Below are 64,221 nucleotides of genomic sequence, written 5' to 3' on the forward strand. Positions count from 1 at the left end.
TTGTAAGGGTCTTGGTTTGTTTTCATTCTGATCTTGTGTACAGAGAGAATTATTGTTTTTTACTATCGTTATACGTATGGTGTACTGCGCAGGTGTTTTGTCTGCGTGTGGTGCATGAAATGGAATTATGGTTGAAGATAACCCTGACATTTGATTGCTTAATTACGAAGGGAATTGTCCCCATGTGAAGCTGTTTCCCCGAGTGAGGCGGCGAACTTTTTTGCTGATGAAAATATTAGGAAAACTATTGAGGCAAATATTATTAAAGGGTCAGCTTGTGTAAAAAGTAAAGCCATTAAACGCCATCTAAAATCCCTAGTGGTGTTAGCAAAAGTAAAATATAGAAGAAATCTATTTTTTCTAAAGATGATATTGTTTTTTTTTTTCAAAGATCAAATGCGAATTTCTTCTATGTCACGGTCAGTCGAGTCACTGTCCGATATATTTAAGAAATTTGTTGAAGTTCATGCTAATGATAATCGTCCTTGTGCGAAACAGGTGGGAACAAAACCACCATCAACTAAGTCTGGTACGTCACTTTTGATCCGGCTTCTGATTTCAATGCAGCCGTAAGCTTTGAACCAAGGTCATCTATGGTGGTAACTGATGATTCTAATTTTATTAATATGCCTGAAGAATATGAATGGCCCAATATTCCTCAGTTACATTCACATGAGAGGACAAGTAGTAGCATTTCAGAGCCTTTGGCCAAAGCAAATAATGCTGATCTTTGTGTGAAACCCAATACTGATAGTATTAACTTGGCTGAGGATAAGTATTTTAGGCCTGAAAATTGTTATTATTTGTGTGCACCTTTGATGAACAGAGATATTTGGTCTAATGTTCCGAAACATGCCCATAGTCAAGATACTAACATGCAATATGCTCAAAAATCTATCATTAAAGATTTAATTTCCATTGTTAAGTTGGCTCAGGAATGTGTCATTTCTAAGGAAACACTTGATCAGACCAAAGTCAGGGAAAAGTTGTCAGATTCATTATGTCTTATTGGGCAATTTATTACTTTCTCTTCTTTGATAAGGCCCTTTCTGAATGACAAATTCAAACCCATTTGTAATAATGATGTACCTATTGATAATAATCATTTTAGTAAAGATGTTATGAAAATGATGAAGGAGTTGGGGATTATACAAAATCCCTATTGGAAATCCCAAATATTTTTGTAAGGGTAGATAAAAAGCATTATCATAGAGGTGGTTATAAGTCTTGTGATAACCAGGGCTATGGTTATGCTATGGAGTCAAACAGAGGAAGCTCGGCTTGAAGGCAGGGCGGCAAATACAACATGAATGGCAAGGCTTGGGACACCGCTGTTTCCCCAGGGGTCACAAGGCTGAATTTTGAAATCTGGTATAATTAAGGTAAGCTTGTTGTCTCAGAATGAAGTTAACTTCAGACCAATGGGTGTTAGATACCGTGGAAAATGGTTATCAGACAGAATTTTGTGTTTTTCCTACATGTTCTTTAAAATGAGGCAAATTAAATTTTCTGAAGAAAAATCAGAAATTGTTTCTCTTGAAGTTGACAAATTGTTGGAGAAAGGTGCCATTAAAAAGTAGATCATGTTGATGATCATATTATTTCTAATATTTTTTCTTGAAAAATGATGGCTCTTTACGACCTGTCATAAATATGAAGAATCTTAATTTATTTGTTAAAGATCAGCATTTCAAGCAAGAAAGGTTGTCTTTTGGATTTGATAGAAATAATGTTTATCTAACATCTATTTATCTTACTGATGCTTATTTTAGTATTTCTATAAATGAGAATTATAAGAAATTCTTGCGTTCCACTAGGAAAGGGAATTTTTACGAGTTTCAAGTTCTTTATTTTGGTTTGGCTTCAACACCTAGGGTTTTACGAAACTGCTTAACACAGTTTATGCATATTTTAGAAATTAGGTATTAAATACATATATTATATCGATGGTACTCTTATTATGAATAAAAATTTTGATGTATGTTAATAGGACAACACAGATTTAATGACAAATAAACTTGATGATATTGGATTTCAATTTAATATGAACAAATCTGTTATTATTCTAACATACAGCATCATTTTCTTTGGTTTTATCATAGAATGCTTGTGATTTTTAAGTTTATTTGACCAATGAGAAAATTGACAAGATTTTATCTCTTGGGAGGAGGATTTTATCTGAAGATAAATGTATTTTAATACGTGGTGCAGTTTCTTTTATTGGTTTGATATTTCTTGCATGTAATGTAGGTCTATTACATTATAGATGTTTAGAAAGGGAGAAAAGAAGGGTTTTAAAGAGTAATCAAGGGAACCATGATTCTAGCGGAAATCAAAAGAATGTAATTCGGGGTCAAAGACCAGACATGGAAAACAGACAAGCACGACAAAGAACATAAAGTAACTAAAATAATACATACAAAGTGTAACAAGTAAATGAGCAACTCGATTCCATTAAAACTGGGAGCATGGACCATGTCACCGGTAGGGTAAGCGTCCTCTGCTTTTCTAGAAACATCCGCCGAGTTGCCCATAAAAAGGCATCCGGGGTAGAGGAAAGAGGAAAGGAAAACTATGACACGTTGAACAAATCAGTTTGTTGGTGCAGATGGACACACCGTAACGTTCCATGAGTTCATGGTGACGACCATAAAACTTCTGTAGTGATGACTATAGCAACATAACCCTGTTCCAGAAGCCTAATTATAAGAAGTCTAGCACGGTACAAAAACTGTACGTGGTTACGGCAATCTCTGGTATTACGCATTATTAACATGATAACTCCATACGCAGGTGCTGAAGGGATGGTGCCATAGATGAAAGGAAAGTTGACAATTCTAAATGAAAAGTCAACACGTTTGTCATAAATGTGATGATGATTTTGATGGTTTGATGACACTATCAGTTGATTCCAGATAGGAAGTGTCTTGGTAGGTTCCTAATATTTCTGAAGCCAGTGTGAAATTGATTTGCCCTTTTGGCCTACTGTTTTAGTTTCTTTGTCAGCTAGGGTTTCTCGATATGGAGACCTTTTTAGGATGCTACCCAATGGAGAGGTTCGTCATTTATTGAACAGACTAAATTTAATCGCGTGTCTTGTGTCTGCAAGGCCATCGTTAGTGCAGAATTTCAAAGAAGGCAGTTGAAGTCATCATCTCATCATGGAGACACTGACAGTATGAATATTCATAGAAGAAATATGTACTTGGTGCAGTAGACGGCGTCTTAATCCTTTTTGTCCGATTGAAAAGGATGTGATTGATTTTTTTTATATTTTCTTCAGTCTGAAAAACGTTATTATTATGTTATAAAAACCGCTAAGTCTATGCTTTGGCAGACTTTGCCATTTTTTGGACTGGACGTATGTAATTCTCGTTTTATTGAACGTATGATGAAAGGATGTTTTAATTTAAATCCGACAAGAGCGCGGTGTTTTTCATTGGGATATCGGATATGTATTTAATGTTTTAGCTTAACTTCATCCTTTATGGAAGTTTGTCATTGAAAATGTTAACATTGAAATTAATTACTTTGGTTGCTTGGACAACAGCAGGACGTGCGCAGACACTCTGCATTAGATTTAAATAACATGAAAAAGGTGGAAATTAGGTTGTTTTTGCCATTGGTCAGTAATTGAAAAACTTCAAAGTCAGGAAAGAGTTCTACTCTTGCAATTTTACAAACATTTGAGAAGAACTCTGTGTACTTAACACTTTGTTATATTACATTAAAGTATCGATGAACCTCCAGAAGTCATCAATGCTTTTTTTATATCTTATATTTTATATCAAATTGTAACAACATCAACTTTATCAAGATGGATAATGACTGTTCTTGTATGTCTGGGATTGATACGAGAATTTTCAAGGCTCATTCTGTGCGTGGTGCATCAACTTCTTCTACCTCCATAGCTGGTTGTTCCGCCTAGGATATCTTGTGCACTGATAACTGGTCAAATGCTAAAACTTTTCATACATACATAAAGTCATTGATGGAAATAGTGATTCTCCTAGTATTGTAGTGAATGAAGTGTAAAAGTTTGTAATAAACTATGTTTTTCTTTTTATTTCTGATTTGTCTTTGGATTCAAAGTTGTGTCAACTCTTCAAACAAGCTATGTAATTACGTAACAATGAAGGCGAATATTATTAAGAATGTTCCCTCATCCAAACATCAATTGATGTGCACCAAAAGATAATGTTTTATTAGATGAATAATGGAAGTGTTATATCTAAAATTAGTATACATGTAGTAGCATTCTTGAACAATGTAAAGATTACCGAGAATTACTATATATAGGTGGTTTGATATCAGAACAGACAAAAATGAACTGATACGTGAGCTGAAACGTTAAAAAGCTCCAGGGCAGGAAAAGGTTGAGAAAGAACACTTCAAATATAGTGGGCAATCCGTTGTCAGAGTTTTGTGTGCGTTATGTAATCAAATTGTGAACGTCGGCAAAGTTCCAACTAAATAGATACTGTTCTTGATTGTATCTGTATATAAAGCGGAAACAAGTAAAGATCGTTAAAGACCAGCAAGTCTCTTGTACTCGGATACTTTTTGAAAATGTTAAAAACATGCAATAACAATTTGGTATGTTATGTGTAATTATAGTTGCTGTCCTACCTTGGCAGATGACATCTCTTGCAGCAGCACATCTCCGGTTCGCTACTTGTATGGATCATTCTAGCAAATGGCGCTTTCAAATCAATGCTCTTAAATCGATCGTAGTTCATTTTTCAAAGAATCCGAGGGAAAGTAAAGCAGAATTTAGTAGAGTGATCGATAACAAGTATGTCTCGATAGATGACAATTTTGTGCACGTTGGTGTGGAGTCGAATTCTAAATTGAATTCAGCTATAAGGACTGGGAGCATGTGCAGAAAAGGTCGTTTCGTCTTTTTCGGACAGCGGAAGCAAGTCTAGGGAAACTACCCTCTGTGTATTATTGCACCTTTATAAAACTGTTGTTTTACGGACCGCTTTGTACGTGTTTGAGATGTGGGCTAACCTTAAATCTGCCGACTCAATTAATTTTAACATTTTATAGTTTTAAGCAAATACTCAACTAAAAGGCAAGCACATGGTCAGATATGTACCAATATTTTGGTTGGACTTTTCCCAATTGCGTAAGCAATGTTTCATTCATTGACGATCGTTATTGTTTTCATAAGTGATGGCGCTCGTGGCGAGTGGTACCGTGTACGTGTGAACGTGATTTTTACGGAATATAATATAACTTTTCTAAAACATAATGTTTTAATATTTTTATTTATAAATGTGATGTTCATTCACGCTAGTGAAATGAATGGAAACAGCTGATACTCAACAGTTACATGAGTTAAGGTGAGCAGTAATTTACACCCACACAAGTCACGCTCAAAAGGTCGCGTGCTTCTCATATAGCAATTGAAAATCAACCAGAGTTGTGGTCTCAAAGCCTTTTAATACGTCATATTAGTAGATATGCAAAAAAATCACAACAATAAGCTTGTGTTTAGATATGTTTGAAATCGACCCAGGTTCTTTACTTTTATCTTATCCCTATTTTTGAAATTTGACGATTATTACATAATACAGAGCTGCGCTTTAAGCGCATGATACACCCGTTGCCTTTTTTTTTTTTTTTTTTTTTTTTTTTTTTTTGAGTAGGTGAAAGTGTTTTTGAGTTATAGTCCGAAAACTTGAAAATCCTCTTTTTTAGTATAAGAAATTCATAACACGGAACGAAAAATTCGATATTTATAAAACCCGAAAAGGAGCTTATGTCAATAGATATATAGACAATTCACTTTAATTTCATAAAAGTTGGTGACAGTGTTTTTGAGTTACGAAAAATCTTAAATTTATAAAAATCGAAAGGGAGCTTACGTCAATAGATATGAACAATTCAGCAAAGTTTTATAAAAGTTGGTGAAAGTGTTTTTGAGTTAGCGTCCAAAGTGTTGACGACGGACGGACGGACAATGGTATACCATAATACGTAACGTCTTAATAGACGGGGGTATGAAAATTAAAACAGTAGATATAAATTGATTCAGTACATGAATACTTTGATTATTATAAATTAGTTAGAAATACTACCTGAATTCATTATTTGTTTTCTCTTCCTTTGCCTAGTTACAACAATTTTTGTTCCTTTTTTGCACTTATCAATTCATACATTATAGTTATAAAAACATTTCTATTTCTTTCATGTATTGAATCTCTGCAATAAAGGAAATAATAACAGATAATTTATGAATGAACGAATGCTTCATGTAAATTGTAAAAAAAATATCCCTTATTGTCTGTCTGTCTGTCTGTCATACTAAAAAGTATTAGATGCGGGAATGTAGCATTTTTTCACGATGATAATACTTGTTTGGTTAAAATCCTTTCCAGATATCTGTTTGTTCATCAAGCATCTGACGGTTTTCGAGTAAAAATGATAATGGGTTCCCCCTCCAAAAAAAAAAAAAAAAAAAAGAATGATGCAGAATCCTAATTATTTTCTTAAAATAAACAAAAGAGAAGATAAATATGAAAAAATAACCAATTGGGTAATTGCCAAGGAATTTTCACGAAACAGAATATTTTTTCCAAAAAGAATGTTTACCCACAGACATATATGTATGCAGTTTATAAACCAATTAATGTAGAATGTAGCCATGAAAAAAATATATTTTGTTGTTACTGTGCCCCCCCCCCCTAGTTTTTGTGAAAGAGTATAAATATTGGGAATTTCTAAACGATGTTTCCCCTGTGTCCCTGCATGTATATATTATACTGTCAGTACAGGTATATGGGCACAGGTACATCGTGATAATTCTTTTAGCTTATATTTCTAGTGTACTCTGCTGGGTATGAAAATAAGATAAATTTTTTTTCGCTTACATAAGTCAACTAAACATACAGAAAAGTAATAACAAAGAAATTTAAGAATTTTTGAAGACAACAATAATACGTTTTTCTGTGGTCGTACGAAACAACAAATACAATGAATATAGGACATCTGAAGGAACATTTAATGATACTCTGCCACGTACTAATCTCCTATAAAAGGATGGCACTAAATTCTCAAGTTTGAAAATTGAAGAAACTTAATCCATTTTTTTTCAATGTGCATCAAAGCAGGGGTTTATTTGAAATTAAAACAAAGAAACTCAAATTAACTGGACAACATTAAGAAATTAACTAAACATTGCAATAACGTTTATATAATATTTCAGATGATCCTGAAACTCGAACTTGATCTGTATGTCATGGCATTTAACAACTCTGAAAAGTTTGAAAAAGATCCATCAAATGAATGCGTTTTTAAGTTATGATATAAATGACGTTGGGTACGTACGGACACCGAGCTTTTCGGAGGGCATCATGTATCTCGCAGCTACATGTACAATGTAGGTTGGAGATGAAACACACTAGACTTTCATGTGTTTTGATAATGCTAATGAAAATAATTTTCACCACTTACCATGAGGCGCTTTTATTCTGAAAACGCTCTGTTGAACAAAGGCTTAATAATGCATGTACATGTACATAAAATATACCAATACATGAGCAAACAAGAACAGAATATAAAAAAGTACAATCTACTTCTTTAAATACTATTAAAGCCAATAAGAAAACAGTTAATAATAATGATTTAACATGTACCTTTTTAGAGAAACAAACTTTAAATCACAGGGTACAAACAGATACATAGAACAAAAAGAAAACAACTTCAGAGAGGGATTAACAAGTTACAATGTTTATTCTTGTTGCTTCTGATTTTATATTTTAGTTACTTTATGTTCTTTATGGTGTGTATCTGTTTTCCATGTCTGGTCTTTGTCTCTGGATTACATTCTTTAGATTATATCTATAATCATGGTTCCCCTGATTACTCCTTATCAAATTAAAGCAATAATGATATATATACATCAGTATCTGTAATTGATATGGTAACTTAATGTCATAGATTTCCTTTCCTCGTTTGTCTACCCTGGACTTGACTTTCTATCAGCAGCTCGACGGGTGTTTCTAGAAAAGCAGAGGACACTTACCCTGCCGGTGCACCTGGTCCATGCTCCCAGTGTTTAGTGGAGTCCGAGTTGCTCATTTGCTTTTGGTACTTTGTATGTATTATTTTATTTACTTTATGTGCTTTGTTGTGTATGTTTAATTTGTAATCCATGTCGAGGGCCCTTTTTTCTCATAAAACATTTATAAATATTGCAGTGTAGCCTATGTCATCCTTCCTGTTTTTCACACACACGTGCGCGCGCGCGCACACACACAAACACGATGTCGGACAGTCATGGCGAAATTGATTTCCCCTTACATGTTGAAGCAAAGAATTAAATATAACCTTTTATAAATCCATGGATCAATTAAAAAAATCTCAACATATTTTTGCTCTTCCCTCAGACAAATTTTGCAACGACATTTTTTGTCCGAAAATATATAAACAATGAATAAATAAGAACACACAGATATTCAACTCTCTTCATTTAGTAGTATAGATTTTCCACGGTAATTTACGGTAATTCAATTTTTTTATATGGGGATATTCTTGCATTTATAAGCTGTAATTTTCGAAAATGTCCCGTTGCCTATACATGTAGATACGCCATACCTCGTTACGTATAACTATAATACATATGGATATTCTTCGCTATATGAACACATTTTATGTTAACTATACATTAATTATATAAAATATTGTAGCACCCTTTCTTTCATGCTAATCTTTTTATAAATGCAGCAGCTATTGCAGTCTACATGAAAAGCATCAGGTTGCGAACTTAATTGGAACCAATTAATTTAATTAACAAAGCATTTAAATACATGTCTTTCATACTGACAGTTGAAATATATTTTTACAAAAACTAATATTTGTTTTATTTCTATAATAATTTTTAGAATTATAACAAGATGAATACTTCTAAATATATATTCTTATTCGACTCTTTATGAAAATGGCCAATGTCTAAATCTAAAGTCTTCGTTTGTCACTTTTCTCTTATTATTCAACATTGAATACTGATTTTAAAAATCGTTGGTGTCACTCTACCCACTATATAGAGGGTACCGTAGTAAAAGTCGGTATATTAGAAATTGAAACAGAATACACATGCAACTCACGACAATTAGAAAACTCGATGTGCATGTACGTCATTTCAATTTCACGTGTATCATACCAAACTGTAGATATCTAAACTAAAATGCTTAATCTAAAACACAGTAATGTTTGCAACAGTCTCAAATAAAATGCTTTGCGTGACGCAGCTTAATACGACCACAGATGTCGAACCATGAACAGTTGGGGCAAGTATGGACACACCATTCACAGTTGATACAGCTTTGAAGTTTGATTATGATTAGAAATACAAGACACAATATATGAATTTGACCAGAATCGAGTGGTTACTTTTTGGCCCCTTATCAGAAATGGTTGCAATCTACCTCCAAAATCAATCCAAACCTTCTATTTTGACATGGCATTTGGTGGTACAATATAAAAGCGATTAATTTTCGTATTCTCACATTATTATCCTTCTGTGACCCTTACTCTTATCTGGCTCAAGTCACAACCCCCAAAAATCCTTTGGTGGCATGGCACCTTGTAATAAAATTCATATGAGATTCATTCACTTTTGTTCATTTAATGTCATAGGGAAAATGCTGGTTTCGTGTCCCTTTTTGGCCCCTTAATTCCCAAAAGGTCAAGTCTTAATCCCAAAATCAATCCAAGCCTCCCTTTGGTTGTGCGGCACTTTGAAATACAAATTCACGAACTGTCTTTTCTGGACATCAGGAAAATGCATGTTTCTATCCCCGCACACCCCCTCATTTGGCCTCTTATTTCTAATATGCTCAAGTCTTAACCTCCAAACTCGATACCAGTCCGACCTTTGTGATACAGAATATTGTGAAACAATATCATAGGCATTCCTATGCTTTTAATAGTTATATAGTTAAATTCTTTGAAATGCTTGTTTTTGGCTTTTAATTCTACAACGGTTGTGCCATAACGCCCAAAAAGTAATACGAACCTTCATGTTGTGGTTCGGAAAATTGTTTCAAAATTGTATTATGATCAACCAACTAATATTCAAGTTATCACACAAAAACCACGTGTCTACGGACGACGATTACAGCGCCATACAATTGTTTACGACCGCATTTTTTTTAAACGACATAAGGACTTATTTGTGCTACATGTACCTTGTCATTTACAATAACAAATTTTCTTAAAATCAATACCATCAATGCAATGAGAAGTTTTGCCGTACATATTTATACGACTAATGTCTCCAACCCTTCTGACAGACTTGCTTGCCTCCGAGTATTCCATTGTTACTTCAAAAACACCATCCCCTGGGGTAGTTTGTACCACAATTTGGTAGAACACATTTGTTTGGACTTTTTTTTCCAATTTGATTTCAGACTTTTCTTTTTTGTTTGAAGTCTCGTTGTATTTCAAAAGATGATTCGGGGGTAAAAACTTGGTAGCTGATTTAACAGATTTTATTTCTAGCTGGTTGCATTGAGTGTGATTGAGGAGTTGTTTGTTGATGCTTTCGACAAATGATTTGGCGATCCGTTTAACAAACTTGCTTTTCAAATCTAAAACGGTTTCTTCATTAAAGCATGTACACCAATGAGGAAGAATGCCAGCTTGTACGCAGGTTCGTTCGGTTGGAATAGGACTAAATAAACTCTGGCTCCGTCCAAATGAATCATCTTTGTATTTTGTAATGTTCAGAAGATGAACCAAAGTTTTGTATATATCGAATGGTGTCACCAGCCGCTCTCTGTTGATTTTCAAACTATCGAAAAACTGTTTATATTTATATTTAAACCATTGAGGAACAACAATAAACAAAAATGGTAATCTCTCTTCTATTTTCCCTATATGTGTTTGACGAAAGTTACCAAACCTTATCCCATGGTCACTGAAAAATATCAAAAATGTGTTTTTCATGTAAGACCCTTCGTGTATGTCCTTGAGAAATTCAAGATACAAATCGTCAGCTGCATATGCATTTTTTAAGCGTGTGTGTGTTAATCGTGTATTGAAGGTAAATGCAAAAAATGGTGAATTCGTAAATGTTTTTACAAATTGTTTTGTGTAATCTAACGTTATCTTTGCTTCAGGTCTAGCATGCACACAATGGTGGTTGGTATTCCATATGTCTTTCATATGTTCTAATGCAACCGAGTAAGGTCGATCATAATAATCTGCTACAGGTTTGCTAAATCCTGCCCTGTTGTAGTGGAACATTTGAATACCTGGATCATCCTCGCTGTATAGTGTTCGGTATCCATAATCTGAAAAGTTGTTCCAAATAAAGTTAAATTTATCAAATGTTACGTGTTTCATACTCATATTCCATGGAAGTTCGTGCACAAACTTTCCAGTTGTCATAGGGACGAGGTTAAAAAACGTATTATCTGCAACTTTATTGTACCCAACGTATTCAAACGCATTCATTTTTCGTTGAAGATATTTCCGTGTTTTTGGCATGTACCGAATCATGTTGTTTCGAGAGACAGAATCGATACCGACCATTAATACGCTGATATGCTCCAGAGAATGCTTCAACTGCTTAAAAGATTTCTTGCAACGCTTTTCCACAGAGGTCTTCTTATGTATAAAAGAAAATGCATTCCTATAAACTGATAAGTTATGGTTGTTGTAACAAGTAACTTTAATGAAGTCGTCGCTTATTGTCTGTCGGTCTGTGAATGGTTCGCTTTGATTACAGGTTACATAGTAATTATGGTGAGTGGCGACATCAGTTGGTCTCCATATCACTTCGTACCTACAGTATTTTATACCATGTCGAAGAGCTATATTTCGATTTATTATTAGTCTATTGCCTACTGTGTAAACTATGTCTTCCTTGACCGCACATTCAAGCTTCTTTCCTTTCAAAAGAAATCTCCTGACACTTATGTGGAACGGATCAACTTTTGATATTTTACATCCTACAGTATCCAGTAAAAGATTTTGACTTGACTTTCGTTCCACAGTATTTTGAAGATTGAAATGTTGTAACCTGAGCATGTAGATGTTTACACAGATAGAATAACTGCCAATAAGTATAAACAGAATACATGTTACTTTTGCATAGGACTGCATATCATAAAAATGAAAGTCAATTTTTATTCTGTTTGTATGAAGTTCTTGTCAATTACGTCGCTTTGTCGAATAAAGAGCTACAAAAAATAAAGTATTTTAGTGTCAGTCTCTGTTAGAATCAGGCAATGGGTGATAGATACATGGTATGGGAAAAAAACATCATTGTGAAAATTTTATTTGACTATGTGAACCATCAGAATCAAGGGAAAAAGACAAGAATATCCATATCATGTTGGTGCTTTGAGTTATATTTTCATAGAAAGGGCAGATAACTCTGTCAAACATCTCATTTTTCTAACAATCTATTGAAAATTTCTGAGAAAATCCAGTGATGCAGAGATCAAATAATGGTCTTTTCAAAAAGAGAAAGCATCGTTGAGTGAAATAATGAATGGTTAGGTTATGACATGCATGTTTCTGATTTTTTTCCCATTTTGCCCGATTCTTACGAACACTGATACTTAAAAATGCTCTCAAAAACCATCAAAGATGATCATGAGCAAACATGTACATGGAGTTGTAACTTGATCTGCCATGACATTTAACTTGATCACCTGAATTCAATTTCCATTAATTTTGATGGACTACAGCCAAACATCATTGCATGTCTTCAGTGAGTATATAAAGGCAAGTGAAATCATGGTCAAATAGGACAGGTAGTCTTTCTATACAAGATTAATTGACATAGAATGCAATACCTTTTTACAGACGAATTTAATTCTACCATCTCAGCCAAGAAGAGCCGGCTCTATGATAGTTCTAAAAGTGTCATATAATTTTTCTAGAGCCAGCACGTCTGACAGTTCTAGTAGACCGGATCTAATTCTGTTGTCGTAAATACACAATTCAATTCGTCTATTTATCTAATATTTAAAAAGTTTCGATTTTGTCGAAACCTCCAATTGTGGGCTATATTTGTCTTACATTTACATGCGTAGCGATATTGTAGGCAAACGATCGTAAAATTCATCATTTTTATTGGATTGCAACGATTTTTATGTTCTTTTCCTTTGTCGAACAACTCGCAATTTAACCGATTTGAATAATTTCTATTCTTCAATTCCAGAATGTATCAAGAATGTGAAACCAGCCTAAAAATCTTTAAGATATGAACAAACTCCAACTCAAAACGGTGTTTGAAAACCTCAAATACAGGAACAAAAAGTAAATATACACTGTTTGTGTATCAGTTTGTGACCATACTTTTAACATTTCACTGTTTGTGTATCAGTTTGTGACCATACGTTTAACATTTCACTGTTTTTGTATCAGTTTGTGACCATACTTTTAACATTTCACTGTTTGTGTATCAGTTTGTGACCATACTTTTAACATTTCACTGTTTTTGTATCAGTTTGTGACCATACGTTTAACATTTCATTGTTTTTGTATCAGTTTGTGACCATACTTTTAACATTTCACTGTTGGTGTACCAGTTATTGACCATACTTTTAACATTTCACTGTTATTGTATCAGTTTGTAACCATACTTTTAACACGAAAGGCAAAATATGTGCTAAAATCTGTGAAATATCTTAAAATGTTGTTGATAGAAGATCTAAATATGTAAAAATACCCATATAAAATAAATATACAAGTTCTGAGTATCTTTGATAACTGTGGACACTTTCCTTCTGTGCGAAAACCTCAAAATTAGATGAAAAGCTATAAAATGAATGCATTTTGGCCTATTTTATTAATTTTTCGTGGTGCTAGAACTCTAAAAGGGTTTGGAAAACTCAAATATGGGAACAAAAGTTAATATTCATTGTTTTGTTTTTATTTTTGTTCTTTTTGTTTTTGTTTTGTTTTTGTTTCGTTTTGTTTAGGTTTTTTTGTGCATCAGTTTGTTTGCATACTTTTGACATTAAAAGCAAAAATAAGTGCTGAAATTGTGAAACATTTTAAAATATCCTTGTTATAAGAACTAAATATGAAAAATTACCCATAGAATATTCAAAAAATTATATCAGATCCATAATATTTTTGGTGATAAAAAAATCCTGGTCACAAGGGCCTGTGGTTACCTGATTCAGAAAATCATACAAACTCATAATTTGGAATCACGTGCAACGATGGAGTAATCGATTATTTATATATAAAGTTTCAGCAACTAAAATTCTGAAATGATAATTATTATCATACGTCTTACCATCCGATACATGCTTTAGTTATATTTCTACAAACCTTCAAGTTTTGCTTATATAACCACGCCTTTTAACGGTGCGTTTGATTTCTCTTTTATCGCAGGTGTTCTATTTTTGTTTACAGTTTATCCATATCAATAGACGGTTACACTCCGTCTCTCGAAAATTGTTTATGATATGTTTTATCAATGTCACATCATAAATAGGCACCCCTTTCATTACTGAATATGTCACATTTCAACACTACAGAGTATTAAATTATAAACTGATCATTTTTTCAAATAGTATATGGCGAATTCGTGGAAATGCAGTGACGGATCCTTAGGGTGTGTGCAGGGGGTTAGCATCACACTTTTATTCGAAATTTTGTCATTTTCAAGTGTAAAATTGACAAAAATGGGCAAATAATGTTCTAGCACCCCCTTTTCTGAGGAATCTCGGCTGGTACCCCTTTTCAAAATATGTGTAACCGGCCCTGAAATGGTAAGGATAGAACTCTTTGTTAGGATCGTAATCTTTAAAAAAGCGATTTTTTTGTTAAAACTAAATGGTTATAATGCCTATCTTTTGGACAACACTAACACGGAACCGGCAAAAAAAAAATAAAAAAAAAGAAATAAAAAAAGAAATAAAAAAAAAAAAACAAACAGACAAAAATATGTTTTCTTCTTCGGATTATTACAACTAATATTCTTGTTAATCCGTTAATGTAGACAAAATACGATTAAAAAAGAGACTTAGTTTTTGCAAAATGAGTTTATTGTGTAGGCTATTCAAAACATAGAGACATTTAAAATAATCCATAAAATTGTGTTGATTTTTACGGAAGCCCATTAGTGCCAGCTGTTCACTTATTTTTAAGTCATTATAACGACTTAGTATCTCGTTTAAACGACTTAGCTAACTTGTTTAAACGACTTCGTATCTCGTTTTAACGACATAGCTTACTCGTTTAAATGACTTAGCATCTCGTTTAAACGACTTAGTATCTCGTTTTAACGACTTACTATCTCGTTTTAACGATATAGCTACCTCGTTTAAACGACTTAGTATCTCGTTATAACGACATGACTGGCGTTGTACCTACTTAGTTTATTTGTAATATCAGAACGAGGCTATCACATTCTGCACAGTTCGTTTTGTAAGACTCCATAGATGACATATAAGATACAGTAAGTGGATATATCATGAATTACAACTCGTATTCAAGTATGAAATAATCGCTAAATAAATACCCAAACACTGTGATTTATTTAATTCGAACGGAAGTTATTTGGCGATTTTACTTTGATTTAGGACTCAGATATACAGAAATATTGGAATATCTTGCACAAGTTCATCACATTTTATTAGCATGAGAACATTAAAAAGGATTCTTAGAAAAGAAGGTTTGTTTCGACGAAAAAAATGTACAGATATGCTTCAAACTGCAGAATTCACTGAAGAACAACTTGACCATGGTAGTCAGTTGGGTTATTGCTCTATGCCCTTGAGGTGAATCCAAAATTGATTGCGTATCGCAAGGAATACGATTATTGTGTTAATGCCAATATTAGATCCAAGATAAAATACATTTTAGACTTAAACGTCGACTACGGAGACGAAGGTATTTTGCACGTGGACAGAATTTTCTTCAATTTGGCACCTTGACTCCTACGAAAAAGTAAACAAATATGATTACTACGATAAACTAAAAAAATATGGTATTTTATCAATGGATGCATAAATGGATTTTCCAGGAACTTGATCTGGTTGAATGCATACAAAACCAGCAGCAACCTCAGAGTTATAGCTGGCTACTACGTGGAAACAGTTGATAAGAAACAAATTGTCTCAACCTTACGAGGGGCGATATGGGAACTGAACATGGACTCGTAGTACAAATGCAGGAATATTTAATGGGTCGACAGGGAAGCTTTATTTATGGCAGAATGACAGGGAACAAGTGCATTGAAATGTTCTGGTCTTTTTTTTTCGAAGACAATGCAGTCAATTGTGGATGGACGTTCGAGGAGTTATAAATAATAATGGCTATTTCAGAGGGAATTTCACTGATAAAAAAATAATGCAGTTTTGTTACATAGATTTAATTCAGGTAAAATTAAAAAAAATAGTTGGATGGGCATTTAGGTTATTTACTAGTAGTATAATGAGAGTAAACATGCATATTAAGAGATTTCCCATGGGAGAGCTCAACCCGGGGTCCTACTTTCTTCCTTAAATGCGAAAATTATGCATTATATTCATTTTAAATGTTTCGTTATAAAGAATGTCTTAAATGATATATAAAAAACTCAAAGGGGCGGCTCCAGGATCCAATTATGCATGCGAACGCTTTATTTGCAAAATTACCAACCTTCGAACTTCGAAATTCAATTTAGAGTAAGAGAGATTTAACGAACGTTTGTCGCTGCGCGAAGCTTGTACTTCGGTGGTTGTTCTTGTCTTCTTGTTTCATTGTTATTTTTTGTAGCGTATTTCCTAAGAATAGGCCGTTTGTCGTTTTTTTGAGTTGGTTCACATTTTATTGTTTAGGGGCTTTATACAGCCTACTTTGCAGTGTGTAGTCTTGTCCATTGTTGAAGGCTGTACGGTGACATATAGATGAATTTTTATTTGTACTTCGAACCTTTGTGTCATTGACAATCATACCACATCCTTTATTTTGATATTAGTATGGTACTTGAAAAAGATTTTCACAGGAGTATTCGTTGCAATAAATTTGTTTTGTCTAATATCTGATGATAGAGTGGAATACACACAATATATGGCCATTAAAAAACCAGATCCACTCTGAACCAAAAAAAGTACTGTCCGTCACAGGAACTGTGATTTTTGACCTGTTGTGTACTGCAAGTTTCTGATAAATTACTGTGGGATAACGATGAAATACTGTCATGAATTAAGTCAGATCATGACAGAAGTTCACAGTAAATACTTTACACCTGACATTGTCATGTCATCTCCTGTCTAATACCGTGATAGGTGTTTATAGAAATGTGTCCAGTTGTCATAGCCTGTCCTGCACCGCAACAGTTCTTGATAGGTGATGACAATTTTCAGTGAACTATCATGGACTGTCGTAGATTGTCACAGGTGTTTACAGATTATTACACTAATTTAGTTGCTGTCTATAACTGCCTTGAATTATCACAGTTCATGAAAGATATGCCTGTTGTGGGCTGTCCTGAGCTGTTAAGGGTAACAACAGATGAGAACAGTATAACTCGTCCGATTATGAACATGTATGTCTTATAACAAAAAATGACAAGATTTGTTCGACCAGTTATGTACTGTTATCATGGCTTTTAGGTTACAGACCACCAATTCAACCAATGAGCATTTGGAACCTACGCGAAAATAGTCCTACGCAGAAATTACCCCTGTTCCTCATAGTGCTGTGAAAAAAGTTCTCATCTTCTTTAAAAAATTTAAACTGTTTCTGAAAGGAAAAACATTTCTGTACATTTTATAGGGGCATTTTGCTTCTTGTGATGTGAAGCCTAATCTCCGTAATGATTTCTAAATATACCCCTATCTTGTGAAAACACTGGAATTTTCCATGCTATTTATAGACACTACACTTCCGGTGACCAGTACTGCATTGCAAGTCTGCTAACTCCACATGCCATTCTGAGGATTGTGAGCTGACATATGTAGAATCATGCTGATATATAGTCCTCTGCAGGTTAAAGTTAAGGTAAAGTCCAGAGAAGTCATTGAATATGGTGAAATTAGCATAGAAGCCTATGGGAAGTGGAATTAGTGGTTTCTAGCCTTTTACCGGACGAGAACTGGTCAAAAATCAAATATTAAATATTATCAAAAACAATTTTATCCTGTCTAAACCAATAGCATATTTATAACTATCGTGATTTTGTAAAAACAAAATTTGTGAATTTGTTTAAAACAAATAATGGAAAATTTTGTATTTGTAGAACTTTTATTACATGTATTATAGCTCTGTCATGTATAAAGAACTAACCACATGAAAGTCAGTGGGAATTTTTCAACTTTTCTAAAACACGTGTGTTATATTGGGCAATTAAAAAAAACAAACATATAAACATATTTGTAGTTTTTAAAAAAAAAATTGTTTTTAGATTCTTTAATTAATATCAATGAACGGATAAACACGCTGGTATGTGTGCCAAACTCAATGAACACTCTATTTTACATGTATGTTAACTTCCATTTTAAATTGATACAATGCATTCATCCTAGGGGTTTATTAAACTAACATGACTGTTCTCTTGTGTGTTTTTTTCGATAACATCGGTAATAAAATGTCGGGTTTTTTTTGGGGTTTTTTTTGTTTATTTGTTTGTTTGTTTGTTTGTTTGTTTGTTTGTTTGTTTTGTTTTGTTTTGTTTTGTTTTTGTTTATTATAAAAAAAAAACGATTTCTCTATTATATCAAAATTAATTAAATAACACTAAAGTTGAAAACAATAACACTAAAGTATTTCTGTATATCCTTCATTTCGTGCATTATAAATCTAGGATATCGTTGCTTCTAGCAGATAATTGAGTTGATAATTCGACTGTCTTTGCTGATATAAACCACTAAAATCCCCCAAAAAATCTTTCGTAACACAGTTTTAGCCAATCATTTGCACGATATGAGAGACGCTGACCATCAGCTGACTATTCCTGTACTTGGTTTATTTTTTTTTCGTGCTAACACTTATACTCAATACTGTTAGACCCGGTTTGCACTCATATGTGGTACTTGAAATCGATTTTTTTTTCAAATTGTTAAATATTTTTCTTATGGAAAAATGCTCATAAAGCAGTCCAGGAGGTAGGTATAGATTCTTTAAAGTGCATTTTATTGAGAACACAAGTTGAATATGGTCCATATTTGCTGGAGAAAAAACTTGGGTATCAAGGTTAAATAGGACCTTCCTTTTACATACCTTTGAACAATTCATGTTCCATACACGTACGTATATATCGTGTATATGAATTTTTCGACGTTTTGTTGCAAAATCCATGGCTTTCAGGAATCTGTTAAATTGGGGTAGTCCAATTAGCTGCTCATTACTGTAACATGAAGTTTTGGGGACTCTTCATACATATAGTGGTTATGTACACATAAAAGTACTGTGTACATGTAAGTACATTCCCGAGGAACTAGCTCCAACGGTTTTTAGTTTTGCTATATATGTATATGTCAGACTGCATGTACTGACAACTCTTAATATGATTTTTGATTTAACCATTTTTTTGTTTATGACTTCGTAAAATTTATACATGTACATAAATATATAATTTTAATCACCTTCAATACATACTTAAATATTTTACATATAAATATTACTCTGTTTTTAAGATTTTTACCACATAAGTTCTTTTTAATACTTAAAGTTTACTCATTTTTTTTGGGGGGTTAAAATTCGGATCGATTTATAGAAAACCGTCACGTTATGACTTTTTATACATGTTATTGTGTGTTGTTAAACTGTATGTACGACGGGTCCGTCAAGTCTACATTTGTTAAATTAAGTATGTTTTATGCATGTACAAAAGTACATTAAGGGTAAACCGGTTTACTGGATTTTGAAATCAAAACACTTAAATACATGTATGAACACGAACAAAGTCTTAACTTGACAAACCTTTGATTATTATTATTCAGGTTTCTGTATATATGTGCATGTATTTGTATTACTAAAGATTCTCCCGCAATATTATTTCTCCATGAGAATGGTAAAATTTTTCTGACTTGGGTTGGGGCATGAAGGAACGGAATTCCAACCTCATCTTACATTGTAGTAGTAGTCTATATAGTTGGTAAAATTTGATTTTCAACATTAGCTTTAGCATAATAAGTGGAGAAATAGTTTAGGAAATTGAAGTCAGGTTGTAATTATAAGCTCCTCTTCTGAGGTCATTTTATTATGATATTGTACACATATGTGCATGCAAGTTAAAATACATTGCACGTGCAATGTTCTTTAAAAAATGTTTTACAGCCATAGTGATGTCACAGGGACGGATTCAGACGAGGCGTGCACCCCCTAAAATTTGCAATGCATGGGTTGCCAGGGGTAGATTAGGCGGTTTTAGGTTGGAAATTTAATTTCTCTCTAATTTTATCACAAAAGATATCTATATTGCACCCACTCTAAAAAATTTTTTGCCTCGCTCCTCTCGGCGAAATTTTGACTGTGCCCCCGCCCCCCGCCTTATTTAAAATCAATCCTGGATTCGCCCCTGTGTCAGATGATGTTTTCCTTAGACATTGATTTTGAATTACACAGTTAGATTTTCTGTATATGATTATAGATGTAGAGTAACACTCAATCAATACATGCAGGCATTGATATACAACTACATGTATGTTAAAAAAACACAATACTTTTGATTATTTTTGTAAAGTATTAAAAATAAATGTCTACTCTTTTTCTTATATTTGCTGATAGACAAATATGGATGAATCGTTATTTTTTTTTTTTTTTTTTGGTAAAAGGATGAGGGTTTTGTTTAGTGTCAAGACATTAATACTACACACGAAAAAGTGCCTAAGTTTTATTAAAATGTGAAGATTTACAGGATTTAATGAAACAGAGCTTCTACAGAAAAGTCAATGACAGTGTTTTGAAATACTGAATGTACACACACGTTACGTTGGTTCTGAAACCAAACGATACTGGCAGTACCTCTTGATATATTTTATACAGCTGCAAAACAAGTACTATAGTATACAGTTTTTGTATAAGGAAACATTTTGCAGGCTACCAATGTATATAACTATTTAGAAGTTGATTAAAATTGTTTGATACAAAATGTAGTTGAAATATTGATTTTGAAGTGTTAACTGTAAGCCAGTATCGATGGATTTAGTCTTAAAGGTCCTTCATATACCGGTATTTTAACTTTGTTCCATAAGAATTTCGAATGTGACTGTTGAGTACATGACTGTAAGTGGGATTTTTTTTTTCATTATGCAGTTTTATTTTCTTTTCCTAGACGACTGTTTAACTAGGACTAATGTGAAAACAAAGACCTTATAGGCGTAAATTCTTAGCAAATCACACACTACTAAGTTGGTCGTAAGGAAGAGTAATTGACAGGCTTTTTAGGGAATTGAAAATGGAGCATTCCCAAACCCCGAATTTGCCTTATATAAATTTTATGATCTATATATTTAATATAGTAGTGTCACCGTAAAACATTGTATATTGGTATGGTGCTGACAGCGGCTTCGCCGTCGGCGGCGTCCGTGTCGTCGTCCATATTCACTTGGTTTTCGTGCGATGACTTAATAGTTATGGTTGATCAATTGATATGGAATTTTAATATGATATTATTCACTACTAAAGAAATGCTCTTATTTGATTTTGAGTTTATGGCCCCTACCATCTTAAAATAAAGGTCACCCATGCAATAGACAGATACCACATTGTAGGTTTCTGTTAATAAAAAACTGAGAGTCCAGGATTTTATTAAGCTAACCTATATAAAGTGAAATGGCCAATCCTTAACATGACCGAGCAAGTTCAACACATCCATGCAAGTACACCTTCAAGGAAGAAGCATTGTAATATGTATATGACTTGTCCTATGGCAATCCATAGTGGAATTTGTTTCCCATTTAGATTTTTAGTAAAACATGTTAATTTATCAACATGTGCATAATTCAATTATTGATATCAATAAATGGAGAAGTTTTTTAGACAATGCAAACACGTTCAAGACAAAACGTATATATATTCAAATTTGCTCTTTGGGCAATACCAGTCTGCGTCCATACTTGCCCCTCGGGCAATACTAGTCTGTGTCCACACTTGTTACATAAAAATAATTTTGAAAATAAAATCACATACGGACCAGATTTTGGGATTATAAGGATATAACACACATCAGGCAACATTTTAATAAATGATTTTATTTTGAAGAGAAACCGGTTTGAATAGACGAGAGTGAAATTCAAGATAACCTGGTTAATCATTGCATCTGAGTCCATGATCCGTGAATTTCTAATACACAAATACATCTTAATTGAATTATACATACGTACGTAGCCTGAACTGAAGTACAATACTCAGTCACATTTATTTTTCAGCCTATTTATCCCAATTTTTCTGCAAAAAATTAAATTTTCCATAAATGAGCTGGTTGAATAAAAATGTAACAATGGAAAATGCGGATATGATTCTCAAATTTTTGTATTTTCATTTATTTTCGGGACAAACGGTATATTCAAATTTGTCGCCTTGATAACAAGGTAGCGTACATACAACTACCATTTCTGCCTTTCCTCGCTCATTTCCAATTTAAAATAAATTTTGGGTTTTATGTTCATCATACATGGTATATGCAAAAGGTTCAGGCAAAAATCTCATCGTATGTGTTTTATATTTACATTTTAACCAATTTTCCATTTTATGGAAGACATACTTGTACGCCACAAAAATGTTTCGGCCATTTTTGATCAAACGGCACTAAAACCTAATATTCTGGAATAAAATCCAGTGTTTTTTCGAAAATGAGAAAAGTTCTCGAAAAAAACCCCCACTTTTTAGAATTTCTGGATTCGAACTCCAGTCATGTAATTTCTGGATCGTCTTGCATAAGTTTGGTTTATTGAAGAAAACGAAGAGAAGAAGAGTGGTATTAATACTGGTCGGTAAAATTTAAATACACTTACTTTACAACTTAAAAATGTATATCTCACAAAATCCCAGCCCATATCTATACATAATTATGTGTGTTAATTGGGTGTTCTTTTCTTCAAATATCACACACATACTAAATCAATTTGTCAACAACAATTTGAAAATAATTGAAGTAAGAGCAGAATTTGACGATATGAATTGCATTAGCACGTAACAAAGTTTCAAAGGAGTTATTAAACCAAAATTATCATCTTGCATTTAATTCATTATTTTATAAGAAAAAATGTGTGTAAACGTGATCAACAAAAAAGGCATGGACCCCTTTTCTACGACTTTTGCTTCGCCCTTCAATTTACGTGCTAACATGTTAATATTTAACGCATACGTTGGTTATGACAAGCATTTTATGTATTTGGTGTTTCCCAAAAGACAATTATGGCTGAAATCATGTAATCCATAAAAATTGATTATGTATACTGAGAGCATGCAAGCTCACAAAGAGATACCCCCTTCAAATGAAGTTGAAACTATACATTGTAATTCGGAAGTTCAATTATCTCAATTTGGAGTCCTCTATATTCCTTTATGCACATTTGCGTATGATTCCCAATCTTTCTACTAAGTTTCATCAGCATCCCTTATTATACGCGGTTAAAGAGGAGTTGCGTTTACAAGAAGTGAGGATAGACGGACAGACAGACATACAGACGGGAGATATCTATATACCCCAAACTTAGACAGACAGATATACGGGTTGATTCCTATGTAACCCAAATCTTTGTTTGCGGGGTATACCAAAGCAATAATATGCAGTTAAATGTTAAGAGTGAATGTGGATTTTCGGGAGATTATGACAATTTTACAGCTGGAATATTAAGGTCAAATAACATGAATTTTGTTCATAGTCATGTGACATCAGTATACACTCATACAGCAATGGTGAAAATACATCGAAAGTTTGAGAGGCATTTTCTGGAAGATAAAATTACTTTAACAAGTTTACATTTATGTATGCACGGTTTGTTTAAGCATTTTCAAAATCAAATGCATACCTGCTAAAAGAATTATGGACAGACCATGTTTTGGCCAATAGATTAACGTAGATGCATGTAGAAGTGGGATTTTTTTTCTATGTAAAGTATACTGCAACTAGTGGTTCACACTGGCATATCATTTTCTACAGACGGGGCCGGATACCGAAATTTTGATGAAGATAGCGGATTCTGGCTTGTTGATAGCTTGATTTTTTTGCATGAAATTAACATTTTCAGACAAAACGGGTGCTCCGATCTGGGATCCCGGTCCCTGGATCTCCCACTGCGTAGGCATGTAGGTTTACAATTGATAGCAAATATATTGTGACTAATGTTTCATATATGCAACACGGCAATCTTGTAAAACCCTACTTTTGTATTATTTTGTGGTAGGCTGAGTTAGTTTTAATATATGGAAAACCTCTATTAAAACAAAAACAATTTAATAGCATAACACCATTAATTCAATAGTAGGCGTCAACCTATTTATTTTCTTAAAACTTTTGAAACAAACTTAGAAAATCCATAGCACAACCCCCCCCCCCCTTTCCGAAAATCAAAAGATTTTTGTCCAATAAGGTTGCCATTATGAAATTTACATAATATAGATATTAACGGGTAGTCTAGATCGTTATTTATTCAATACTAACACGTAAGTAGGCAACTATAACTTACATGTACTTGTTTTTTTTAGCATACAGTTTAAGTAAAGACACTACGGCCATACGTACACCAGCAATGCTAGACGTTGAATTCATGGCAAGCTATTTTATGACTTGGTAACATACGGCACACGTAGGCGCGAGTATACTAAAAAAACTTTATAATACAAAGTCAAGTCTGTCTTAGGCTATCACCTGTACTCTACAATAATCTGTCTAAAAAGACAATATATTTTGGAACATAAAATAAAGTATCTGAGGACAATGTTTGATACATTTTAAAATTAACCAACATGCACCTGTGAATTTTTTTCAGGAAAAGGGATAACATTGGACTGGTTGCCTTTGATAGTCTATAAGTGTAGTATACATGTAGATGATATTTGCAGTGAGAAAGCTTGATGATCAAGACCACAGCATGATTATTTGCAAGATCTTACAGTTTGTTCGAAGACATCTCTCTACATTTTATTCCTTAATACATTGTAACACATCTTTTGAAGACCGGGTGTGTTCATCATATTGCCTATAGGTTTACATCGTATGATACAGCTTTAAATGTAAGGAAAGTACGTGTATGAGGAAAAGCATTTATTGTGGAGCAGTACTCTCCTTTTTATATGTTGTTTTTGACATAAGCTATACCAACATTTCATCGGACTAATCTACCATAGCGCTGCTCCATAGGAAAGAAATCGGACTAATCTACCTTAGCGAGGCTCCATAGGAAAGAAATCGGACTAATCTACCATAGCGCTGCTCCATAGGAAAGAAATCAGACTAATCTAACATAGCGCTGCTCCATAGGAAAGAAATCGGACTAATCTACCTTAGCGAGGCTCCATAGGAAAGAAATCGGACTAATCTACCATAGCGCTGCTCCATAGGAAAGAAATCGGACTAATCTACCATAGCGCTGCTCCATAGGAAAGAAATCGGACTAATCTACCATAGCGCTGCTCCATAGGAAAGAAATCGGACTTGCGCTATATAACACTCCTGCACCGCAGCATGCAGTAATCTGAATGGAAGCTATTTAATCACATTTATAATGATAAATGGAATCCAGGACGTTTCGATCAGAGGACGTTTTGGACTAGGACATTTTAGCCTAAGATATTTCGGCCTTCGACCTTTTGAAAAGGTGGACGTATCCGCCAAAATATATTTATTTCCCGTGTAAGTGTTTAAGTCCAAGTATAATAATGGAAATTGTTATAGAGCGGTTTTCGTCATTTAGGTAAAAAATTATGTCTTAATTCATAGGCGGATCCCAGGGGATAAAGTACCCCTGTCCACCTCCTCAGTACTGAATGAACTTTTTCTGCAAAGGATGGCAAATGAGCTTCTGCAAAGGTTAGCAAATGAGCGCTAAATTCATATATTTTCAGTAGAAACGTGCTTCCGCAAAAACATTCAAGGCTTAAATATCCTTAGCCAAAATTTCCTAGACCGAAACAACTTAGGCCTAAACGTCCATTTGCCGAAACGTCCGCCCACTTGCGAGATGATGCCAGTACATTTCTTAGTACATGTATACGTTCAGGAAGGCTCGTTGTAATTTCTTATTATTAAGTATTACCACTGAAAAATATTTTGGATTTTCGATTCTACATTGAGAACAAACACTTCACATTACAATTTCTTCTGTTTATCAAATATATAAGTTCAAGCACAATGTCTTAAAAAAACATTCAACATTGCATCATTTAATTCATGTTAATGAAATATTTGGTCGCTAAAAACCTTTTTAAGTCATTTCATTGTCATCAAATAAGAAATATTGGTCCAGTAGTTAGTCTCAATTATTTTTTCTCTTAAAATCGTCTTGTAGCTTGTAAAATTATGCCATTTTGCACTAAACGTCATAGTACGAGTCAATGATTCATTTAGCTCCTGTATATACAATGTATATGCATTTATAATTCTCGTCTGAATATAGCTGAAATATTGCTGCTCGGACGCTAAACCCCAACAAACAAACAAACAAAGCATTTACTATCCTTTCAAATGATAGTGTATAGTCTTAAATATGAGGGAATAAAATAACATCTTTTTGTCTTAGTGTACATGTACTTAGACTAGTCTTTACGGTGTTAAGGTTGACCGACCTACATTGTATCGTACATGTATGACTAGTTTAAAAGTAGTAGACCTGTGGTACCCCCAAAATTTTCCAATAATTCAATTTTCTTTAAATTTGTACACGATATTACACTAACTGTCGTACCATTTGTCAAATTCTTAAGAAATTTCACCTTGCAGATTTTGAACAATGAAGACTAAAATATTGCTATTTTTCGAAATCCGAGTCATTGGCCAAACTGAACCATATCTGGTATTTTAGGGTCATTTTGACAATATATTTAAATAAATAACTGAATATTAAGTCAAATACACTTTAAAAGGATTAATATATCAGATTTAATAACAAATTTTATTCTTTCCATTTTGTAGAAGAGATACTAGGCTTTTAATTTACCCAAATAACAAAAAAAGGGAGGGGTAATTTTCAGCTATTCGCTTATTATATAAAAACCTCTATTTTGCCAAAAAAAAAGCATAATTCAATTTTCGTATAATCTGATATTATATGGACTATTCATATACAAATCAATGAATACATTTTAAGAAAATTTCACCGTTATCTTTTTGATAATTAATCATTACCGGCTAAAATCATGTTCGTATTCAATAAGGTTACCAACCAAGTATCAAATTATGATGACTTATATTGATGAAAGAGCATTGCCAGGCACAGCTTGAGTCAACTACTGTTGCAAATTAATGTTACACAAATATTTATACTTCGGCACGAAGGGACATCCTCAATGTACCCATTTGAAATATTTAATCAATACTTCAATAGAGCTGAGTTAGTGGGGCTTGCATCTTTGTTCTAGAAGTTGAACCCTTTCTTGGAGTTATTTCCCTTTAACATCAGTATCACTTTGAAGCTTGCATATTAGGTGTCATTCAAACGCTCTAGTGACTAAATAAAATCCTTTCAATTTGGATTACCTCCCTTACCCCAGGTCTACTACCTTAAACGTGGTATACATCCACCTGTGTAATGGATACAATAAACTGGATGGCGTTATGGAAAGCGTCGTTTAAATATAATATGATGAAGGTGAAACCTTTTAACGCTCCCGAAAAAAACATTGATTAAAAACAAAGATAATTTTTGTCAGCTCTGATTTGATATTTATACTTATAACCTTCAAGTATGGCAAATTTTGTGATGATATATATTTCTCCTAAAGCATTATACTAATTGTCGTGGTCTGATATGTCTATTGGGCGAAATGTCCGGCATTCATAAGGAATTATTGGTTGTCATGGTCCGAAATGTCTTTGGGTCGAATTGTTCGGCACTGGTTAACAATATGGTTCTTATATTTGGGAAACGTCTTCAAAGATTTCTTTTGTTGGATTTAGTTTCGCTTCATTCTGTTCCATTTTGTATAGTTAAATTATGTTTTCATAACGATTTGATTCATTTTATCGAATTGATTCGTTTCGATTCTTTCTTTCATCGATTATTTTCGTTTCGTTTTGGTTGTTTTCGTTTCGCAATTTTTATGACCCTAAAATTATGGGTAATATTGATTACGTAATTTTCGTAAACATCTAGACGCCACATTGCAGACTATAATGCCAACCCTATCTTGGAAAATCTATGATTCGATTCGACTAGCAAATATTTTCCGAGACTGGTTTGGCTCTCAATCACACATTTACAAGTATACGCAAATGAAGCTGCCATTATGCTGTTTTTCAGCTCCTGAAAATGCAGGTACAAACCGGATATTGATGCTTTTTCTTGCCATAAGTATACAGAACCAAGTCGATAATACAACCATAAACGCTCCCTTCGGGAGTGTATTACGATGTACATAATTATATTTCTTGAATCATGAATTTTCTTAAAATTTGATCAACTTCCTGCGCTTGTTTGTGTTTTTTTATAGACGCATCAATTAAAAGAAATGTTGACATATATTATTTTCACCAATATAATACATGTACTGGTACCAATTATTATTGATTTATTTATTGATTGATTGACTGATTTATGTATTCATTATGTTTATTTTGTTTTGTTTATATTTACCAGATGTAATAACGGAACGCAATTCATATCCAACACAAATAGACGAAAACTTATTTACAAATTTCATACGCGTGTAACTAATTTTTTCATGGATGTCACGTTTTTACGCTATTATTGCATATAAGTCATTTTAACTCTCTCATGGCGACAATGGACACCATTATTGGTATACGTGTACCTCCATTCATTCAATCCAGAAGTAATCAAATTTATCGATACTAAGAAGTTAGCAAAGTACATAAAAAACTGTCGATTATCACACTTTAAGGTTAGTTCTAGAGCAACGATTTTCAAATCTCAAGACGCATGCATACTGTCTTTATTACTGCAGGATATGCTAACATACGTGGAAGTTCTAAGCTGTATCATTTGCCTATTTTGTCCCAGTTAACTAAATTTTCAAAAAAGAGGGGTCTGTATCTGTCACTCAAAATCCAAAATGATTTGCATATCTTCTGAAGAACGAAAGGGGAATCAATAAATTAAATACTGACTTAAAGACTTACGCATAGTGTTTACTGCAATCTCCGAAACAGAGGTTGGTAGCTCCTTCGTTCCTGTACTGTGTTTGTTTGACGTAGGAGATACAAGGACCTCTGTTTCAGAGATTGTGTTTACTGAGGAAGGCTTAAATGTAGTCGTCACAATTTAATCTCTTGCATGTAATTACTATAGTTTATGTTTAATCATTGTACACTGTTCGCTGTGCACTCTGACTTTAAAAAATGCAGTGAAATTAAAAGTTGATATACTCAACTGTGTGTGTGTGTGTTTCTATTTCCGGAATAGCTGACGCATATTTAAACAATATCTTTCCAAGAGGCAGATTGTAACTGGATGTAAATACAGGTCTTTGAATTACACGATGTATTATGTACAAAAAGGTGTTTATAAAACGGAGAGAAATTTTCTAATCCATTTAATTTTAATTAGTTTAGTTTAGTGAGTTGCATACAGGAAACACGGGGTTAACTTAAGATGCGGGCGTTAGGCAAATTTCATATACGAGATTTCTACTAAACTGACAAGCGAACGGATGTACCGATAGGGATAGCCTGTTTTGTCATGTGTTGATGATTAGAATTACAGTTAGAAATATTGCACAAATTAGGGTTTAACTGTTTCCTATCGTCTTGAAAGGCCTTAGCCTTTTATTCAATCGAGTTATATAATTCATACGTACCTTTTGTTCGGTTACGAAGGTAAACAAATCCTTGGGACAATGAAAGGGGAGAAAACTTTTGATTGTTAATTTGTCGCCAATTATTTTTTCAGCTTTATTTGCTTTTCTTAAGTTCGTCAATACTTCTTACATATTATGATATTACCAGAATGAAAAAAAAAAAAAACTTTAAGTATTTTGAACTTGTAAAATGTAAACTAACTTTGCAAAGTATTTGCAAAAGCTACACATCATAAAAACACCTCTTGAAGGCAATGTGTGAAAACATATTAAAATGTATGGATGTTATTTCGATATCATCACAGTTAATTATTTCCAGCACATATTTGTCAGTAGCATTACTTCTCATGCCTTTGACTTTATGTGGCAGTGTGGATTCTGCACATGATCATAAAATATATCCCGTACCTCATATTAACGATTAATTCCAATAATTAAATACAAAACCTTATAAGATATGGCATTTACCCAACTCTTCCTTTCAATACTTTAAGGTAAAGAAAATAGTATAAGTATATAAAACGCAGACAAATCTGTAAACATGCGGACGATATTGGGGTTGATTATTCGAGCGCTCTAGACTATAACTGAAAAAAAAATTATCTATTCTAAAAAAATGTACCTTTTATAATAATTTATACCTATTGGGCATGGGCGGAGCCGGTGGTGCCGGGGTTTGGAACCCCGTTTGTTATAAAATTTTGCTAATTTCATGCAAAATTAGGACAAAGAAGGCTCTCTCGGACCTAATATATATAATAGCCTGGGCCCCCTTTTTACAATCTCTGGATGTTCCTCCGCTGTCGCATTAATCTGCTTATCGGAAGTACTGCACAAAATGTGATATATGTATTAAATATTCAAACACTGGTTGCATTTTTGAGATCTCCAGTGAAGATATGGGAACAGATATAAAAGGTTCAATGATTAATTAAAAATCATTTCTCCCTTCACATTAGATTCTATAAGGGCGAGTTTCGTCATATTAGTGGAAAACTCTAAAAGGAGTGGATTTTCACTCTTTCGGGACACTAGTTTTGGGTCAATTTTTTTCCTTGATATTTTGGGTTAGAAATAACATATTTCTCGTAAACATTTGGGTCTTTCAGAAATTTTGTCTCGAGGATTGAAATTATTTTAATATTAGACAGACTTCTTTAATAAATGTCACAAATATTATAGAGATGAAGGAATTAGGCACTAATCTATTATATGTTTTTGGCCCCGTGCAGGTCCGGGTGTTAAAAGAATAGGCCTGCAGCAGCGCTAAGCTTGTCGTAAAAGGCGACTAAATAGTGCTCAGAAACCTAGCCGGGGGCTAGGCGCTCTGCCCACAGAGCAACTGGGATGTGTGCCCCAGGTGGTGGAATGGGGTACCCCTGGCATGTTACATGCTGGGGTTGTCAGGCTATAATACGGAAAACCTGACCACAAACCATAGTGGTGCACCGTGTTGGGAAAGATGCCACGTTCCTCGCACGTTAAAGAACCCTGCTGTGGTATTCGATAGGAGTAGGAACCTTTGCGCTCCGCCACAGGAGGCTAAATTGCCCGACCTTACCCACCCCCCTTTTTCCAGTGGCAATCAAAATTTGTCGACCCTATTATCCTTGAGACCCATCCTTTTTTTTTCATTTCATGTTCATTTTGTCATCCATTTCATGTTCATCGTCTGAATATAGCTGAAATATTGCTGCTCGGACGTTAAACCCCAACAAACAAACAAAACATTATATGTTTTTGGATAATTTCGGGTCAAATATTTCAATTCCGTAGACGCCGACCATCTTTTTTTCAAAAATTTACAAACTTACCATATTCGTCAATTATTAAGAAAATCTTTCTAAAAAAGACTCTACTCCTTTGTGTATAAGCCTAACAGTCAAATTGGTTTCTTACCGGATGTATTCAAACTATTTGTCAAGTACAACCAAACATATGCCTTTAACGACTATGTTTCCAAGTATACATTCCAGAGTAAAACCGTATGGAAGAACATTCTCAGCCATGCAATACATACCTTTGAAACTAGCGAATTGCAATCCCGAATGAACAATGATAATGAGTTTATAAGATTTAAAGAAATCCATAACAAGTATGTCCCCGGATCTGTTTGGATTATTCCAAAGACGGCTTCTGAACTACGAGATTCATTCTATGTTTAAAAAATGATTACATGCCCACCACAATAGCAACATAAACTTTGTGCGAAATGTGACAATTGGTACCAGGACACAATATATCGCAGTGCTATTGAATGTTCGTACACTGAACCATTACGGGATTCGTTCTGGAACAAAGTAATTGACAATGACCTTAATCTGTTTGTTTATCTGGAAAGTGAAATCCTGTTTGAAACAATGATAGGTAAAGTTCTCCCTGATGACCAATTTAGTAATTCCACACAAGAGGAATTTTTTGGATTGTCATTTCATCTTCTGAGACTCATGAGCATTTCATATCTTTCCGAGTGAATAATTTTAAAATGTCAATTAGGATAGATTTATATTGAACTGTGCTTTTTACATTTTTTTTCCTGATACAGTTGCAGTTGCTGTATTGTATATAAAGTTTGTGATTATAATGTATTTTTTTCTTTATCTTTAAACTTATTAATTCATTAAATTATTCATTCAACCAGTCTTTATAAACTTTCAAGTCTTGAATATTAAAAAAAAATAATTATAGAGGTCTCTATGAACTTGAGTTATGAACTATATGAGTTAAACTTTTATTGCTTTCCTTTAAATGTTTTAAATTTATACTTTTTTTCCCAAAATTTTTATTTTGATTTCAAGATTCAATGAACATAACCTGTTAAAAGTCTTCATATATTTACTAATATATCTTGCTAGGTCTCAATTTATATATGATGATCCACATGATGACTCTACACTGGTGTGAGTGTGCGTATACATGAGTGTTTGAGGTTATGTGTACTCGTGTTAAGCGCCTGTGTATGCATGAGTAACTGTGATTATGTGTCTGCAATTGCGTGAGTGATTATGTAGAATGTTTGTAAGTGTCTCGGTTATGTATGTGCATACTTGTATGTGTGTGTGCGCATGTGTGTGTTTAACCTGTTATATCTCTAATTGCAAATGTTTCCATAACGATAATTGGTCTTCATGAACAGTATTCATAATTTTTGGTCGTTCCCTCCGCGGGACTCGAACTCGTACCAGCGAGTCCCGCGGAGGGAACGACCAAAAATTTGCCCATCGCAAATTTGACAGTTCTAACATCATTGGGAATTTTTCAGACATTTCTATACGTTTATTTTACCTCCCCTGTATCAATTTGATCCAATGGAGCTGTGTAGTGAATAGAGTCATCACATTCTGATACGTTTGTATACTATATATATATATATATATATATATATATATATATATATATATATATACTTGTCCTGTTTAGCATTATGAATATTCATGAAATCTCACTTGTCTGTTTTTCAATCTTTAAAAAGTTTTCAAGAACAGTATTTTTCCCAAGAACATTACATATATACTCTCACGGCTATTCCCTCCATAATCTTACAGTCGTCATGGACATTTGCATGTATGGTACATGTACATAAATAATTATGCGAGTTGAAACTTGTCACTGATCCATCTTTTCAAAATATTTTTTTTTATTTGTGTGTGTATGATCATAATATTTTGATTGTATATATGTTGTATACTTACACCATATTTAGTGAATGTAAATCTCTGTAAAGAGGAAGTAAAAATAATGATGATGATGAGGGGTGGGGGAGGCTGAAAATATTTTGAATTTTTTTAACTAACTCAAAAATACCAGCCACCACGACCCCCCCCCTCCACGAATAGAAAAATGTCTGTGCTTTACATAATTTTTGTGATTTTACTTCGACTGGATATTTTTAGGTAGGGGTTTGAAATTCAAGGATGCGATGCACCGCCGTATTACCCCTCCCCGCCGGAGGGAAGGGTGTTCACTCGTCTTCTCTGTCACGAATGCTATACTGTCATTTTTACTGCATTTGGTGGCACGTACAATTTCTTGCTTTCGCATGCACAAAACGTGTCAATTTATTCAGCATGGCATTTTCTCAAGCATTCTTTTTTGTGTTGTGTTGATGGGTAATATTAATAACAACGATTTACAAAGGACAAGATTGTCCTACAGTACTACATGTACATGTAAATCGGGATGAGAGAAAAATAAGAATTATATGACAAACATCAATGGTCAGTTGCTTAGTATTTTTAAAGCTTTGATTAAAAGTTTTGTTATAATACATTTTGTTACGTATGTTAAAAAAATTCATAAAGCAAGAAAACGTTATAGCTTTGTGAAAAACCCTAAAAAGAGACGGAATTTGAGATCAGCAAGTAAGGAATATAAATCATCTCTAAATAAGGCTTACAATGAATACCAACAAAAAGCAGCTGATGAGTTGCGAAATATTTCTAAAAAAAATACTAAAGAATTATGGAAAATTTTGAATAAATTCGACTGTAGTAAAAAAGACGAAAATGATAACATCACATTACAAACTTTGTTTGAACATTTTAAAAATCTTAATGAAAACGAAGACCATAATGAAGTTGAACCGGACTTCGATTTAAATCATGTCGATGATGACGTAGAAAGGTTTCTTAACAGACAGATAACTGAAGAAGAAATAAAAAAAAAACCATATCAAAGCTAAAAAAACGGTAAAGCGTTCGGAGCTGATGGTATATTGAACAAATATATTAAAAAAACTGCTTACCGATTTGATGCCAATATATATCAAAATTTTCAACATTATACTTGACACGGGTATAGTACCTGACAGTTGGTCTACCGGAGTTATGATAAATATCTATAAAAATAAAGGTTCGAAATCTGATCCTGAAATGTATTGAGGTATCACATTGAACTCATGTTTTAGTAAGACCTTTTCTGCTATTTTGAATAATAGGCTTAACGATTATGCAGAGTATGTTGAGTTAATAACCAAATCGCAAGCTGGCTTGCGAAAAGGGTTTTCAACTGTTGATAATATTATTGTATTGTATTCTTTAATTACTATTTATTTTTCATTAGGAAAAAGTTATATTGTACTTCCGTTGATTTTAAGTGTGCTTCCGATACTGTGTGGAGAGCAGGTTTATGGCAAAAAATGCAAAAATATAATATTAAGGGTAAAATATTCAATGTAATATATAGTATGTATCAAAATATAAAAACTTGTGTTAAAAAGTAAAATAATGTATCAGAATATTGGAGTGAAACAGGGTGAAAATTTCTCTCTCTTTCTGTTTTCATTGTTATCGAACGATTTGGAGTCATATTTTGTAGACAATGGCGTACACTCATTATACAGTATTTTGCATATGTGTCAAGGGACTTTAGATATGTATATTAAACTCTTTCTCATTTTATATGCTGAAGATACAACTTTAATGGCTGAGTCTCCAGATGGACTACACTATGCATTGGATTATTTTAAGACATGTTGCGATATCTGGAAACTTAGAGTAAACACCAATAAGACTAAGGTTGTTGTTTTCAGTCAGAGAACCAAAATATTGATTTTAAGATGTATGGCCAAAATATTGAAACATTAGATTCATACCTTTATCTTGGAATACTATTCAACTATAATGGGACATTTTGTTCAGCGAGAAAAAGCTGATAAAACAAGCACAAAAAACTTTATTTGCTCTCTACAGAAAAATTAGGAATATATGTATACCTAATGATTTACAGCTGAAATTGTTTGACTCACTGGTCAGTCCCAATTTACTTTATGCTTCAGAAATATGGGGTTTTGAAAAAAGGATGATATTGAAAAAATCCACCTCAAAGTTTGTAAGAAATTTCTGAAAGTCAGGACCTCTACGCATAATTATGGTTTATGGTGAATTAGGAAGGTTTTCTATGGAAGCAATAATAATACGTAAAATGGTGTTATTTTGGAACAATTTGTTACTTGATAACAATAAGTTTTCTTTTATAATGTATAAGCTTATGCTCAAATTACATGAAAAAATCCTTCACACTATAAATGGATATTTTACATCAAGTCAATATTTGATGATGGCGGACTGAGTTTTATATGGAACAACCAGGTACCAATGAATAAAAAAAAATGTTAAAAAGTTTAATATGTAGACAATTAAATGATCATTTCATCCAACGAAGGTTTTCTCAAATGAACAATTCTTTCTGGGAACTATTTTATTCTGAGTTTAAGGTAAAATTTGGATTGGAAAAATATTAACTGAGGCTTAACTCCTATTACAGGGTAAACGTAGCCAAGTTTAGATGTTCCAATATAAAGTTTCCTATAGAAACGGGGAGTGCGGTTCCAAAGGAGGAGATAATTTGTAATCTCTGTGGGGAAAGGATAGGAGATGAATTCCATTATCTGTCTATATGTCAAAAGGAAAAAGTGAAAACCAAAGTTTATACCTAGGTATTATACTTTAAACCCGACAGAATACTAACTGAAAGGAATGTTAATGTCTTTTTGTATATTTAAAGGAGACATTACACAAAAATATCAATTTTTAAACGTTTATAATTATAAAAACTATAATATGTTTACTAGATATGAGTATAACCAACGTTTTAGGATATTGCTAAATAAAGTTAGAATGATTTATTTGTGTTATCACAACGACCTAATTAATATGCATCAATGAAAACCGGAAGTAACACCCACTTACCATATATGGAAGTGCTACGTCATTGGTTCTCTATCTCCATTTGGATGCATTGAAAATGTATGCACGTGCCCGAAAAAATTAATAAATCTTCAAAAATATCTTGTAGATATAGTGCAGAGTGACCCAATGATCTGTGTATGAGTGCGATAATCGTGTTAAGAAAGTACGAAGACACTATTTCTAGTGTTTTCTGTCAGCTTTTCATTTTTGTTAGACATACATTCCTTCCCGCGTGGCAAAAACACAACTACTTTGCACACTATTTTAAGGACTTGAACAGGAGTGTGCAAATCAATAGTGACTGTCTGTGTATCGTCCTTTTTTTTTGCTGCTGGGTAATAAGCCCGGTAGACTTAATTATGGCCAAGAGAAAGCTTTTTTTTCTAAAATAAATATCCCAGCGCCCTCCCTCTAACCCCCACACCCCTTTCCCCCGAGGTCTACAATCAACACAAGAATTTAAGCACGCATTGGCGTATACAAAACGCGATACAATAAATGGGAATCACCTTGTCCTTTCATCATTCCGTCCGTTCGAATTTTGTCACAGTTGTCCCAGTTCCTGCTGAGGTAAATAAACAGACGGAATTGAAGTATATTGTTTCGTATACAAAAGTAAAAGTTAAAAGTTGTGGAAATGTTGATCATGGGTAATAAAGCATTCGAACACAGATATATTCAATACTATACAGGTTAGAGAAGTTTATTAAATGCATGTTGTAAGTTATCCGGAAAGATTCGGGGTTCCATCAGATAGTTCTTTCATCTGTACCATCCTGCTTATTCCCAAAAATGCTTATTTCGCATGAACTTTAAGAAAAAAATAAGAAGTAATAAGCACAGAAGTTACAGTTATTTATTATTATTATTATTTTAAATGCCATGTCTGCTACCTCTTCCTGGCAGTTTTAAAGTACCAGGTATTTAGAACACCTACCTTTTTGGCAATTAAGGTACCCAAAGTTTGTCATGTGGAAACTGATTTTTTTTCATTATGTTAGCATAGTTACAGACAATCGACTGATTTATCATTAGACATTTGTTCATTTTGCTTTTATTTGTTGAAAAAAAAAATAGAATGTGTCCACTTTTTAGCTCACCTGAAAAGTGAGCTATTACTATTTATTGGCGCCCTTCGTCCGTTTGTCTCTTTGTCCGTCGACTTTTTAAAAAAATTCTGCTACGAAACAACTTGGTTAAACGAAACCAAACTTGGCCACAATCATTCTTAGGGTATCTAGTTATCAATTATTTTCGATATCCCTGCCGCTCGTAAACCTGGCGCCAGGGCTAAAACAAAACATTGGGATAAAATGCAGATATTGACTAATATCTTGAAAATCTCACAAGGACAGAAGTGCTCAAAATGACAAGATTTACATAAGTTACATTGAGGTCAAAATTGTCTGACAACTCTCTATATATAGGAGTTATAATTGCCCATAGATGACGACTTTTGGTAGTAAATTTTATAGTTTTTGACTATTATCTTAGAAAATGATAGACGGACAAAAACATTCAATAAATTGCAAAAAATGATAAAAGGTCTACACAAATCGCCTCCTCTGCTACCTGTTCCAAATGGAACCAAACTTGGTCACGATCATTCTTATGGTATCTAGTTTGAAAAATATGTCCTATGTCCTTGTCGGTGAACAAACAAGGCAACCAGGACTAAAAAACAAAGGGGTAAAATTCAAATATACTAGACATATTCTAATAACCATTGCAGACAAAATCTGCAAGGACAAAATGTCCAGAACAACAAGATGCAACAGTAACATTTATGTCAAAATTATCAGGTGACTCTGTGTAGGTGTTATTGCACATAAAAAACAATTTTTGGCTAATCTTAACGATTTTGACTATTGTCTCATTTATTGTAATTGATAGATAAAAGTTTAAAATTATAAAAATGACCAGCAAAAGATGGTCTACAAAAAAATTGATAACACAAAAATTATCAGAGAATTCAGCAAAGGTATTGCCCCTTAATGTTGTTTTTTTGGACAGATGTTAGTGTGTTTAACAAATACCTTTACTTTGAAAGTTCTGCGGAACAAAATTTGTCCATTTTACAACAATCTTCTGTGAAACTTCTTGGCCAAAAGGAACCAAACTTGGCCAAAATTATCCCGGGAATATCTCGTTTGAAAATCTTGGCCACTAGGCTAAACATAGATCATCGGGGTAAAATGCAGATGTTGACTAATGCCTTGAAAACATTCCAAATAAAGAAAATCTGACTGAGGCAAAAATATTCAGAATTATTCAGACTGACAAATTTTTACATTTCATTCAGTACTGTCGGATGCCTGTATGGGAGTAAGTGCCCATAAATAATGATTTGTTTGGGTAAATATTTAATGACCAGATATACATAGGGTAAAACTTTCAATTGTAAAAGTATTTTGCAATGGAAGCTGTACCAAAATGAATTAAATGAAAAGATGAGTTGTTTCTAGAGTTTCTTTCCTGATGGTAGTTCAGGAGTACACCTCCATTTTGGATTAGTGCGTATATATTTTAAATCTTTGTTGTGTTTTGATAATCTATTCTGCAAATTTCTATTTAGATGTCATTTAAAGTTTAATTGTAACTATGAACACAAAGATTTTTATAGCTATCTATCAATTCAAACAATATGTTTTATTTGTAAGGATAGAAAAAGCTTTGACATAATCCTATATAAACTTCCATTTCATAAGGGTATATAATTGAAAAATAAACTGTATAAAGAAAAATCACATTTTCCAAAATATTGAGAAAAAAGTCCGTCACCCTTTTTTTCTTGTTTTATGGAAGCGGTATATAAAAACAAGTTACTGTAGAATATCATTTAGGATATGGAGTATCAAATCATGAGGCAAAATTCCTACATATGCTTTACAAAACAAAAGCAAAGGAACAACGCTTTGATTGCTGTTCTTCAACTTAAGTCACAGTAAGGCCCTCAACGCGGGGCAAAAGCTCGTACCCGACTGGCAGTTAAAGACGGCCCCTACAACGGGTTTGAGCGGAATTCTTAACCAGATGTCAATTAAGCTACATTTGTGCATTGAAGAACACATGAGGGGTAATATCAACAAATTTCATCATATATCAGGCAACGAAATCAGACAAAATCTGTCATACTTTGCCCGAGAAAAGAATTAGAAAATATCTCAACTTTACAAACATTAAGACGATCACAAGTCTCATCAAGATATTTGTTTGAAAACTTGGCAGTGGATACTGTATGAAAAGGGCAATTCTTATACAAATGGACTGCACCGAAAAGTTGATAAACATGACCAAAAAGATGACAGTGAAGTAGTACACATGTGCGAAGTTTTCTCATGAACAGACACTTCGTAACTGAAAAATTAAAGAGCATACACGTCAAGGCAAGCACTGGAAACTTTCGACGGTTTACACACACCACGAGAGACAAACTATGTCAAAGTGATGGAACAAATGGATATGGAGTATCGATTCATGACAAAAAAGATATGGAGGGAGTGTCAAAGAGACAGTAGCACACCCCCATGACAATCGATGCTAAAATTAAGTCTAGAGGCTCCGATAAGGTCTTCAACAAGAGTAGAATACCACTTCTTGTGGTGAGCTGTAAATTGCCCCAAACAAAACTCAAATATATCTTTACATGCAAAAATAAATGTATAGCAAACTCTTATTGGAATGCAAATTCGTGCAATTATATCTGTTGCCCCCTTACGAAGGGGGCTGTAGGATTTATAACAAACTTTATCACAGAGAAGAATACGTAGAAGACTTTTTACTTTTTTTTAAATTTTGGTACATGTAATATATTTCGTGCCTATGTTCTAAAGCTTTGCTTGCTGAAGGTTTCTGAAATGCAAACAAAATACAATGTATGAGGCTATGGTTCATAACGTTGTAAAGAATCATTTATTGAACGTTATTTTGAATAGAATTTAAACATCAAACGTCACCTCAAAGATACACACTGAAAACACAGATTGCTAAAAACGGTGACTATATTATGGATATTATACTTTCTTCAAGAAAAAAAGGATCAAAAATCATTTTCACAATATCAAGTTAGACCCATGTATCGTCTTACATGTGATAGATCCCTAAAAATTCAATACGGTGGTGAGTATTAAATTATCCATTTGCAGCAATACAAAATAGTCTATTGTCTTTACGATGTGACAAAAAATATAATATAATCCTTTAACAGTCTATATTTTAAAAGAAAATCAGGCACGAATTCATAGGGTGGACCTAGCGTTCGTCCCCAACCCAGCCCCTTAATTTTTTATTTTGCATAGCTCAATTCAACTTTGAAATAAAACAAATATTCCATATACAGTAATTTATTTGTAAATTTTACAATTATATTTATAACTCACATATATGATCGTCTTTAGCTGGTTAAGACCCTCAATGTTATGTTGAGCCTTTACACCTTACACAATTTTAACCACCTTTCATATGAAAATCATCGTCTATATATTCAATCACTATCACACCAGTAGTCAAGGCCAGAACTACAGACTTGCTTGACTTAGTCCTCTTCACTTCTTGTGCAGGGCTACTACAGTTGCTCTACATCTCACTCTGTTTTGGGCCGTTGTTTTAGCTTCACCCAATCATCTCCAGTTCCTTCAGCCTTGTTCTTTTCCAGCTGTGAAGAGGTCTTCCTTGCTTCATTTGTCCTCAAGGATTCCAGTGAAGCGCTTCTCTAGTAATGCTGGTATACGGATTTCGCCATGTGTGGCCAATCCATTGCCATGCCCTTCTTTTAATGTGGGTATCTGCTGGATCTTGGTTGGTATGATCCAGAAGTTGTTCATTCGTAATTTTTCTTGGCCACTACATTTTACAAATATGTCTGAGGCATTTGCTGATAAATACCTGGATTATATGTTGAAGTTCAGCTGTTAGTCTCCAGGTTTCACACTAATAGAAAAGGACAGATTTTACATTGGTGTTGAATATTCTGACCTTGGCGTTTTCACTAAGTAAGTTTGATTTCCAAACTGGTTTTAACATGGCGAAGGCTTGACAGGCTTTGCATATTCTGGCATTTATGTCTTCATCTGTGTCACCGGTCTTACTAATGACACTTCCTAGATATGTAAACTGTTCAACATCTTCCAGTTTGTCCCCTCCAATTGTCACTGACCCTCCTTTTCCTGTTTGAACTTTCATAATCTTCGTTTTTCTGTTGTTAATTTTAAGTCTTATTTTCTTTCCGATGTCATTCATCCTTTTGGTTTTGTCTCGGATGTCTTAAATCTGGTGAGACAGTTGGGCGAGATCATCAGCAAAATCTAGATCTTCTAACTTCCTCGTCATAGTCCACTGAATTCCTCTTGGTTTGTCAAATGCCTGCTTTGTTATCCAGTCAATCACCAGTAAGAATAGGATTGGTGGCAGTAAATGAGGAGTTAAGGAGTGTGTGAAATAGAAAAAAAAAACAGTCGCAACATCGATTCATCAAGTCTTTGAAAGAGGAACATATTTTGTCAATAAGCAATTATTACGAAATAATGCTATACATATATATAGCCAGGTTGTGTAATAATCGCTTCCTGACTCTAGTTTTTGTTTTAAATATTTTAACTGATCTTGAAATTTAGCTGAAAAAAATATATTTAATTGATTGGCCGTCTTCCATATATACAACATGTATACATAGAGTATTTTGTATTGCGCATATTTAATGGCAAGAAACTTGTTATTTATGTTCCATGCTTCCTATAATACATCCGATTGACATGTATTAAATTACTTCAACTTAATACAAGTATCAAAACCTTGCAAGGTATGTAGATGTGTTTTAATCAGAACTTAAGAATTTGGATTCCATTGTTAAAATCAAGTTGTATTTTCCCTTGATATTACTGGAAGTAATTTTTTCGTTATGTTTGATTTTCAAAAAATAATTTGTTAAAGAAGTTTAATACTGGTACTAAAGTTTTACGAGCAACAAGGGCGATTTGTTGTATCTACTTTCAGAGTTTCTGTGAGTGTTGTTTTTCTGATTGATAAATCATAAAAAAAAAACATGTAAATTTTTTATTTCAGTCAGCAAGATGAAAACAAGCGTTCTAATTGTTGCCGCCTTGATCATTTTAAGTTGTAGTGAGTACAAATTTGCGAGTACATGTAATAGTATAATATTCTAATTTATGAAACATTGCGCCGTTAAACATTAAAATGCAGTTTTTATAGTTTTGGTAACTACAATTAGTTAAGGCATAAAGCTTCAGTTCAAAAAAAAAACATCAGGCGTTATATTGATCGATGATTTTCATATGAAAGGTGATTAAATTTGTGTAAGATATAATGTTTGTATCTCAGCATATCATTGAGGTTCTTAACCAGCTAAAGACGATCATGCATGTGAGTAAATATAATTGTAAAATTCACAAATAAATTATTGTAAATAGAATATTTGTTTTATTTCAAAGTTGAATTGTGCTACGCATTTAGATACTGTTTTCTGTGTGGTCCTCATTGTCGATCTCGGGGTTGCAGAGGTTATCATTGTATGCCTTATCCATACAGACCAATGTGTGCGTGTAGAGGGTGCAACCGGAATTTCCAGACTACTACAAATTCAAACTGGCTGACGACTGAACTAGGAATGACGTAGCCACAGAGACTGACTTGGAACATCATGTAACGACATCAGGTGTATATTGTTAACGTTGTAATCTTACTATTTTCAGGGGGCCCAGGATTTCAGGTTAGGGGTGTAAATTGAATTAAAAGCTGAGCGAATAAATGCAAGACAAGTTTTGGGGGTAAAATTTATGAAGAGTTAAGATTTCATGCAAAACAAGCTATGTACATGTACTCTCGTATGAATTCGCGCCTCATTTTCTTTTAAAATATAAACTTTTAAGGAATTTTATTTGATTTTTTTGTCACATCGCAAATTTTTTCAGGTCAGAAATTTTATTTCCAGCCTGGTGAAAGTCAGATTAATCATTTTCATCATAACATTGGCTAGATTAATTATCTTCACTACTCATTAAAGTATAATTTTTTTTTCTATGACAATTTAAATGTGCATTTCTGGTTACCAAAATAAGTGGTTTGGGTTCTATACCAAAGCACGTGTTACTTTTTATGTTTATTATTAAAGACATTATTAAATGAAGTTCATTCTCTGAAATACGAGGCATTTCTTGCCCTGAATTATGCTCCAAATTTAGCGGGAAATGTTGTGAGGAACTTTTTAGGGCATAGATTCGCATATCTACATGTATGTATATAAATAAAATCTACAATTGCAATATTCAACTGTAGTACGTGGGCTGAGATATTCTCCCATTCGCCCCGACTCATCAACCTGAATGTGCTTTTCAGGTACCATTATACCTCTCATTTATGAATCTTTTTTTGTCGCCAAAAAATAAACAAGCATTTTTGGATTTTTTTTTTGCTACTTTTTATATCTCGTTGAGGCAAAAATCCAAAGGAAATCTACGGTAACACGTATGGTTACCGCAAAATCGCTTAAATTGACATATTTGTCCATGCCAAAAACTCCTAGTGTATTTATGCTTCAGTAAAGCATGACTTATTTGGTAACTACTGTTTAGTATTATCACAATTAACACTTCTGGTGTTCTTTTGGTAAATTTTGGCGATTTTTGTAGTCAGAATTTAACAAAAAATGCAAAAATTGGATTTTCGATTTTCCGTAAAAGTCTCGTAAGTTCGACTCTACAAGTTATTGCTCAAATTATGTGTCATTTGATAGATAATTTAATTTTCTACATGAATAAACCACGAAAAACTAATTTTCAAGAACGAATTTTCAAAATCTGCCAAAAATATTACCGCTACCCTTAGAAAACTGGTCTTAGTATCAGACAGGTTTCTCATTCACAACATACCGACACCATAAAACTCATATATTAGGCATTTATGATTAAGATAATGATGTACCCAACATATCTGATCAATTCCATCATCCCAAGTCAGGGTTTTGAGTCCAACCTCGCTCCCTCAAACCGAGGGTGAACTCAAAACCCTGACATGGGAGGATGGATCAATTCAGGCACTTGGATTTTCTTTTTGGGGTTCCAATTACTATACAATCGTAAAAATGGGAATTTTCAGAATTTCAGAATTTTATATTGTTGAAAGAAGAAGTTTGAAGAATAAAAAAAACGTCAAAAATTGTATATTTGTTTAGTTTTTCATGCTGTCTCAGGAAGACTTAGACGCTCAAATAATTGAGTCACAAAAATCTTGGCTTTTGACCCAGCGGGGTACAAATATAGGCTGATATTGAAGAAGAATCCGACAATATGCTTTTGCGATAAATTGATTCGGTAACGCGAGGTATAAAGGTACCTAAAATCACCATGAAGTTGATGAGTGGGGGTGCATGGTGGACCTTCCCCGCCCATGGACTACTCCACATTACTCTACCCCAGCAAAGTCATTTATGTACATGTACATGTATTTCACATTGCCATTGGAGACTATTAGGGTATTGTATAAAACTTGTGGAGTATTTAAACATGTATAATTTTCTAATTTATATGGCCAGCGTAGCAAGCCCAATTTTTTTGAAGGGTTTTTGGAGGTCAGAATATATATTTTCAATTTACTAGCTAAGATCAGAATATTTATTTTCTAGCAATATGCAAAGTCAGACTATTTCTTTTCTGGTATGATGAAGCCAGATAATCAGAGGCAGAATATTTATTTTCAAAATCTGCCAGCCCAACCCCACCCCACCCCCCCTAGGAATCTAATGGTCGTCCCCTAAGACGATACATGAGTCTTACTTTATATTGTAAAAATGATTTTTAATCCTTTTTTTTTTCTTTGAAGAAAGTAAAATTTCCCTAAAAACGGTGACAGTTTTTAGCAATATCTGTTTTCAGTATATATCTTTTAGGTATCCTTATGTGACGTGTGATGTTTTAAGTTCTATTCAAAATAACTTCCAATAAATGATTCTATACAACTTTATTAACCAAAATTTCCCACAGTGTATTTTGTTTGCATTTCAGAAACCTTGAGCCAGCACAGCTTTAGAACATAGGCAGAAAATATATTACATGTACTAAAATTTTAAAAGTAAATAGTGTCATACGTATTCATCTCCATGATTTCGCACCGATTTCAGGTGAATAACAGGGAGTGATTAATTCTACCCCCTCCCTCCGTAAGGGGCAACACATTAATTATAAGAGTTTGCTATACATATATCTGTTTACTGACTTTACCTGAACTTGCTTGTATTAAGTAGCACTCAAACTAAGAATCATGCAAAATGTGATTCATGGGTAAAAAACCTACATATTTTAATTTTTGATATTTTGCTTGAAATGTCATAGTAAACAGAAAATAACATGTGGTTTTTCATATAACCCGTGCTCTTAGGAGATAAAAATTCTATAGAATGCACTGTAAATTTCAAAATTAAGGGAGATAACTCTGTAAATGACGGTCAACTACAATAGAATCTACTGGATTTTCAATCTTGATTATATCCTAAGAGCAGGCAGATTTGAATGAATAATTACTCATTTCATAGTATAGACCCATAAAACAACTTAATTACAAGAATAAAAATATGTAGCCTTTTTTGGGGTGTATCACATTTTTCAGATTTTGTATGATTCTTACAAAGACAACCACTTAATGAATTTTGTCAATAATTCAAAGTTCTTTTTTTGAAAATTCGTAATTTTTCTATTATGATATTCTTCCTGATTTTAATATATCGATATTTTAAACATTTGTTATGATTGGATGCCAACTGTAATGTAAGAATAAAAAAATTGTGAACGATATCCACGTTTAAAAGGTGAAAAAAGGATCTAAATACAAATGAAATATGAATAAAACGTAAACATTAATTGATAAATGTGAGCCCAATTTTCGGCCTTATGGCGTTCGCAAAGATAAAACTGCCAATCCATACCACAGAGACAAGGTGCCCTTTGGTTCAACAGTTCAACTGTAATATATTTCTTTACTTTAAAATTACAAGAAAACGTTAGCCGGATCCAACGTGGAGTCGAATCAAAGTTCGTTTATATGCTGACTGATTCTTTTTCAAAGGTGGGGATATATTAAATATGATGCTTACAACGCGTTTTTTTTTCTTTGCACAGAGGTATAAACATAAAGCCATTCCGTTTTATTTCTGTATTGGTGATACAAATGACACGGTCCGGGGAATTCGTTCTAAGATTTAGTATCTTCAGGCATTATTATCAGATTTCAAAAAGTCGAGTTCATTCTAATAAAAAAACATTACGTTGGTTTGAATTTGTCAGTAGTCTCATTTTAATTCATATAAGCGAACGTGTAGCTTCAACGTGTTCAATGGAGGTGAAGAAAAAGTGCCGATTAAGTTAACAGACCGTAAGCGTAATATTAGACTTTTAAATATCAAAATTACGCCCCTCCAAAAAAGAGGAAACCAAACAAACAAACCAACAATAACAACAACCCCACCCCTAAAAAACAAACAAACAAAAAACATAACAAAACAAAACAAAAGAACAAAAAACAAAAATAAAACGCAACAAAAAAATAGAATTAACCAAGAAGAATGAAAACAAACCCATACACCCCTCACACACACACACACACACACACACACACACACACACACACACACACACACACACACACGTGTATACAGAGAGTTATGAAAAGGGGTTTGGAACCATATCGTTTCTGAATGGCTTATAGAGTTCTAGGAAACGAACAATCATCGAAAGCGATTTTTAGCAACAAGAAGACGAACGGACAGTCAAAATTAAAGGCGAGTGCTCACAAAAGTACGCATAAAATTCATTCAACAATGAAAGTAATATATCTTGAACAGCCTACACAATAAACTTATTTTGCTAAAACTGAGTCTCTTTTTTTAATCTTGTTTTGTCTACATCAACTGATTAACAGGAATGGTATTTGAAATAATCCGAAGAAGAAAAGACATTTTTGTTTTTGTTTTTTGTTTTTGTTTGTTTGTTTGTTTGTTTTTTTTGAAGGAACGGCTGTTCCGTGTTAGAGTTTTCCAAAAAATAGATATTATAACTACTTAGTTTTAACAAAAAAAACCCATTCTTTTAAAGATTACTAACCTAATAGAGAGTTCTATCCTTACCATTTCAGGGCCGGCTCCAGGCACTTTGAAAAGGGGGACCAGTCTGAGTTCCTCTGAAAAAGGGGGTTAAAAGTTCATTATTTGCCCGTTTTTGTCAATTTTACACATGAAAATGACAATTTTTCGAATAAAAAGGGAGGTGTCAACCCCTTGCACACACCCTGCCCCTTTGGATTCGCGAGTGAATTTGCTCGGATTTGCCATATACTGTTTGAAAAAAAAGATGAATGTATAATTCAATACTCTGTAGTGTTGAAATGTGACATTCAGTTGTGAGGGGGTGCCTATTCATGTAATCCTTAATGTGACACGATAAAACATATGATAAACAATTTCCGAGAGACGGACTGTAACCTGGTACTGATTTAGATAAACCGTAATCAAAAATAGAACACTTGCGATAGATGAGAAATCAAACGCACCGTTAATAAATAAATAATTTTTATTTTTATCAAAAAAATATAATGGATCTGATATATTTTCTGAATATTTTATGGGTAATTTTTCATATTAAGTTCTTATAACAAGGATATTATAAGATGTTTGACAATTTTCAGCACTTGTTTTGCTTTTAATGTCAAAAAGTATGCAAACAAACTGGCGCACAACCGCTCCCCCGCCAAATGAAAAAAATACAAAACACAAACGAGACAAAAAAAAAAAAAAAACAATAAAAAAAAAAAAACAATGAATATTTACGTTTTGTTCCCATATTTGAGGTTTTCAAACACTGCTATGAGTTCGAGTATGTGAATTTTTTATCTTCAAGATTTTTTGGCTTGTTTCACATTCTTGATTCATTCTGGCATTGAAAAATACAAATTATTCAAATTGGTTAAATTGCAGGTTGCTTAACAAAGGTAAAATATAAAAATCGTTGCAATCCAATAAAAATGATCGTTTGCCTACAAATATCGCTACGCAAGTAAATGTAAGACAAATATAGCCCACAATTAAAGAAGGTTTCGACAAAATCGAGACTTTTTTAATATTATTAATTAATTTAGATAAATAGACGAATTAATGTGTGTAGATTTACAAGAACAGAATTAGATCCGGTCTACTAGAACTGTCAGACGTGCTGGCACTAGTCAAATTATATGACACTTTTAGAACTGTCATAGAGCCGGCTTCTCTGACAGTTTGGCTGAGAGGTTAGAATTGAATTCGTCTGTAAAACACCTCATCAGAAAAAAATAAGCAGACAAACAAACAATTAAACAAAAAAGTAAATTTATCAGATATAATCAAACCTTCCATAGCGTCTACCTGTGTTAAGTAATAAAATGAATTGCATTCTATGTCAATTAAACTTTATAGAAAGACCACCTGTCCTATTTGACCACGATTTTACTTGCCTTTATATACTCACTGAATACATGTAATGATGTTTGATTGTAGTCCATCAAAATTGAATTGAAGTGATCAAGTTAAATGTCATGGCAAATTAAGCTGTAACTGCATGTACATGTTTCCCTTATGATCATCTTTGATGGTTTTTGACAGCATTTTTAAGTGTCAGTGTTTATGAAAATCGGGCAAAATGGGAAAAAAATCAGAAACATGCATGTCAAAACCTAACCATTCATTATTTCACTCAAGGATGCTTTCTCTTTTTGAAAAGACCATTATTTGATCTCTGCATCACTGGATTTTCTCAGCAATTTTCAATAGATTGTTAGAAAAATGAGATGTTTGACAGAGTTATCTGCCCTTGAAATGTTAAATTTCTATGAAATTATAACTCAAAGCACCAACATGATATGGATATTCTTGTCTTTTTTCCCCTGATTCTCATGATTCACATAGTCAAATAAAATTTTCACAATGGTGTTTTTTTTTCATACCATGTATCTATCACCCATTGCCTGATTCCTACAGTGACTGACACTAAAATACTTTATTTTTTGTTGCTCTTTATTCGACAAAGCGACGTAATAGGCGAGAACTTCATACAAACAGCATACAAATTAACATTGACTTTTATGAAATGCAGTCCAAGTAACATGTATTCTGTTTATACTTATTGGTAGTTATTCTATCTGTGTAAACATTTATATGCTAAGGTTACCACCTGTCAATCTTCAAAATACTGTGGAACAAAAGTCAAGTCAAAACCTTTTACTGGATACTGTAGTATGTAATCTATCAAAAGTTGATCCGCTCCACATACGTGTCATAAGATTTCTTTTTAAAGGAAAGAAGCTAAAATGTGCGGTCAAGGTAGACATAGTTTATATAGTGGGCAATAGACTTATAATAAATCGAAATACCAACTGATGTCGGCACTCACCATCATTACTATGTAACCTTTAATCAAAGCGAACCATTCACAGACCGACAGACAATAAGCGACGACTTCATTAAAGTTACTTGTTACAACAGACATAACTTATCAGTTTATAGGAATGTATTTTCCTTTATACATAAGAAGACCTCTGTGGAAAAGCGTTGCAAGAAATATTTTAAGCAGTTGAAGCATTCTCTGGAGCATATCAGCGTATTAATGGTCGGTATCAATTCTGTCTCTCGAAGCAACATGATTCGGTACATGCCAAAAACACGGAAATATCTTCAACGAAAAATGAATACATTTGAATATGTTGGGTACAATAAAGTTGCAGATAATACGTTTTTTAACCTCGTCCCTATGACAACTGGAAAGTTTGTGCACGAACTTCCATGGAATATGAGTTGAAACATGTAACATTTGATCAATTTAACTTTATTTGGAACCACTTTTCAGATTATGGATACCGAACACTATACAGCGAGGATGATTCAGGTATTCAAATGTTCCACTACAACAGGGCATGATTTAGCAATTCTGTAGCAGATTATTATGATCGACCTTACTCGGTTGCATTAGAACATATGAAGACGTATGGAATACCAACCACCACTGTGTGCATGCTAGACCTGAAGGAAAAGCAAAGATAACGTTAGATTACACAAAACAATTTGTAAAAAACATTTACGAATTTTTTGCATTTACCTTCAATACACGATTAACACGCACACGCTTAAAAATGCATATGCAGCTGACGAACTGTACCTTATTTTTTTCAAAGATATACACGAAGGGTCTTGTATGAAAAACACATTTTTGATATTTTTCAGTGACCATGGGATAAGGTTTGGTAACTTTCGTCAAACATATATAGGGAAAATAGAACAGAGACTACCATTTTTGTTTATTGTTGTTCCTCAATGGTTTAAATATGAATATAAACAGTTTTTCGATAGCTTGAAAATCAACAGAGAGCGGCTGGTAACACCATTCGATATATACAGAACTTCGGTTCATCTTCTGAACATTACAAAATACAAAGATGATTTATTTGGACGGAGCCAGAGTTTATTCAGTCCTATTCCAACCGAACGAACCTGCGTACAAGCTGGAATTCTTCCTCATTGGTTAACATGCCTTAATATAGAAACCGTTTTGGATTTGGAAAACAAGTTTGTTAAACGGATCGCCAAATCATTTGTCGAAAGCATCAACAAACAACTCCTCAATCACACTCAATGCAACCAGCTAGAAATAAAATCTGTTAAATCAGCTACCAAGTTTTTACCCTCAAATCATCGTTTGAAATACAATGAGACTTCAAAGAAAACAGAAAAGTCTGAAATCAAATTGAAAAAAGTCCAAACAAATGTATTCTACCAAATTGTTGTACAAACAAACTCAGGGGATGGTGTTTTTGAAGAAACAATGGAATACTCGGAAGCAAGCAGGTCTGTCAAAAGGGTTGGCGACATCAGTCGTATAAATATGTACGGCAAAACTTCTCATTGTGTTGAAGGTATTGATTTAAAGAAAATTTGTTTTTGTAAATTACAAGGTACATGTAACACAAATAAGTCCTTATGTCGTTTAAAAAAATGCAGTTGTATACAATTGTATGACGCTGTCGTCTTTGTCCGTAGACACGTGGTTTACGTGCCATAACTTGAATATTAGTTGATTGTTCATTATAAAATTTTGAAACATGGTTCCAAACCACAACAGGAAGATTGGTATTAATTTCTGGAGATTGTGGCACAGCCGTTGTAGAATAATTAGGAGCCAAAAACAAGCATTTCGAAGACTTTAGTTAAATAACTCTATTAAACCCATAGGATATGATATTGTTCCATAATATTCTATAACACAATGGTCAAACTAGTATTGAGTTTGGAGGTTAAGACTTGAACATTCTATAAATAAGCAGCCAAAAGGGGGGGGGGGTAGAAACATGCATTTTCCTGATGTCCAGAAGAAACTGTTAGTGACTTTGTATTACAAAGTGCCATACCACCAAAGGAAGGCTTGGATTAATTTTGGGGTTTTGAATTGAACTTTTTGGGAATTAGGAGTCAAAATGGGGCACGAAACAAGCATTTTCCTCATGATAATAAAATGATAATAAATTGAATAAAAATGAATGAACCTTATACAAATTTCACTACAAGGTGCCATGCTGCAAAAGGAATTTTTTGGGTGGTGAATTGAGCCAGGTAAGAGTAAGGATCACAAAAGGACCAAGAACATTTTGTTTTTAAAGTTTTGGATAATAATTTGAGTATAAGGAAATGAATTGCTTTCATAATGTACCACCAAGTGCCATGCCCAAATAGAAAGAGTAATCAAGGGAACCAAGGTTATAGCTGTAAACAAAAGAATGTAAACCAGGGACAAAGACCAGACATGGAAAACAGACATACACAACAAAGAACATAAAGTAACTAAAATCATACATACAAAGTAACAAAAGTAAATGAGCAACTCGGACTCCACTAAAAACTGGAAGCATGGACCAGGTGCACCGGTAGGGTAAGCGTCCTCTGCTTTTCTAGAAACACCCACCGAGTTGCTCATAAAAAGTCAAGTCGGGGTAGACAAACAAGTGAAGGAAAACTATGACCCGTTGAATAAATCAGTTCTCATGGTGCTGATGGATACACCATAACGATCCACGAGTTCATGATAATGATCATAAAACTTCTGTAGTGATGACTTCAATCTTGTAGCAACATAACCCTGTTCCAGAAGCCTATTTGTTAGAGCTCTAGTGCGATACAAAAAGTGTCTGCATAGTTTCGGCAAGATCTGGCATAACGTATGAGTTGTGATATGAACACTCCTTACGCAGGAGCCGAAGGGATGTTGCCACAGATGAAAGGAAAGTTGACAATTCTGAATGAAAAGTCATCATGTTTATCGTAAAGTTTGGTCAATAATTTTCCTTTACCATCGATTTCTAAGTGTAGGTCAAGATATGAGGCTGACTTTACAGTGTCTGTAGTATCCTTTATCTCAAGTTCTTTTGGGTAGATGCGATGTATCAAATCCCCGAAATTAGGATTGTTTAAAGATAATACGTCATCTATATAGCGGGAACTGAGATTGAAGGATCTAGCCAAACGATATTCTTTCTTTCCGATCAGATCAGCTATAAAGTCAGCCTCATAAGATTGAAGGAATAGGTTAGCAAGTAAAGGAGCACAATTTGTTCCCATTGGAATGCCGACCGTTTCTTGAAAGACACATCCACCACACTGGACAAATATGTTGTCGATTAGGTGTGGGTTGATTTTTGAGGTATTGACTCCAACCATTTCTAATAAGGGGCCAAAAGGTGACCGCTTCTATTCTGGTCAAATTCATATACTGTGTCTTGTATTTCTAATCATAATCAAACTTCAAAGCTGTAACAACTGTGAATGGTGTGTCCATACTTGCCCCAACTGATCATGGTTCGACATCTGTGGTCGTATTATGTTGCGCTGCATTTTATTCAAAAATGTTTAAAACATTACTGTATTTTAGATTAAGCATTTTATATTAAATATCTACAGTTTAATATGATACAAGTAAAATTGAAATAACGTACATACACATCGAGTTTATTCTTTTATCTAATTGTCTTGAGTTATATATTCTGTTTCAATTTCTAATATACCGACTGGCGGTTTTGTGGTATGGTATGCCCACTGTTACTGCAGGACCCTCTATATAGTGGATAGAGTGACACCAAAGATTTTTAAAATTAGTATTCACTACTTGTCGGCTTGAAGTTACTATAATGCGCCGGAGTGGGTTGATATGACTTATGTAAGATGTTGCCTCTGTGAGCTGGCGCATCTGTCGTGAATATATATCTCGACAACTAAAAACGAGATTTGTGTATTCATCGATGCCTACCTGGACCATATATACCTCCCATGCTAGCTGAATAATTTGAATTAAAGTTTTGTAAAAATCCATTATACTCGGCGTCACATAAATAACATACTGTTAAAATTTGAATACAAATATTTTCTACGACTTTATTGACACCTACCGTCGTTTAAATTGTCTTAAATGACTTGCTCATTCGTTTAGCCAAACGGCTTCTCCCTAAACATTGAATCGTTAAATTCCGGTCAGATTTTAATTCTAGGTGCCAATATTTACATTGTAAAAAGTCGGCCATGTTTAAAGTGATCGGGTTGCTAGGAGATGTTGTTTACGTTTAAATGGTTTGTCCAAAAACCGAAGAACCCAGAATGCATTTCGGCGTTATTTCGGATATCTCGGGTTTATTTTACGCGAACAACGTAAAATTCCGAGAAGTTAATCAAGCAGACGATTGTCACCGGAGTTCGACGGCAACTTACGAACTTCGTTTGTAAACAAATCGTCCCGTAGAAACCAACATGGCGGATATTAGTATGGGATTTTTCCGTAAGGATTTGTTACGCATGATTTAAGCTAAAAGCGACTTGTTCAGGGAGAAGCCGTTTGGCTAAACGAATGACCAAGTCATTTAAGACAATTTAAACGACGGTAGGTGTCAATAAAGTCGTAAAAAATATTTTTATTCAAATTTTAACAGTATGTTATTTTTGTGACGCCGAGTATAGTGTATGTTTACTCTTAAAGTTAAAACCATTGTACTGATAGAAAGAATGGTGCAGCGTGACTTCATCTTTTACAAATTCTTTAGTGTAATCTTTACGAAAATTATCTTTTAACTACTTGGAATAATGTGAGAAACACTACTAAACGAAGACTATAAATTTAGACATTGGCCATTTTCTAAAAGAGTAATCAAGGGAACCAAGGTTCTAGCGGACATCAAAAGAAAGTAATCCAGGGACAAAAACCAAACATGGATAACAGACATGCAAAACAAAGAACATCCAGTAACTAAAATAATACATACAAAATAAAAAAAAAGCAAATGAGCAACTCAGACTCCACTAAAAACTGGAAGCATGGACCAGGTGCACCGGTAGAGTAAGCGTCCTCTGTTTTTCTAGAAATACCCACCGAGTTGCTCATATGAAGTCAAATCCGGGGTGGTAGAAAGAGGAAAGGAAAACTATGACAAAATGAATAAATCTGTTCATTTTCATGATGCAGATGGATACACCGTAAAGATCCAAGAGTTCCTGATGGCGACCATAAAACTTCTGTATTCAATTTTGTAGCAACATAACCCTGTACCAGAAGTCGAATAAGAATATATTTATAAGTTTTATCTTGTTACTATTCTAAAAATGATTATAGAAATAATACAAATATAAGTTTTTGTAAAAATATATTTCAACTGTCAATATGAAAGAAATGTATTTAAATAGTTTGTTTATTAATTAGTTTCAATTAATGAAGTTCGCAATCTGATGCTTTTTTTTTGGTTTCCGACATGTCTTTGAAGATTTAATCAGAAATTCTTCTCGTGTAAACTGCAATAGCTGCTGCATTTAAAAAAAAAGGTTAGCATAAAAAAACAGGGTGCTACAATATTTTATATAATTAATGTATCGTTAATGCAACATGTGTACATATAGCGGAGAATATCCGTATGTGCATGTACAATAATTATACGTCACGAGGTATGACGTATCTAAATATAAAGGTAACGGGACATCTTTGAAAATCACATAAATGCAAGAATATCCCCAAATAAAAATTGAATTACCGTAAATTACTGGGAAAAATCTATACTACTAAATGATGAGAGTAGAATTTTTGTCCGTTCTTATTTATTCATTGTTCATAATTTATTGAACATAAATTATCATTGCAAAATTTGTCTGATTGAAGAGCATAGCAGAAATTTTAGACCTACAAATATGCTGAGAAAAAAAAAAAAACAAATGCGCACCGTGTCTCCACGAAATCACAAATCATGACTAAACATTTGCCTAAAATATTTGACAGTGCAATGTAAAAATATGAAATCAGAAGCACTGAATAAACAAATAAACAGTATAGCCTCTTAATCCCTCTCAACACTAGAAGTTGGTTTTTGTCATATATGTTTGTACTCTGTGATTTAAAGTTTGTTTCTCTAAAAAGGTACATGTTAAATCATTATTATTAACTGTTTTCTTATTGGCTTTAATAGTATTTAAAGAAGTAGAATGTATTGTTTTCATTTTGTTCTTAATAGCTCATGTATTAGTATATGTACATATACATATTTTATAAACGCCTTTGTTCCATAGAGCATTTTCAGACTAAAAGCGCCTCATGATAAGTGGTAAAAATTATTTTCATTTGCATGATCAAAACACATGAAAATCTATTGTTTTTCCTCGCCAAACTACATTGTACACATAGTGGCGAGACGTATGATGCCCTCCGAAAAGCACTGTCCGTACACACGTTATCTATATCATAACTTGTATTGTTGTTGTCTTTTAAAATTCTTAAATTTCTTTGCTATTTTATGTTTAGTTGACTCATGTAAGCGAAAAAGATTTATCTTATTTTCATGCCCCTAAAATTGGTTGCATTTTAGTGCATTTTCAATGATAAAGAGATAATAAGACACCGTATAACATTGCAATGTATATCTAAGTATTCTTTACTAAATAACAAAAAAAAAAAAAAAAATGAACACAATGTTCTCGATTCGATCTGCTACATTAGCTTTCCAAAATGTATTTGAAGTTGAAATATGTTAAATATATCGGAACTTTTTTATCGGATGATCACTGGTAGTTAGATTTGTGATACGGTCAAGTGAAATTTTAGCACGCGTGCCTGTTGATGAAGCGATACAGAAGGGGAAGCTTGGTATACCTCAAAACCAATTTGTTAAGACCTGCTGTGCATTATTATCAGGATTATGTTAAAAATTGTATAAATTCAACAAATGTAGGTTATGATCTTTCCAGTTCTCCTTAAAATTAGATAACTCCCGTTAATTGTTCAAAGACGATAAACATAGTCAGTTATCTGGGAACCATCTATATACTATGTTTTATTTTAAAATAATACTTTATAGTAACTAGTTTACAATACAAGATACACATGATTTGTCCACATTATTTTTCTTCAGCCGAGAGCAGACGATTTACATGTACATATAAGAATGCACCAAATCGTACTTTTGGCATTAGAAAAATGCCATATCGATTTATTATATCATTTAAGGATATATATTTTAGAGATGTGTGAAATTGTTGTACATGTACCTTACTTTTTGTAATTGTTTATAAAATATTGTTAACAGTAACGGTTCCAACGTCAAAATAAAACGTTATTCCCCGAAACGCGAATCCTAACGCGGATAATTTGCCCATGCTGATTGCAAACTGACCCGATAATTTTTTGCATTAAGTCAGTTTGCCGATTCAAGCATTATCAGCAAGTACATATCAAAGGACGTTTTCTCAATTACCGATTAGTTTTAATCCTTTCTTTTTACGACATCTCTGTAGACGGTCTACTGTCATAAATGAATCAACCGTTTATTCTAGAAAGTAAATTTACGAACAAAAATGTAGATGCTATAAACCTTGACAATGTCATACATCATAAAAAATGTTCCCCTTAATTTTAAGGACCAGATGGTTCCACTTACATCCTACACCTACACTAAACCAATTGCAGTCATGATTCTTAATTATGAAAAAGAACTGTGCGATCTTTAACTTGCTAATTTTAAATCCAAATTGCCTGCCTGTCTGTTCCTCTTCGCCCTTTCATTATACTCCCGCTGTATATATCATCTCTTGTAACCATTGTATTGTTTATGACACTGCTTTACAAGATATTCTTACATAAGGTCCTTAATAATATGAACCCCCATTATAGACATTAATTTGTACATAGAAAATACAGGGTGTTTAAAATCGAAAATTTTGAATCATGATGACTTTAATTGCCGCACAGTAAATTTTCCTTTTCTAAATGGCAATATACCAAGTTTTCCAGCCTAAGAATTATTTGACAGTTTGTCTGTTACTCTCGAGTCTTTGATCTGTACACAGACTTTTTCATAAGAGTTTGGATATTATCAAATAAACTTCTCAATCGTGCGTAAACTCATTCTTTGTTAATATCATCACTACAGAATATTTACAGTCGATGTCACAATCTGATCGACTTTTGTAAATGACAAATTATTATTTTATTTGTTTCCCAATGAATATTTATTACTCTACGTTTTTGTACCAGATATTAATACCAACTAACATATTTTTTTCCTGAGAAAAATCAACCAATCTGAAAGCATGTTGCACGTCATAATAGATATGTATTAGCTAGAAGCTTATTTATATAATCGAGATAGAAATAAGTATATTCACAAATCGACTATGTTATATGAAAGACATGGAATAATATATTCGAGGTTATAACGTGAGTTAATCATTTTTAGGGTAAGAATATTGTTGCGTATGTTTCGTGAAATATTTAACGATTGAAATGAAATAAAATGAAAAACAAATACTGAAGTTTGTTGCAAAAACAACAAAAAACAAACTGTAAAATTAAGACTTGAAATAGCTCAAGATCAATCTTGTGAAAATGGATATTTTTACTTTACTGAGGCGTTTTGGCGGCATGCTACCATCTGTTCATTTGTGCTCAAATGTATTGTACTTATAATAAGTCTATGATATATATACATATAAATATCATCATTTAAAATGTTTTGAAAAAGATTGCGCTAGCCTTACAGGCAATACAGCAAGCAAATGTCTTGTTCGCTTTAATGAAATACAACATATATAGGTGGATGTTAAGGAAACATCCAATGTAATACAATTATACAAACAAAAGTACGCTTGATATTTAAGAGAAATTTTGGAATAACGTTCGTTGGCGATTTTTCAAACCATGAGAATATTCCTGATCAATCGAAAAAACCGTTATTGTGATAGACGGTACATCGAAGCAGGATATGTTTGCAAGCTAATAGAAGAAACTAGTTATTGAGGACTAGGAAATGATAAAAAGATGTGAAATCAATATTTAGTTAATATGTTATATTTGGTCGGTAATCTAACAAATGTTGAAGACCAATTGTCTATTTGTTAGACGCGTCGAGGAAATGTTTAAATTGCTTGAAAACAAATTGTTGACTTTGGTGTAAAAATCAATTTCAATTTGTTTTCATTTGAAGTATACGACAGCTTGAACGTTGAACAGGATGGGTTTATTAAACTTTTATTTTGAACATCTGTTGTGAAAACCCGAGGGGAAAAGGACACTTTCTCAGTCTGTGCTTGATTGTTAAGATAGAGTACAAACGATCGGAGTATAATTGGGTTTAAAACGAATAGTACCATGTACTTATTGCTTCTTTGAAAAAAAAAAACAAGGGTTCCAAAGAAAACATAAATCATATTGTGTTTAGGTTGCAGCAAACTTACAATAAAGCCGATGCTTTGATCTTATGACCTAAATTCAGTAGGATGCGGTGTTGCGAAAATTATATTCTGTATATTCAATAGTGCACGAAAACTGCTTGAAATTAAGTATGATCTTGGTAGAACTTAATGTGAAAAATCAATAAATAAAGACAAGTTTACAGTTTTAATGCATGCATCACATCCTACCCAAAGAAAAGACTAACAAACAAGCGGAAACAAAAACAACCTTGCAGATAAGTTTTACTCTTAATCACAAATTTGTATTACCAAAGTTAGGTAAGCAATTCATCCTGCATAAATCAATTGGCACTTTTATTTCCTTTGTAAATTTCTATTTGGCAAAGTGATATTAAATTAATGATTCATAAATATATATATATATATATAAACCAGAATGAACCTTGTTCTGTCTTCAGCAGTAGTTTTGTATTTATATACTACACTTTGTTTATTTATTCACTAACCATAAATTCGTTAAATGAAATAAAGAACCCAAGACATAGTCTACTACTGGATACTATTGGGTGTAAAATAACAAAATTATGCCATATTTTGTACAAAAATAACAAAATTATGCCATATTTGTTACAAAAATGACAAAATTATGCCATATTTTGTACAAAAATTACAAAATTATGCCATATTTGTTACAAAAATGACACAATTACGCCATATTTTGTACAAAAATTACAAATAGCAAAATTGGATCCATTCGACGTAAAGTTTTTTTTTTTCTCTCGAAAGGCAATAAATTTGAGTGTGCATACAAAAAATATAGTTTATACTGATGGCAACATTATACACATAAATAAGAATTCTCTTGCCCATCGACTTTAGTTGGAAAACTGTCTATAATAAGTGATATAGAGACAAATCATTGATACGATCGATGATAATTTCTTGATCGTCTGTAACCAAAGTAATTCAATTAAATATAACCAATTGATAAATGACGACTTCATTAAAGTAACATGCTTCAACAACAAAACATTTTAGTTTACAGAAATGCGTTTTTTCTTTCTTTTTTTTTTGTTTTTCATCATACAAGTACGGTTTGGGGCTCATATTTTCTCTGTACTCTTACAATACGAAACTATTGGAAATAACTTTTCCAAAACAGATAATATTTTACTGCTATCAGGAACTAGCAATTAATTACTAAATAATTAGTAGGAAAACTTTGGTAGGATGGTTATTTACTCATACTAGTTAGATAGTATATTTCTTAATGGTGTTAAATCTGAAAAACCATCAAACAATTATACGATAAAAATCTGAGCATCTAACATGTGATATTTGAAATAAATAAATAAATGAACAAGCCCTGCCAAATAGAACAAACACTAAAATAAAAAGCAAAAACAAAACGAAAAACAAAAAACGAAACATTGAACCTTAAGACAGTTTATAAAAACAGTTAACACAAATCTTTTGCTGGAAAAGCCTTTCGGTCAAGAAATCATGATGATTATTTTCATTTCTACCGAAAAAATATCTTAGATTTTAGGGTACTCCCTCCTTCAATTGTTGGAGGATGAATGATGTGGATACAATTGATAAAGTTCTAGCACTTGAAAAACATTGCTAGAAATATACCAGATTGTATCCCTACTAATATCTCATCCGCCATGTAAATCTTTTCAACTCGACATCGATTCTAATGTAGAATTTTAAGATTGATGGGTTTTGAAATTATAATGAAACTATATATTCATGTTTGTGTGTTTGTTTGTTTGTATTTGCCAGTTTTGTTTGTCTTTTTATTTGTCTCTCTGTTTTTGTTTATATTCGGATTAGCTTTTAAATTTTTGCTTTGATCGTTTTGTTTTCTAACAGGTAGAAAGCTTCAGAGCTTTTAGAAATCTCATCCCACTTATTGGGATTTACATGTATATATGTGAGTGTGTCATAATGAGTACTTAACTTAACACCCAATCTAACAAACAAAACATGCAAAAGCATTACAAATGGGTCCACATGAAAAATCAATGGATTTTGTTTAAATTTTGTTTATATGTTAAGATTAATATGAGCATAAAATATCTAGAGTTTTTTTTTGTTTTTGTTTTTATGCTCTTAGTATAGATGCTACAGCGTCATCGTTAGAATGACAAGATTTCCATTTTTTCTGCTTATTTTGTTGAAACATGACATACTTTGATCCCATAATTGTGTATTGAAAATTGTATTTTCTCATGACATGTATTATTTTATACAACCAGTAGCAACTATTCTTCAATATTCAAACCAGAAATGTTCCATCTGATGATCCTGTTTCCATAGCAACTGATTAAAAAAATGGCCTTAATTGGCCTATTTTAAATATCCTTTTAAAATAAACTTTTATCTTTTAAAGGCTTAGAAACTTCCAAGAGATCGTATTTTTTTTTATTTTTGGGATGACACTTTTAGAAAATAGGCTCTTTCATACCATTCAAACAAAAATTGAACTGGGCCTTTTATATTTGTAACTATGGTAACCATTTGAAAATTCCCAATTTTTATATATATTTCAGTATACATTAATATATTTTATACTTTTCTCCTTAGGAAAACACATTATTTTGAGGCAATAATTATTCCCATCTTTTCCTTCATGAATAAATAACATCTTATTCTAATATAGTTGCATTGTGACAACTGTTGATGCTGTTTATTTCTCTTTAAGGACCAAATTATTGGAAAAAATTTGCCCTAATCATGGTCTTTCATGACGACAATGCATCTATTTTGGTGCTGACCATATTGTTAATAAATATAATTAAACAAAATATTGCTGAAAATAAATGCAAACTATGAACGAGTTATTTCCTCTTGTGCAACTCTCCCCTTGAAAAGCATGAAAACAACATGTAGACCAGAAAAAAAGACAGAGGGATGATAAAGATGGCTACAGATGAAAACAAGTGTATTCCAAGTATTCATGACAATTATCCATGCAGTTTATCAACACACTACAATGACAAAGATTTTTACATAGGACTTAGTGACTGTGACAAGAGTGTTTATGCACACTTCAGATCCATATAAAATGCATCAGTACAAACAAATAACCAAATAACCAAATCCTCTTTGATATTTGCTTGTGTTGGACTTTATATTAATTCAACTAACTTAAAACATGCCAATGTATGCACATTTTATCGAGTTAAACTTGGACTGTACTGGAAATGCCGTTCGTCAAAATGCTAACACCCACTTTATTGAGAGGTTAAATGAAAAGCTGACAGAGGGATAACCTACGCTAAGGCAGCAGAAATTTATTTGTACTGGAAATATACAGTTTTAGTTGGCAATGGTAAGATTATAATTAATGAAGCAACATTTAAGGGACAACCCTTTGATTTGAGAGGTTGAGAGAAAAAGGGGTGTTAATTTTTTTTCTTTTTTGCAGAAGAATAAGTACATGTACAACAATTTCTCCACTCTTAGGGGAAATGATATTGATTTTATAAAAGATCAGTAACATGACCATTTAAAAAAAAAATGTTTCCCACTACCCAACTTACCCATATGAAATTTGCCCAACCAAAAATATATTACAAGTATAGACGAAATTTGGTTTGGAATTACCTGCTCCTGCTGCAGAAATACGAGTATATGGGTAATCAAACTCAAATAAAAAAAATAAAAATGATACTCGTCTCAGTGCTAAAAAGGTCTTTAGCTCTTAAAAACTTCAAAACTGATGTGACCACTAGGTGTCAAGGTCCTTATAACATTTGTAGATGCTAACAGTGCTGATAAAAATTGTATTGGAGGCAAAATCACTGACATACCATTCAATCTATGTAAGAGACTTTTCATCTATCCCTGATTTGGATGTGCATAATAAATGTGTTTACAGAACGAAAGTGGCAAGTCATCTATTGCCTTAAATAGTTATACCGGTATGATTCGTTTGGTTATTTTAAAGGCAACCCTTTCATAATCTTATGATACATTTTATAGAATCAATATTCATATTGAAAAAAAAAAGATTTTGCCCACTTCCTTGAAATAATTTTCTCTAGCAAACAAACATAATTTCAAATGTGACCCAAAATACATAGATTTAAAATACCTCTCCCTTGAAAGAGTAATCAAGGGAACTAAGGTTATAGCGGTAATCAAAAGAATGTAATCCAGGGACAAAGACCCGACATGGAAAAACAGACATACACAACAAAGAACATAAAGTAACTAAAATCATACATGCAAAGTAACAAAAGTAAATGAGTAACTTGGGCTCCACTAAAAACTGGGAGCATGGACCAGGTGCACCGGTAGGGTAAGCGTCCTCTGTTTTTCTAGAAACACCCGCCGAGTTGCTCATAAAAAGTCAAGTCCGGGGTAGACAAACGAGGAAAGGAAAACTATGCCCCGTTGAATAAATCAGTTTTCATGGTGCTGATGGATACACCATAACGATCCACGAGTTCATGATGACGACCATAGAACTTCTGTAGTGATGACTTCAATCTTGTAGCAACATAACCCTGTTCCAGAAGCCTATTTGTTAGAGTTCTAGTGCGATACAAAAACTCTGCGTAGTTTCAGCAAGCTCTGGTATAACGTATGAATTGTGATATGAACACTCCACAAGTCCACATTATGTAAATGTTTTCCTCTCTATTTTAGATTTAGATCTTTTAGACTTTTACATTTTAAGATGACATCTTAGGGTTGGGGTATCATATATAGGGAGCTTTGCTCACTGACTTCTAGTTTTGAAAATATTTTAAGCCCCTTGCAAAGTCAGTAAAACTTGTTGATTATATACAGACTAAACAAAAACAACTACGTTATTAATAACTTTCTCTGTAAATACGCCACCATATTTCTAATGTATAACCAAGTTTTCATGTTACAGAAATAACGGCCCTTGAATTTTAAGAATTT

The 64,221-nt window shown here is 33.2% G+C and overlaps 1 protein-coding gene and 1 long non-coding RNA gene across 2 annotated transcripts; one reads left to right on the plus strand and one right to left on the minus strand.

The window, feature by feature from the left end:
- Window positions 1–10,200: 10,200 nt before the first annotated feature.
- LOC148604742 (uncharacterized) lies at window positions 10,201–41,810 on the minus strand. The gene is made up of 4 exons (XM_088550234.1): window positions 41,547–41,810; window positions 11,114–11,619; window positions 10,629–10,927; window positions 10,201–10,394 (listed from the first exon to the last, which is right to left on the minus strand). The coding sequence occupies exons 1-4, from the start codon at window positions 41,808–41,810 to the stop codon at window positions 10,201–10,203; spliced, it is 1,263 nt and encodes a 420-aa protein (XP_088406360.1).
- Window positions 41,811–42,294: 484 nt separating this feature from the next.
- On the plus strand, window positions 42,295–45,672 carry LOC148604743 (uncharacterized). Its single transcript, XR_015916034.1, has 4 exons — window positions 42,295–42,369; window positions 42,633–42,689; window positions 43,019–43,242; window positions 45,587–45,672. It is a non-coding gene; the product is annotated as an uncharacterized LOC148604743 (long non-coding RNA).
- The last annotated feature ends 18,549 nt before the right edge of the window (window positions 45,673–64,221 follow it).

Source organism: Perna viridis, chromosome 10 (assembly GCF_037379345.1).
Source record: "Perna viridis isolate PV_CMFRI_1.1 ecotype Kerala chromosome 10, ASM3737934v1, whole genome shotgun sequence".
NCBI lineage: Eukaryota > Metazoa > Mollusca > Bivalvia > Mytilida > Mytilidae > Perna > Perna viridis.

Coding starts and splice junctions, on each gene's coding strand:
- LOC148604742 (XM_088550234.1), bottom strand. CDS start 41,810: ATGAATGACATCGGAAAGAAAATAAGACTTAAAATTAACAACAGAAAA. Junction 11,620..41,546: donor TACTTAGTGAAAACGCCAAG/GTCAGAATATTC, acceptor TTTATACATAAG/AAGACCTCTGTGGAAAAGCG. Junction 10,928..11,113: donor AGACCTGAAGCAAAGATAAC/GTTAGATTACAC, acceptor GATATTTTTCAG/TGACCATGGGATAAGGTTTG.